The sequence below is a fragment of the Dendrobates tinctorius genome, unplaced genomic scaffold, assembly GCF_039654945.1.
Source record: "Dendrobates tinctorius isolate UK_male_01 unplaced genomic scaffold, ASM3965494v1 ptg000016l, whole genome shotgun sequence".
In the NCBI taxonomy this organism is placed as follows: Eukaryota; Metazoa; Chordata; class Amphibia; order Anura; family Dendrobatidae; genus Dendrobates; species Dendrobates tinctorius.
In genome coordinates, this window is record NW_027361684.1 from 56,486,309 (window position 1) to 56,558,397 (window position 72,089).

The window sequence follows — 72,089 nt, forward strand, 5'->3', positions numbered from 1 at the left end:
TGGTAAGTCTGTGAACATGTAGCAAGAAATGCAGCTCACCAAATGGCTCCTGGCCTCTTCCATCTTGAGATTTCTTAAAAATGATGAAAGATGATCGGCGCGCGGTTTTTCCGATTTCCTCTTTTCAGCTGCAACGGCCAAAACCCAGTGATCGTTGAGCTCGCGGAGACTCTTCACTTATCCCAGAAGGCACTGGGAATATGCAAATGATCTCCTCAAGACTCTTCCCCTGGTTTTCCGATTTCCTCTTTTCAGCTGCAACGGCCAAAACCCAGTGATCGTTGAGCTCGCGGAGACTCTTCACTTATCCCAGAAGGCACTGGGAATATGCAAATGATCTCCTCAAGACTCTTCCCCTGGTTTTCCGATTTCCTCTTTTCAGCTGCAACGGCCAAAACCCAGTGATCGTTGAGCTCGCGGAGACTCTTCACTTATCCCAGAAGGCACTGGGAATATGCAAATGATCTCCTCAAGACTCTTCCCCTGGTTTTCCGATTTCCTCTTTTCAGCTGCAACGGCCAAAACCCAGTGATCGTTGAGCTCGCGGAGACTCTTCACTTATCCCAGAAGGCACTGGGAATATGCAAATGATCTCCTCAAGACTCTTCCCCTGGTTTTCCGATTTCCTCTTTTCAGCTGCAACGGCCAAAACCCAGTGATCGTTGAGCTCGCGGAGACTCTTCACTTATCCCAGAAGGCACTGGGAATATGCAAATGATCTCCTCAAGACTCTTCCCCTGGTTTTGAAAATATAATCATAGTTTTGTTTAAAGTAAAAGTGAACTCAGTTTTATTCTCCCCTTTTGAACTATAATTCTCCTATATCGACTGATCAAAGGTTAATTGTTCAGTCGTCCAACAAATAATATGATCTTCAGCTTGAATATTCAAAGTGTCATTACTATCAGCTAAGTATATAGTAGACTTAGTCCCATTATAATACCATGGTCGGGGATATTTTGCAGTTATGGTGAGATTAACGTCAAAAATCACTTGAGTGGTGAGTTTTCCCCAACCTCCACATCCGGCATTTTCATTCAGGGTGGTTCGGTTGTATTCCTTCCAATCTCCTGGCCTCGGAACGTACTCCTTCCTGAATTTTGTAGTCAGACAGATTCCAGGAGTCCAGGCACCGATGCTGTCCAAACACGCGAGCCCAAGGATTCCACTTAACCATATTTGAAGATTTGGAATCTATAAAATCAATAATCAACATTATTCTCTCAAATAACATTTTTCTTGTGGGATATATTCCCATTTTTCCACTCCTGGCCTCATAATTAACAGGGTATGGTCTTTGCCTACTGCTAACACTTCAGCCTCTGAAGGCGGTCCTTGGGTATTTTGAACCCAGATTTTGGCTCCCACATTAGTGATGTTAGAAGAGCCAAAACCTTTTGAGCCTCGGATCGTTAATTCTGAAGGGGCTGTTCCCTCTTGCACATCTGACAAATTTATTGGAATCAAAAGCATTTGCGCAATACGCTGTCCTTTTTCCAAAATTAGAGGCTCATTCCCCAAATTTATCATTAATACTTTGATTTCTCCTTGATAATCTGCATCTATGACTCCTCCCACCACCATGGCCCCCTTTAATGCCAAACTAGACCTAGTGGCTATCTGTCCATAGTGGTCCTTTGGAATCTGACACCCCAATCCTGTAGCTATTGGTTTTACTTTCCCCTGTGGGATCACAACAGTTTCCAATGCACTCAAATCCAAACCTGCTGAATGTGGAGTTGCTCGTTCCGGTATTCGTGCTTCTTGATCAGTTTTCCACCATACGACGGACTTTACCAGGTTTGCCTCATGTATGGTGAGATTGAGTGTAAGCATCCTCATGAGAGGAGTCATAGAGTTTGTGATAGGCCTGTTGTTAATTATCTGTAAAGCCTCACTCAAATTGTCTCTCCATTGTCCATACTGTGTATCAGATTGATTAAGTTTTCTCAATGTGGATTTTAATAATCCATTCATTCTTTCCACCAAACCTGCTGCTTGTGGATAGTAAGGTATATGATATACCCATTGTATATTGTTGTCCTGAGCATATTTCTTAATGGCATCCCCAGTGAAATGAGATCCATTATCAGTTTGAATTTGTAAGGGGACCCCATAATACTGTGTTATTATCTCTAAGGTCCGCTCTGTGCTCCATTGGGTGGCTGCTTTACACGGAAAGCCCACCATCAGTCCTGAATATGTATCTACCGCAGTACAGACATACTTACACCCCCTACTCTCTGACAAAGGGCCGATGAAATCCATTTGCCATATCTGAGCAGGTAACTGGCCTCTGCCTATGTGTCCCATTACGGTGTGTGGTACCTCTCGTTTTTGTGAATGTTGACATATTGGGCAATGTTGTATAGTTTGTTTTATTATGTCAAGTGTCAGAGGCACACCTCTCTCCTGGGCCCACCTGTAAGTGGCTTTTTCTCCAAGATGTCCCCTTTTCTGATGAGCCCAAACGGCTGTACCTTGCAGCCATGCTTCTTTTTCTCCAGCATCAATCTCAGTAGTATTTTGTCGAATAGCAGCTGCTTTATCTGCTTCAGAGTTAAACAAATGTTCAAGTGAGTCAATTGGCATATGAGCATCAACATGAAAGACAGTGGTAGGTGTCTCTTGCACCATTTCCTCCAAATATTGCCACACTTCCCTACCCCAAATTTCTTTACCATGAATCATCCAATTATGCTTTTTCCATCCCATCATCCATGTTGCTAAACCATTTGCCACTGACCATGAGTCAGTGAAAACATGACATTGTCTCCCTTTTTCAAAAGCTATTGCTAGGAAAACAGCATATAGTTCAGCATATTGACTACTTTTTCCCTCTCCTTCCATTTGGAGATGCTTTTCCAACTTTGGATTATAAGCAACACTTTTCCATAGTCTCTTCCCTCCTACATACCTAGCTGAACCATCAGTAAACCAAGCATGCTCTTGCTGGTCTGCAGTTAGATCCTCATAGGTTTTTCCCCATTTTACAGGGGATTCCTCCATCATAGATGCTTTTTCAAGTGGGTTGACTATGTCATCCCCAATTTCTGCAACTTTCTCATGGAGGGTGGCGGTCCCGCCTTCCCCTTTTTTCGCTCTTTCAGAGACATACCACTTCCATTTGATAATACTTTGTTCCTGGGCATGGCCCACTCTGTTGGTTTTCGGATTAGACAAGACCCATTGCATGATTGGTATCAACGGTCTGAGTAGGACTTCATGTCCTAATGTCAACTGTTCTGTTTCAACCAAAGCCCAATAACAGGCTAACAATTGTTGTTCAAATGGGGTATATTTTTCTCCCGCATCTGGCAATTTCCTATTCCAAAATCCAAGGGGAACTCTTTTCCCCCCTTGTTTTTGCCAAAGGGACCAGTTAGCATACATATGCTGAACAGTGACATGTAATTCCACTGGCCCATTAGTCATTGGCCATAAATCTACAGCCTGTTGTATTGCTTCTTTTACCATTTCAAAGGCGGTTTGTTGTTCTTCACCCCAATGAAATTCATATTTTTTACGAGTAACTTTGTACAAAGGGGCCAACATAAGTCCCAAGTGGGGAATATGTTGCCTCCAAAATCCAAACAAACCAATGTAGGATTGTGTTTCTTGCTTCGTTTTTCGGACTGGGAAATTAAGTATCTTCTGTCGAGCCTTCGGGAGAATTTCCCGATGCCCTTTGTTCCATTGTATGCCTAAAAATTTAACCGTCTGTGACGGTCCTTGAATTTTTGCCTCATTGATTTCCCAGCCTTTTTGTTTCATATGGGCCAATAGAATGGCAAGCTGTTCTCTTACAGCCTCTTCTGATGTTCCTTGAATCATTATATCATCAATATAATGAGAAAATTGCATATCTGATGGTAGTTTTAACTCATCCAAATGTTCTGCCACCGTCCGGTGACAGATGGTGGGACTGTGTAACCATCCTTGTGGTAACCGGGTAAAGGTATATTGTCTACCCAGCCAGGTAAAGGCAAATTGATCTTGTGCCTTTTCTTCTATTGGTATGGTGAAGAAGGCATTAGCCAAGTCTATCACTGCATACCACGTCCCTTCATGGGTTTGAATATTTTCTACAATGGTGATAGTGTCCGGCACAGCCGCAGTCAAGGGGGGAGTATGTTTGTTTAGCTCCCTATAATCCACAGTCATGCGCCAGGAGCCATCGCTCTTTTTTACTGGCCATACAGGATTATTCCATGCAGTAGTGGTAGGGCGCATTACCCCTGCCTCTACTAGTTCTTTCACTGTTTCCCCTATCTCCTTATGTCCTCCTGGAATTCGATATTGTTTCATTGCCACAATTTTAGTAGCAGGAGGGATATGTACAGGGGGCATTTTTACTTTTCCTACCGTTACAGGTCTCATTTGTATTTCTGCCCTTTTTACTCCAAAGGAGAATTTTCCAGCCGATAAATTTAAAGTCATTCCTTTTTAAAACATCATTTCCCAATATATATTCTGGAATGGGTACTACTAAAACACGGTAATTTCTTATCGGTAAGTTTCCTATTTTCAAAGTAACTTGTGTTTGTACTCCGGTGATTACCTGTCCTCCTAGTCCAGCAATTTTAATTTTTGGACCTCTGAATTTTGTGGGAATACCTTTTTTCTTTATTAATTTTTCCTCTTCTCTTGCGATATTTATTTTGAGCAACTATGATAGCAGCTTTCTCTGCTACACTCTGGTAATGTTCCAACTTATCTTTGAGCAGACGGGTATTGCAATCCAGCACCACTTTCTGCCCTCCTAGCTCTGCAACTTCTTGTTCCAATTGAGAGCACTTCCTCTGCATTTGTTGATTCCGCTCATGCATCGCGCGATATGCACTGAGCAGAATCCAAGTTCATCGCCCAAGCGACACCACATCACCCGCCTTGGCGGGGACACCCCTGACTGCATCACCTGCCTTTGCAGGGAAAACCTCGAGTAACTAAACAACATCGAGGGGTTATCTGCATCACCTGCCTTTGCAGGGAAAACAAATCCACATATGCCGTCCTAAAGCCACAACATCACCTGACTTCGCAGGGACACTACCGAGTACAGAAACAACATCGGTAGGTTCACAACCCTTGAGCTTATCCTTCCATGGTTCTGCCAAGCCACAATGAGCCAACTCATGTGCTATTATATTATATGGAGCCTCGGTCCAGCCGGGGATCTCCATATGAGTCACTTTAGACTTTCCTTTTTTTCTAAACATCTTCAACAATGATAGTAATAACAATTATGGGTTTTTTGTTTTTTTTTCCAAATCCGTATATCTATATGCAATATACATATACATATATATATGTATATATAAATTCAAAGATCCTGCCGACTACGCCAATTTATGTCTTGCTAAATTTTCTCCCAAATTAGGTTATTTACCTTAACTTACGTAGCGCTCACTGGCATCCCAACCAGGCAAAGATTATTGACAATCTTTTATTTTAGCAAGCAATCATTTTGTCTTACATAGCACATGAATAGTCTCAAGATTTAAGAATGACAGTTATGACATGAAAGATTTCAGCATCAATAATAATTACCGAGTTATTGTAGCATCACCCTTCGCATCGGGGGACCTCGATCAGCGGGAAGGGGTTCTCCTCGGTAAGCATCACAGACTAAGTGCGTCCACTTTAATTGTCTGGAAAGTCCCTACCCGCTGAGGAGGTCAGTACTTTTTATAATATTAATTGGAATGATCACGCACTGACATGCGCAGTGAATCAGGTTTCACCTTGATCACGCGCTGTCATGCACAGTAACTTGTTTTTTTTCACATTCCTCCTTTATCTCAGTTGGTTTGGTTCTCACATTCCTCCCTTTCGACTCCCACAACAATGCCTGGGCAGGTGGTTGTTTTTTCACATTCCTGAGTGTGTGCTCTCCTCATGGCAGAAAAAGTTCAGATTCCGATCACAATCCATAGTATCCAAATGGATGTTTCAATGTACTGCAATCACTATCTTATTGACTGGATGCCTATCTATACCAGTCTCTCACTCATGCATATCCCATTTGTATCACAGCAAGTCAATAAGTTTTCCCAGTTTTTTTGGCAAAATTAGGGGCCTCAGCTTATTGGTCACCCTCCCAGGGCTGTGGGGTACTCGGTACCGGGCCCAATGAGCTTCAATGGGAGTTGTCACGGCAGCTGGGAACTGGCCCGTGGCACTGAGCGCCCATTGTAAAAGGGGGAAAGTTCAGTGTGCTTTCGATGATTAGAGTGAATGAGTTGTGACACCTCCTGTGGTGTTCGGCAATGAAGATGTTAAGCCGACGCTGCAGGCTGATCCTCTGGGACAGATGGTGTGGTGCAGCAATGATGTTATAGCCCTCCACAGGCAGGGCTGTAGTCCCAGGGCAGAGTAGGTGAAGTGACACGTAGATGGTGTAGTGTCGGGTGCAGGGGAGGTAGCAGTGCCGGGCAGGTTGACGCAGGAATAAGTGGAGGACACCAGGGCATGTAGTTCCAAAGCTTTACTCACAGTCTGCTGTGGTACAAGAGCCCATGTCCGTGCCGTGTCCTCCGGGTCAGGAGCTCAGACAACTTCCAGGCAAGATGAAGTACTCCTTTCCAACACTCCACCAACATATGTGCCTTTTCTGAACGTCTCCCTCTTAGCGCCTTTAGTGAAGTACTCACAGTACTGAGTTACACTGGAGTTCCTCCTGTCAGATGTTCCTATGAACTCTACTTGTATGGCAGACAGCTGTAGCCTGCTTCGGGGACTCCTTGCTACCAAGTCCCGGCTCACTATTGTTGCTGTTGTGCCCCCAAGTCTTGTGTGGGAATAAAGTGGTGACAACTTCTATTCCTCCGGTGTCTGCTGCAGGACCATTAGTAACCATACAACCTCGGGTACTGGACCCCGGCCTTGCGCTTAGAACTTGGGAAGGTTCTCCTCTAACCCTAATCCTTAGTTCTCTTCTCCTCCTCATGTTCCGTACTAATCCTTTCCTTCTTATGGAGAGTCAGGCTTTCTATCAATGTTCCTTTCCTGTGCCAACGGACCCAGGTCACTGAGGTCGGCTGCAGCACTTCCTTCCCACTCAGGGGATCTTCTTTCACAGACTGACCTCGTCAGACTTCTGTGACAAACTGACTAAATCCTACACTCTTCCCGCTCTTTTAGTGCAGACTAAACTCCACCCGCCTCCCAGCACGCTTCATGTTCCAAGCAGGGAGCCACCAAAGGGTGTTTTGCTACACTACTATGTTGTGTGGGATGCAGGTGTTGGAGCGTGGTCAGGTGCCTCCACCTTACCTGAATGGTGGGGTACCACACCTCAGGAGGAGGTGCAGTACCTCTGTGGCGACTGAACCCTCAGGGGCGCCACACTTATACTCGGGTCAGCTTATACTCGAGTACATATGGTAAATATGTTTGGCTTCTGCATAATTGTACTGACCTGGAGAATCATAAGTGAACATGGTAAATACCACCTCCCCCCCCCCAAAAAAAAAAAAAAAACGAAAAAAAATTAAGAAATTGCACTTTTTCCTCATTTTCAGTGCATTTGGAATTTTTTTTCTGTTTTCCAGTACAACTCATCCCGCAATAAACAAGCCATCATACAACTATGTGGCTAGGAAGTGGAAAAAAGTTATGGCTCTTGGAAGAAGGGAGAGGAAAAAGTGAAAATGAAAATAATGGAAAAGCGCCTTGGGGTGAAGGGGATAAAGTTTTATCTGGTGTGGCTCCTGGGCAGGCTCCACCGATGGTCTCCAGTGAAACAGGACAAGGTGACATCTCACTAATCAGTCACCTGATAGTCTTATATAGGAAGCTGTCCTTGGCTTTTTGACTTTATGGCAGTGGTCACGCTTGCGAGAGCAATGCGAGAAACTCGCGCATCAATACCCAGCATTGCCGCTGGCACTCGGACCGGTGTGTGCGGCTGCATGTATTTCTATGCAGCCGCACACTCTGGTCCTGATGAGACAGACTCACACGAGTCTCTCGCATTGCTTTTGAAAATCTGACCCAGGCCTATCCGTCTCACCAGCCCTTCTCCACACTTATCCTCCCATATAAACATCTACGTAACCCTCAAGATATATTTTGTATAGATCTTTGCATGTTTTCAGGGTTTTTATTTTTTTTTTTTGCCTCGTCACAAGATTTGTTGTCCATTCTTTATGTCCAGATTGTTAATCATTTGTGATTTTAATTACAATGAATCCTTCATGAGAAAATTAATTCAGTCTAATCTACATGTTTAGCTTGCACAGATCTGTCTTGGAAAATCTTTAAGAAATTCATATGAAAACTAGAAGCCCGTTAATAAAAACACGACCTCATGCTGTGCATTGTTCAAAAAGTAATAATCTTCAGTCTTATAACAAGCATACATTAAATACTAAAATCTTTTCTAGGAATTTTGTCAACATAAAGAAATAGTGAAATATGCAGTAATCATGATGAGCGTGTGGGTGGTGTTTAATCTCAAGGTTATTTCTCGTAAATTGATCATTCTACTATTTTTACAATGTAAAGCCACGTGTGTGGAATTCAGAGGGTCACAATGCATGAAGTCATTTACAACAATCATTACCGCTTTATGTAAAAGTGACACGTTACAGTATCTCATCATTATTGAAAAATACACTAGGATAAAAATGACTCCAGTCCATACATTAAGTCTTTAATTATGAAACAGCGCTCTGATGAGATCTAGAGTAGTTTGTTCCTAGTGGAGAACACTGACCAATTAAGACTCCAAAGAAATAATCAAGTTCTTACATGTGAACATTATTGACCTATTAGTTCCCAATATCCAAAGCCATCACTCACATTTTATTAGATTGCCCACATACTTATTGATATTAGTAATGCTTCCTTAAAGGGTTAATAATATAACAATTTTTATTTCTGTAGCGCAGAACTGAGACAGCCGTGGGGCTGGAAACCAGAGGTCCTCGGGCCGCACGGTGCCCGCCCGCCCGCTCGCTGTCTCCATCTGCGCTGATTTCTTTGGTGGATGAGGGGCCTCTGGTCACTTCCTCCACCAATCAGCACGTGAAACAGCTGACGCGATGATGTCATTTCATCGCGTCAGCTGTGTACTGCGGAGAGTCAGCGCGCTGGAGGCAGGGAGAGAATGAGAGCGCCAGGAACGGGACCGAGGTGAGTATGTGGTGTTCATTTTTTTTCATGTGTATGGGATGTTTGGGTGGGCATGGGGAGGCTTTGGGGGTGACATATGCACAAGGGGGTGACATGGTGCTGCACATGAGGGTGACATGCTGCTGCACATGGGGTGCACATGGGGGTGACATGCTGATGCACATGGGGTGACATGGTGCTGCACATGTGGGGGTGACATGGTGCTGCACATGCTGCTGTACATGGTGGTGAAATGGTGCTGCACATGCTGCTGCACATGGGGGTGACATGGTGCTCTTCACTGGGGGATCATGGTGCTGCACATGGGGATGACATGGTGCGTATGGTGTTGCATATGGGCGCGACATGCTGCACATGGTGATGTATATGGGGGCAACAAGCTGCACATGGTGCTGCATATGGGGGCGACATGCTGCACATGGGGAGGCTGTGTGGGGTTCATGCATTGTATATAAGGAGGCTGTGTGGTGCTCATGCAGTGTATATAGAGAGGCTGTGAGGGGCTCATGCAGTGTATATGGGGAGGCTGTGTGGGGCTCATGCAGTGTGTATAGGGAGGCTGTGTGGGGCTCATGAAGTGTATATAAGGAGGCTGTGTGGGGCTCATGCAGTGTATATAGAGAGGCTGTGAGGGGCTCATGCAGTGTATATAGAGAGGCTGTGAGGGGCTCATGCAGTATATATAGGGAGGCTGTGTGGGGCTCATGCAGTGTGTATAGGGAGGCTGTGTGGGGCTCATGCAGTGTATATAGAGAGGTTGTGTGGGGTTCATGCAGTGAATACAGGGAGGCTGTGTGGGCTCATGCCGTATATGGGGGAAGCATCGCATCCATAGACTGTGTAATTTATCTTGCGTAGACGGAGCGTCTACGCAAGATAACTAGACGTGCTGCGGTCTCAAAAGATGCGCCGCATGTCCCTAATTTCAGGTGTGTTGCCCACGTTCTTGCATTCATAGTGGAGATGGAATTTCATAAAATCTCCTCCACTATGTTGTAACATCTGGACGCAGCGTCCAATCCACAGCAAATCCTGATGTAATCCTGAATGTGGAAACATACCCTTAAGAGTAAACACATAATTCAAGATACCAAGAGGAGTGAGGGCCCTACTTGAAGGCTTACAATCTATGAGGAAATAGGGGGGACACAAAAACTAAATGGTAAAAAGTGCTGGTATTGTATGGTCCAGCCATTAGTTTAATAAATAGGGTATTCAAATAACGCTGCATGAACTGGGCACCTGCCAGTATATGTATAAGTACAGGTACAAAGGGCTATAAAGTGCATGGAGAGTGTATAAACATATGCTATAAGGGACCAGATTTGGAGGAAAAACTTTGGAAGGGCAAAACAGGAATAGCTATATAAGTGAGGTGAGGCGATATTCCAGTCTAAATAAAAACATTTTTAGGGCACTCTTTAAACCGTGGGTATTGGGAATCAATTGAATTGTACGGCATATGCATTCCAGAGAATTAGCGCAGCATTTGAGAAGTCTTTGAGTTGGGAGATGAAGGTTTGGATTATCGAGGATGTTAATTTTAGGTCTGTAGCAGAATGAAGGGCATGGGTAGGGTGATAGACATAGAAGAGGGAAGAGATGTAGGGTGGTACTGAACTTTGGAGAACTATTTGGTGAGAGAGATAGCTTTACATTGGACACTTGGGCAACCAATGCAATGACTGGCACAGGATAGAGGCATCGGTGCGTAAGGAAGTGGATGAGAGAAGATGAGTAGAGCTGATGCCTAGTTGAGTATTGCAAGTGAACACCACCATCTGCTGGTCAAAGGAGAAAGTGAAAGTAAAGAAAGAATTACAGTAGTAGGAACCTATTAGTGGGAACCTAGAGGAAGAGTTTAAAAGATTACACCAGGTCAGGTGACATCTGTGTCACAGTTACTAATTATAAAGGGATTGGCCGGGCAGAGAAGAGGCAGTGGTGCCAGAACGTGTACCAGGACAGATTGTGTGGCTGTCAGGTGGGATTACAACTAACAATGTCACAGAATGGTCAGAGAGTGGTCAGATGTCGGGGGAAGGTCTGAGCTGTGTGACCAGCGTCAGTAGAAGTCTGTGACCCACGCCAGTAGAAGTCTGTGACCAGCACCATTAGAAGTCTGTGACCCACGCCGATAGAAGTCTGTGACCTGCGCCAGTAGAAGTCTGTGTCCAGCGCCATTAGAAGTCTGTGACCAGTGCCAGTAGAGGTCTGTGACCAGTGCCATTAGTTGTCCAAAGGCAGTACCAGTAGAAGTCCATAAGCAATGCCAGTAGAAGACCGAGAGCAGTGCCACTAGAAGCCCGTGATCAGATCCGAACCAAGCTCAGAAGGTGATCCGGCTGTAACAGAGGACCATTCCTGTGAGCCATTACTTCCAATGCAGACATACATGGCCCCAGCCCACACCCTGTTCCTGTATCAGGGAAAGGTGACAATCAGTGCGACAAGAACGCTGTATACCCAGTAACTCGCATATATAAGACTTGCGGCCTATCAGGAAATACCAGTGACCCCCAGTAGGGCCAGTGTAACAAACAGAGGGGTATATAGAGACTAAGATGAGGAAGGGCCTAATACTCAGAGTGACGCCCGTAATGCTAAGACATAAAGGCATTAACAGTCGTTTATTTGCTAGATAAGAACAGTGTAGAACGTTACATAGATATTATATTTAGTCGTATTGCTGTTTCATAATATACTGTATTAACCCTGTTACTGGAAACAGCCATATGGTGCTAAATTATTTATATTCTTAGAAATAGATTTTCCTTTTTGTGTTAGTTAAATAAATAGTGTTGATTAAGACCCTGGTGTCTCCAGCATCCGGAGTAATCCTCGGGACAGGGATAGCATAGGGTTCCCCTAGTTCGAGGGATTGGGTAGCTGGCCACATTCCCTTGTAACTACGTTACAGGGTTATTCCAAGAGTTAAAGGGTATCCTTTATCTCATGTATTGGGGTAAGTTCTTTCTGATTACTGGGGACCAAACCCCTGGGACTGCCTTTCCATACAGAGAACTCGTCTTTACTGGAGCACACTTGCTCATGATCGATCTCCACTATATTCATTGTCTATAGGACTGCCAGAGAAAGCTAAGTACAGAACTCAGCTATTTACCATATAATGGAAATATTCTATCCTAGAGCCATGCATCTAAAGGAGAATCCTTACATTTTATGCATGTAAGGTAAATGCAGGAACGCGGGATGCAGTGACTAGCAGGAGGCAGAACAAGAGTTAATGGGTATTTTATGCAGAGATTAATCGGCAGTCAGTACTCCGCACAAGGAGAACGGAAACAGCACAATAATACAAATGTTGGAAAAATGAACAACGTAGATCTAACGCTAACAATGATCGGTAAAGGAATGGATCACTACTTATCAGTCTGTAGCTCCCAGCCGGTCAGGGTTACGCGACTCCACGGTGTCGTCATAGGTGATAGGAGAAGTCTCGGAAGCAATCCCGGATGATGTGGAAACAATGTCTCTGGAATTAAACGGCGGTTCCTGACTTTTCCTGATGCGGGGTTCCCGTCCCGGTACACGGGATTGCTTGGGGTGTAGAAGGTGGAAAAACACGTAGGCCACAAAGTTTCAGAGAGGAGGCTGAAAAGGGGACCTCGTAGTCAGTGCGTTGTGCATGGTCCGTTTGATAACGACTGTCAGGCACTGTGATGGGGGCTGTCAGATCAGAGCTCACTGGTGTGAAAGTCGGTCGGGAGCTCGGCTCTGTCTGGACGCAGGCTGTGCGTATAGAAGTGGGTAAGCTGCGGCGTCGGCCTGTTGACAGGCGTGTTTCAGGGGAGACGGAGTCAACCTTCTTCTTGCGTGATCTCTGTATTCCCGCTAGAAGTCCCTCTTTCCCTCAGCCCCTTTTATCCCCAACCCGCACCCTGCAGTCAGGTGCAAATGTCTGCTCCGGTCAGAAAATTCTTCCCCCCGCAACAATGGTGACAGTCCCAATGGTTCCAGCTCAGACACACAAGAAGCTGCCCCAGCCCTGTCCATCTCTCTACATGCACTGGCTGACATTGATAGAAAAGGGCTCCTGTGCAAGAACAGTATATGGGCCCTTTTCAGCTAAACAGCTCATCATGATGCATACCTTCACTGTTTTGGAGAAAGAAACGTGTCCCCATACTTCTTGGGCTCCTGTATGGACACATAAGTTGCACCAATGATATGGCCACCCGATTTTATGTCAGCTGATGAATGATGTCTTTTTTTTTCAAATTGAATTTTCTAACATACACCGTAACTTTCAGTGCACTTCTATGGATGATTGATTGCAGATCCACAGAAAACAGAGCTGTAAGACATCTGTGTTCATTAGCCAAGCGTATGACTGTAGTTTGTAAGGGGGTTGCAGTGACTTAGGGGCTCTTTTACCCATATGAGACTTTTTACCAAGTCATTAATAGTAAGATACTGTACAGTAGATCAGGGCCCAGTTGTAGGTAAGGTGGGGGGCAACCGACCGGGGGGGGGTGGTCCGTTACTGGCCACAGACAGACTTGAGACAGAGACAGGATCGTGTCCAACAGGTCTTCTTTATTAATCAGTCAACAGCTGCATGACAAACTTCGCAGCCTCCCTCAGCGGCTGCTCGACAACTTCCGCAGCCTCACACAGCAGCTGCTCGACAATCCCTACAGCCGCACACAGCAGCTGCTTGTCAATCTCCACAGCCGCACACAGCAGCTGCTCGACGATTCTCTCAGCTACACACAGTAGCTGCTTGACTTCGTACACAGGCCCGGGTACCTTCACTTTCTTTCGTTGACAAATGGCGTCCCTCGCGGCTCTGTCACTGTGGCAGCCCTAGGCCTACCACCACAGCATTTCACCAGTCTGTGTCCGTTCGGTTTAGTGGTACCCCAGGCTGTCTCTGTCTGCGGCCTCTCTTTGCTCTCCATCTGTGGCCTCTTCTGTCTCTGTCTGCGGCTAATCCTGTCAGGGCCACCCCCCGTAACTGGCACAACTGTCAGTCCTCTCAGGAACTTCCTTTTTCCTCAGTCGTGCTTCTTGTTTCCTGTGCTCCCTTCGCTGACTTTTCCAGAACCTTCCATCTGCCTTTTATCACCTTCTGCTCTGGTAACTCCGCCCCCATGACTCAACAGTTTTTCTTAGCCAATGGCTGGTGTTCAGTCCTAACCTACAACCCTACAACTCTCCACTGCCCTCTAATGGTCAAACCCCAACACTACGCTTCGTTCTCTTTATCTACAGCCGTTTTCCATCTCTTGCTCCTACACTGCCTTACACCCTTTGCCTTCCTATTACAGACAGGTTCGTCCGTCAGTCCACCTTCCCTACACAGTAATAAAGAGTTATCTCAAACATGAAGTCATCATTACTGATTGCTGGGGGTCCGACCTCTATGACTCCCAATTGTCCTAAGATCAGTGCTTTGGAACCCGTGAATCTAGGCTTCCAGAGCCTTGTCTACCAGATTTCTGCAAATAGCCAAGTTCTGTGTTCAGATTTCTGTATGTTTGTATTATCGTATCTGCTTTTAAATAATTTATTTTATTTATAGCATGTTAATGCTTCTTCATTTCCTTATTGTTATAATATTCTAAATTTTTTCATTATATTAGATTTTTATTATTAAATATAATAATATATTATTTTTATTCATCCACATTTCTTACTTGTTGATAAACCTTTAATTTATAGAAAGTATGTACCTCTGATAATGAAGATTTCAGAATCTTTTAAAAATATCCCTTCATTATATACTGTATAGTCAGCAGACCACATTCTAAAATATATAGATATAAAACCCCAGCTAGATCATTATATTAATCCAGATCACAGACAGAAGGCCATGTTTAATCTAGAGCATACAACAGACTCCAGAATAATTTTACAAATTTCCTTAAAATTGTTTAAGACATAGACAACACCCAAAAAATGTTATTTTTCTCTCCTTTTTTGACATCTAGCCCTGATTTAACATATTTTTTTCTTTAAGAATGTATTTATAAGTTGTTTCTGCTGTGGTTTTTGTCATCTTTATTGCTGGGATTTTCATATCCACAGCAGAGCTGCAGCAACTTTTATGGAGCAGTTTTGTAACAATATTGAATATCACAGACAAAACCTCTGCGACAGTCACAAAAAACTGCTCATGTGAATACAGCCCAAAGCTTTTTAGTGGTTCAATCATGAAATGACAAATGTATCCAATGTTTTGATGACCCTCAATAACATGTTAAGAAGGACGGGATTAGTGCTTAATGAGGGACAGATTAGGTTAGTCTCTCTTCCATGCAGGGCTTTTCGCCACAAAGATCCCAGAGGGAGAGAGAAATGTATTTCCACAGAGGAACATCGCTATTCTTCTTTCTGTTTTGGCTGGAAGGTAAGGAAAATTCCTGCTAAATGTGCACAGCAGCTCATTAATCTTTATAGCGAATACTATGAACACCCAAAAAACAGTGCTAATTAGCCATGTAAGAAAAACCCTGGTAACTTTCCTTTTAGATTCTGCATAGTATGCTGTGAGATGTAGTGGCCGATTCATTAAAACTGGCATTGACCTCACTGCTCTTAATGAAGGGCTGTGGTGGTGTATGATGAACCACACTCATTAAATGGGGCCACTTAGTGAATTCATTGCATCTTCATAGCAGCGTGCGCCTCCGTGCACCATGCCGGAAATCCTACTGCACTCAGGGGACAGGAGTAACATTCGTGGCATAAATTATGCCACCAAAGTGGCAAAACTTCTGATGAACTAGGAAGGTGGGCATCAGCATGCCCTGTTACATCCATGCTTTGCTGGCCAAAGTCACAAAATGTTTGTGTAACTTTGTGTTGCACAATCATTTTTCAACTCTTTTACGGCATAAAACTGGAGCAAACACTGATGAATCGACCCTATAGTCTGTTTCCTTCTATTTTCTGCATAACCACCCACCAGTATTTTTTTCAGTTAACTAAAAAAAAACACATATATTAATATGTATCTCAAGGACTATAATAACTAACAATAAACAAGAATACCATGCAGTGTTTGTGTATTTGACTGCATTGTGTTAGTATTTAATAGCTCCTGGACTCCATTCTACAAGATGACATACAGTATACATAGTCAGTGACTACTTTGAGAAACTCCTTTTTTTGAACAATCTGTATTTGCATTTGAATTAAAGCAACAAATTAAAAGTTGAATTTCCATGTAATTATAATAGTAACGCTGGGGTCACACTTGCGAGAAGCTCGCACGAGTCTCGTGCCTCAATATGCGGCACTGACACCGGACACTCAGGACTGGTGTGTGCAGCTGCATAGAAATACATTGCAGCCGCACACTCCGGTCCCAAGTGCCGGCGGCAGTGTTGGGTATTGAGACACGAGACTCTTGCGAGTTTCTCACAAGTGTGACCCTGGCCTAATATTGTTATACTTGGGCATTAGGGTTCATTATTCCAATAGAGTCCAGTCCTTTTTTTCTCTCGTTTCTACAAAAGTCTGAAGCCAGAGGACCTTTATTCACTGCTACTTCTTCAACCAGTTTACATCCATACTCAATGGGGATGGGCAGCCAGGAAAGCTTAAACAGTAACTACCCTTCTACTTTTCCCCCCTACATAAATCAATAGTACAAGTAGAGACAAGAAACTTTGCAATTATGTTATTGAAGAAATTGCTTCTTTCCCCACTTATAAATTACTTTTTTTGCCCCTGGAGTCAAAACTCACTCTCAAAATCTGCTCAAATTTGTCTACAGATCTGACTTTAGTACCGGTAAGTATAAAAATACAGCTGCTATTCATAAAAGTCTATGGAGAGTGGAGGGAGGTGTGGTGAAACAGGAGCAGAGAGGTAAAAAAAAATGCCAGGTACAAGTCAAGTAAATGCCACAATGTACACATGGGAATACTAAAAAAGAAAATCAGGGATACAAGTGCGCTATAGCTATTGTAGGTGGTATGTAAATTTAAGTGTTTACTTGGTGCACTATACAACCCAGCATAGTAATGTACAAATTGGCTCAGATGTGCATCACCTCCTGGGTCGGTAGACAAGGATAGTAGAGAGGAAAATGGAAGTCCACTTACTCTGTCTGATTCAAACCATTTTTATTACTGATGTGTAGAAACCAGGATAAAATTGGGGTAAATTACAAAAACAATAAAAAATAAAACATTTTATCATAAGTTAAATGAATGCGTTTTCGGTCCCGTACTAGAATCATCCACAACTTTAATAGTTCGATGATAAACTATTAAACCTGAGGAAGGTCCTGGTGAGAGACTGAAAATTTGTTAACTTATGTTAACATTTTTTATTTTTTTATTGCTTTAGTAATTTACCACAATTTTATCCTGGTTTTAACACACTAGCAATAATAATGGTTTTACTCACAGATCTCCATTGGACGTACTATTTTCCTAACTAATAATGTACACATAGGACAGCTTGTCCTGAACAGTCAACTGAAAGTAGCAAGAGAAGGGAGTAATTGGCTAACCTGTCTGGTGCTCGGCAAAAAAGCCCCGTTTAATAATATAGGTAGATCCATGTCTGAGCCAACACTCATAGTATCCCATAGTATCCCAGTGCAGTCCTTAGTCTGAGCTCACACTAAGGACTGCACTAGTCGCCCGAATGCCGGATTAGACGTGCGTCCATTCGCTATGATGGTTATATATATTTTTAATTATTTTTGATGCTGCTCTTTGCCACTCATGCTTTTAACCTGAACAATAAAGGTAATTTTTATGGAATACTGTGAGTGCTGGCTTCTACGTGGATCTGCCTAAGTCGCCTGCAAGTGCAATTACAATTTATCCATTTCGTGAATGTGATAGGACAGAAGTGAATAAAAAATAAAATGAAAAAATTCTCAGCAAAAAAGCAGCATCAGTACTTTGAAGTATAGCAGCTCCTTTATTCTGGTGATCAGTGTCCTAGCAGGACAGGACCGCATGCCTTTAATCAATGGTAGTATTGAAGTGATTTATGTGTGTCTGTAAATGTATGCTTGTTATTGGAAGTGCTTCCTTCACAAGCTGATACAATCTGACAAAAAGGTAAGAAAGCTTCAAGGTCAGCCTAACAGACAATATACAATATACTATCTGCTGCTTCCTGTACAATTCAGTGTGCCGATCTGGCATCAGTCGAACATGACACCTAAATTACATGGGAATGGTGACAGTTTTCTTGCGTACGGTGTCTTGCATTGAAATCTGCTGCAATGACCCGGGTACTGCGTTCACCAGACATCAGCACAATTTCTATCCGCTCCTCACGTGTTAACCTCTGCGACTTGTCAATGGCTGTAAACAAAGAGAAACTTGTGAATAACTCAGGAAAGAATAAAGTTACGTTAAAACCAAGCACACTATTGTTTTTCTTGTGAAATTCTCAATAAGTTTGATGTGTCACATGACCCTCTTCCCATTGGAAAAATAAAGTTGGATCCAAAATGGCCGCAATGGTCACCACCTTTCTTGAAAAGTTTCCCCTCTCCCATATACTAATGTGCCACAAACAAGAAGATGATATCACCAACCATTCCCATTTTATTTAGATGCATTCATATACATGGCCTACCCTGTATTTAGCATCACATAACACTTTCTGCCATTATTCGCTTCAGTCCGGGCCTTCATTGGGGGCTATCAATCAAATTTACAATATTTCAGTCATACAATCTAGGGCAAGAGTCAATAACGTAGAGGAGGTGGTCGCTATGCTACTGTAACTGTATCGGCGTGGACATCACCCATACATTTACACTGTGTGGCAGAGCAGGGAGATACGATCTCCCTGCACTGCTGCCCGGCCGCTATGGGGCCCCTGAACAGGCGAGGGGGCCGATGCCAGCAGTGCACCCCCATCCGTCATCGCAAGTTCAGCTGTATCGACTAGATGCCGATACAGCTGACCGAATTGATGAGAGAAGGAGCGTTACACACCCTCTCCCATCATCCCCTTCTCAGTGTCTGACATCACTGACACATACACTGACAGGGGTCGCGATGACGTCACAACTCGGCACACGCTGACCAAAAATTTGCGGCACTCAGAGCAGCAGAGGAACCAGGAGGAGAGGTGGGTAATTATTGTTTTATGGAGTGCATTATACTATAGAATCTGACTGTCTGCCTATGGGAGAGGGGTGCATTATCCTATAGAGACTGCCTGTGTGTGTGTGGGGGGGATGCATTATACTATAGAGCAGTATTCCCCACCTCCAGTCCTCAAGAGCCACAACAGGTCGTGTTTTCAGGATTTCCCTTAAAATTGCACCGGTGAGATCTGCTTACCTGCACATGTAGTAATTCCACCACCTGGGGGATACTAAGCAAATCCTTAAAACCTGACCTGTTGGTGGATCTTGAGGACTGGAGTTGGGAAACACTGCTATAGAGTCTATCTATGGGGGATGCATTATCATTATACTATAGAGTCTGCCTATGGGGGGCTGCATTAAATTAGAGTCTGCCTATGGGGGGGCTACATTATGCTATAGAGTCTGCCTATGGGGGGTTCATTATACTATACAGTCTGCCTATGGGGTGGTTGCATTATACTATAGAGTCTACCTATGGGGTGTGCAGTATTCTATAGAGTCTGCCTATGAGGGGTGCATTATACTATGTAGTCTGCCTATGGGGTGCACTATGCTATAGAGTTTGCCTATGGGAGACTGCAATATACTATAGAGTCTGCCTGGGGGGTGCATTATACCATAGAGTCTGCCTATGGGAGTGCATTATACTATAGAGGATGCCTATGGGGCATGCATTATACTATAGAGTCTGTCTATGGGGAGGTGCATTATACTATACAGTCTGCCTATGGGGGTGCATTATACTATAGAGTTTGCCTATGGGGGCTACATTATGTTGGTATATGCAACAGTTGTGGACTTCTTTGTTTATGTGAAGGAGGACTTTATGCTGATCTGACAATAGATGGCCATGTTGTGTAAAGTTTCCTTAATGTATTGTAAAAGAAAAGGTCTCTCTTGTACTTTCAGTTTTGCTTTACTACTTCCTGGTGCAACACTGAATGACTGTGCATTTTTCCTTTACCCCATGTTCTGTGAAATAAAAGCTTGTTATCCCATGTAATCTGCTCTGTGAAGTTTCTACTGCAACTGTGGGTATCCAGAAGCTGTGCAACACATTATACAATAGAGTCTACCTATGGGGAGTGCATTATACAACATAGAGTCTGCCAAGGGGGGGTGCATTATACAATAGTCTGCCTATGGGGGATGTGCATTATACTATAGAGTCTGCCTATGGGGGGTGCATTATACAATATAGAGTCTGCCTATGGGGTTGCATTATACTATACAGTTAGCCTGTGGGGAATGCATTATACTATATAGAGTCTGCCTATGGGGGGTGCATTATACTACATAGAGTCTTCCTATGGGGGTGTGTTATACAATATAGTCTCCCTATGGGGGGTGCATTATACAATATAGAATCTGCCTATGGGAGGTATATTATACTATATAGAGTCTACCTATGGGGGTGCATTATACTATATAGAGTCTGCCTATGGGGTGCATTATACTATATAGAGTCTGTCTATGGGAGGTGTATTATGAAATATAGAGTCTCCCTATGGGGGGTGCATTATACAATATAGAGTCTGCCTATGGGGGGGTGCATTATACAATATAGAGTCTGCCTATGGAGGGTGCATTATACTATATAGAGTCTGCCTAATGATGGGTGCATTATACTACATAGAATCTACCTATGGGTGTGCATTATAATATACAGAGTCTGCCTATGGGGAGTGTATTATACAATATAGTCTCCCTATGGCGGTGCATTATACTATATAGAGTATGCCTATGGGGAGTGCGTTATACTATATAGAGTCTGCTTATGGGCGTACTTTATACAATAGTCTGCCTATGGGGAGTGCATTATACTATATAGAGTCTACTGATGGGGAGTGCATTATATTATATAGAGTCAGCCTATGGGAGTGCATTTTACTAATGAGTCCTATGAGGAGTTCATTATACCATATTGAGAACTATCTGGTGCATTATACTATATAGAGGCTATCTAGGGGGCCATCATACAGAGTGGAGATTACAGTGAAGGGGCTATTATACAGTGTGGAGATTACAGTGAGGGGGCCATCACATAGTTTTGGAGCCATTAAACAGTTTGGGGGCTACTAAGCGGTCAGTATACTGTATGGGTGGTACTATACAGCGATGGGTCATTATCCTGTACAGTGGAAGACTTGGGACATTATTAAATGTACAGTGGGCACTTATTGTTATAGGGGAACTCAGGTTATTGTAATTGTCAAAGTGGCACACACAGGGCATTATTACTTTCTAGGTTTCTAAGGGGCAAAATGTGGGCACTGTTTTCTAGGGCACTTGCACAGTGCATTACTATAGTCTAGAGGTTTGTTTTATCATCTAGAAGCACACTTTCCACACAGTAGGTGCAGTAATAGGGACACAAACGGCAGAAGCGGCTCAGTATTGGGGTATCAGTAGGATGAGGAGTTTGTGCAAATTGGGAAAAGATGGTGATGGGGCTGGAAATATGAGAAGTGAAATGTGTCTTTGTTGTAATCTCTGCAGCCGTGTCTTGGCTGGACAAGTTGTCATGTCGGTCTGGGCCAGATGGAAAAGACAGGAAAAGTGAACGATTCCATCAGAAAGAACGTCAGTCGTAAGTGACCATCTGTAACTGTTCTTTGATCTGTTATATGTTCTGTAGGACTGGCATCTACCACTGACCCTAGGGCGGTAATCCCAATGTTGGTCTTTGTATAGAGATTATTTTCAGCAAAAGCACCATCATCTCTTGAGATTCTCGTACATCCACTATTAGGGTGTGCCACTGAGTTGTAATCAAGGTTACCTGGTTAGGGGCCCACTCAGATGTTTGCCCCCCTGAACCAAAACCCTACCTATGCCTCTGCTAGAGTGCAGTGGGCATGAAGAGAAGATGACAGTGCCGGGAGACTGATGCTCCTGCAGGGAGCAGTCAAAGCTAAGTTTTTTAGGAGCACCCAAAGGTCTTTTTAGATCCAGCCATATACAGTCATGGCCGAAAGTGTTGGCACCCTTGAAATTGTTCCAGAAAATGAAGTATTTATCCAAGAAAATGATTGCAATTACACGTTTTGTTATACACATTTATTTCCTTTGTGTGGATTAGAAAAACACAATAAAACTGAAAAAGGCAAATTGGACATAATTTAACACAAAACCCCTAATGGGCTGGATAAAATTGTTGGCACCTTTCCAAAATTGTGAGTAAACAACTTTGTTTCAATAATATGCTGCTTGTTCAAACTCACCTGTGGCATGTAAAAGGTGTAGGCAATATGAAAATCACACCTGAAACCAGATAAAAAGGGGAGAAGTTGAGTTAATCTTCGCATTGTGTGTCTGTGTGCCACACTAAGCATGGCGAACAGGAAGTGGAGAAGAACAATTTCGTCTGACCCATTTTTGAGGTTTTATGTGAAGCTATGTCCAATTTGCTTTTTTCCCTTTTTTGTGTTGTTCCAATACACACAAAGGAAAAAAAAAACAAGTATATAACAAAAGATGTGTGATTGCAAAAATCGTCTAAATGAGAAAAAATTCTTTTTCTGGGAACATTTCAAGGGACCCAACATTTTTGGCCATGACTGTTTAAATAATCTTCAGACTGGGCAAGAGTTAATAGAGACAATCTTCTTAAAGTATTAGCAAGCACAGTACTAAACTAATGAACAGTGGACTGAAACAACCCTATTAACAGGTGGGATCGAGCTGAGCATTTGAGAAACTGACAGACCATAAAATCAGTCATAATAATTTGGCCCGTCCTCCTTTAAATCTGAAGAAGTAATTTAATATCAGATCTCCAACTTCTTGTCCTGTTTAGAAATAACTGAGATTTATCTGTTGTATCCTTGGGACTCATTGGAGCAATGTCATGAAAACCAACAAAAGAAAGGTTAGGTGATGCTACTTTTCATTATAAGCCCTGAGAATATTACGTTCTAGCAGGGTTGGACTGGGGTGCCAGGGACCCACCAATAAACAACTCCAGTGCCCCACTATTCAGCTACATGCAAATGTGACAATATCCTCAATCACAAGTTTATATAACAATGACCTGGGTAGATTGTTACAGTATATGAATAATATGTTGCCTGTGTCTGTACATAGTGATTCAAGTATATTGTGCCAAGTATTGCTCATATAAGACGTTGGTGGCCTATACCTGCACAGAGGCCCACCAGAGGAGTCTCCTGTATTCCTGTGGGCCAGCCCAAGCCTACTGTGGATTAAAAAGGTAGAAAAATCACCACAATGGTAAGCTTAGAGCTTGCTTGTTTTTGTGGCTATCATCCAAACAATCCTATTGATTAACCTTAGTCAGTGTGCTGTCCATGTTAGGTCAATTTTAATTCATGGACAGAACTTGGACTGAAATTACAGTTGCGTGAACAAAGCCTTATGCGACGCTAAATTTTTATGCTATAAAATCATATAATATTGAGGCCATCATGACATTGCAAATAAGTACTGACCTGAACTGCAATTATGGGCAAATACGGCCTTTTCAAAGGTCTTATTTTCCAGTTCTAATAATGATACACAGCTTAGGTCCTTATTGCTTCTCATTTATCTTTCTGAATATTTTTTTAATGGCAATTTGAAAAGCAAAGATATGCAAAATTATTATCACCAAACCAACTTGTCTAAGGCGACTACCTCTCATAATCATAATTCTGCTTCACGTCACTTGTCTCATCTATTGCATTTTTTCTGTGCCGTATTGTGCATAAATATGTGACTCTTCAGATTTTGTATTAGTCTATGCCTGATGAAGATGAAGAGACCTGAGTAGTCTCGAAAGCTTGCAATGTGTTACCATCTTTTCAGTTAGCCATTAAAAGGTATCAACCACTGAGGACTCTCAATCCTGAATATTTTTCTATACCTCTGTGGAGAGATGATTAGCGTAGTCTATAGAAAATGCCGACTGTCCACTGCATGATGAATAAGCTTCATTATATGGCTACTGGAGAGGACATTACCCTGCTTGTAATGAACAATAATGCTAGGGTATGTCAGAAGCTTCATCAAAGATTCATATTATGCTGAGCTCCATGAGGCAGCAGATCTTCGCATGATGTCCTGTCGCCATGTCTGCAGCTCCAGTATGAACCCCTGGACATTTTATTGCTGACGCTATAATGTTAGAGAGTGTGACAAGTTCTATTAGATGAGTTAGTCTAATTTCACCCAGGTCGTAAACATCATGTAGAGCACATGTATAAGTGGAAATTGTAGAAATTTCTGTTTTTATTACTTCACGTCGTATGTGTAATATATGAGTTAACGATTTCCTTCATCCTGCAGTGGCTCAAGGAACTAAATCTTGGCACGATGATATACAAGCTGATGGTGAGAATGACACATCAACAAAAGGTCTGGTCTGGTGTTATCAAGGGTGCATTACTATATCAATTTTTATGCCGGAACTGTGAAATATTTCCTTTCTTAATTGAAGGGAACCTATCACATTGTAAATGCAATCTTTTTGAAACATTTTGCCTTTTGATCAAGTGGGTTATTTTATTCATTGAAATCTCTGGTGTTTGAATGTATATGAGTCCAACGTTTTGAAGCGTTGTTCACCTGTTGCTGATCCACGGTTTGTCAAACCAATGAAATAAAGGTATAGAGAATTTGTGAAGTCTTCCCGCTGCCGATTATTGAAGACCAACGTTATCCTACATATATATAGCCGCCCGTGAAGCAAACAAAACACCAATAAAACTCAAAAAAGCATTTCCAAGCGAAACGCGCGTCAGGTGTGGTGGGTCCCCGCTTATTGTCCTAAGGTAACTATACCGCTCATCACTGGTACTTGATAATGGGCATTTGAATGTATTGCATTATTCTATATCTTTGATATACCATGTTTATATGTATATCCATGCTGTTACTTTATAGAGCTTAATGCCATATTATTATATTACAATCAGGAATTTGAAATATTATTAATCATAAGTATCACTATGTGGATTACACTGAACTTTAATTACTAACACTGGTACTTATTGGTTTTGCCCTTGTGTATACTTCTATAGCAATATTTTCTTGTATGGTTTCTACCAGGACTAGGTACTTCTTTATTTTTTGGGGTTACCCACCCATTTTTCTGTACCTGTGGTGTTGTTTCTGTATTTTATCTATTGATTTTATATCAATTTATAATAAACTGATTTTTTTTAATGGTTTACCCTAGCCAGTATTGAAGCTATTATTTTTTGAGATTTATTGATTATTGAAAACTAGTAATGAGCAAGTGTGCTCGTTACTCGAGTTTTCCGAGCATGCTCGGGTGTTCTCCGAGTATCTTGGGCGTGCTAGTAGATTATGTTTGTGTCTCCGCAGCTGCCTGATTTGTGGCTGCTAGACAGCCTGAACACATGCAGGGATTGCCTGTTTGTTAAGGAATCCCCACGTGTATTCAGGCTGTCTAGCGCAGGCACAAATCATGCAGCTGCAGAAACACAAACATAATCTACGAACACGCCCAAGATACTCGGAGAACACCCGAGCATGCTCAGAAAACTCGAGTAACGAGCATACTCACTCATCACTATTGAAGATGTCAATTACCAAGAATTATTAAACATGAGGTTTTATTCAACGTTCTTCAAAGTGCCACATACGTCTTCAGGAAGCAACCACATGCCATATATACTCGAGAATATATGGTAGGTCGTATGTGGTTGCTTCCTGAAGAGTCGTGTGGCACTTTCAAGCACGTCGAATAAAACCGCATCTTTAATAATTCTTGGTAATTGACGTCTTCAATAATCGGCAGCGCGGGAAGACTCCACAAATTCTCCATACCTTTATTCCATAACAACTAACACTTGTTTAGTGCTGTGACCTCTTAGTTTTCCTTATGGTGGTTCACTGACCTATCGGACTGCAGATATCTCCATTTACTTGGATGGAGTTGTGCTTGCATTTTCTCCTGTAGCCAGTGGCTGGAAACAATACTGTGCAGAGAAACCAGAGCTGAAGCCTCTTTATTTGTAAGATAAGTTGGGGTCTCAGGTGTCAGGATCGCATCAATCACAAAGTGATAGCATATCCTAGCGAAACACTAATGTGCTACTAAGAACATTTTAAAGAAAATCCATAGAAAACACTGTTGTCCAACAATGATTTTTATTAACAAAAATCACATTGGTTGTTCAATACAGGGGAATTTACATGAAAATTGATCTCGTTACAGTAAATTGGTACTTTTTAGACCTTTTTTAGCTCAGAAATTGACATAATCTTTGCAGTGGTCAAAGTCCGCCTTGTTTTTTGTTTTTATTGAGAACTCCTAAATCTGACTCTGCGTGGTCACTAAAATATATCACATAACGAGGGAATATGATAAGGGTGTTGGCATATGCAACAGAAATCGACTTATTGTTTATGTAAAGAAGGACTTTACACTAGCCTGACAGCAGATCACTCTGCTACAGGTTATGGGCCCAGAACACAGAATCCTAGACACACAGAAGATAAGCCCAGGAGATAGCCCCAGAACACAGAATCCCAGAAGATAATTACAAGCAATAACCTCAGACACAGAGAAGCAGATAAGCTCTGTTAACAGAAGGAGATAAAACCCAGTGAACGGAGGCTGAAAAAAATCCAGATACAGAGGGACAAAGGAATTTATGATTCCAGGAACTGGATGACTGCACACTGGAGATCATTACAGAGAATCACCACACACAGGATATACAGGAACTCTAAAGAAGAAAGAAAAATATCTTCATAAAACAAGTAAGATTATATAAAAATGATGTGCAACACTGAGGTGAAACTCACAGTAGCTAAGCTGAACAGTGAAAATTATCAGTTATGGAAATTCAAAGTAGAGATGTTGTTATCTAAAGATGTCTTATGGGAAGTAATCATTACGGATAGACCTGATGAAGATAATTAGACATGGGATAGAAAGAATAGAAATGCGAGAGCCACCATTAGCTTGTTAGTGGATGATGCTCAATTAATACACATAAGAATTGAGGATACAGCGAAAGGAATGTGGGACGCATTAAGAAAATTACATGAAAGATCCAGGTTAAATTACAAGTTATTTCTATTAAGAAAGCTTTATAGTATGAGATTGAGTGCAAATGACGACATGCAGAAGCACATATTCTCAATGATGGAAGTAATATCATAGCTAAGGTCTATTGGTGAAGACATTAAAGAAAGTCATGTAGCAGCAATATTATTGTGCAGTTTACCAGATCGGTATACAGCCTTAAATGCACTAGAGACAAGACCTGAAAAAGACATCACATTAGATTTTGTGAAAACAAGATTAATAGATGAATATCAGAGAAGAAAAGAACAAACAAATGATTCTTCTCCTGAAAAGGACAGTGGAAACGCTCTTAAAGCTACAGAATTTAAAAAAACCCATAATAAAGAGACAAGAGAATGTTTCAAATGTAAGAAAAAAGGTAATTTAAAGAAAAACTGTACCATATGGAAAGCAGAACAACAAAAATTACAACATAAAGAGCATACAAAGAAAGAGAAAAACACAATTTCCGATTCATGTGAGAATAATTAGAATGGCACATTTAAAGTAACAGACAAGAAATTATCACTTGGTTGGTTTATTGATTCAGGAGCAACGAGTCATATGACAAGTGACAAGAATTTCTTCACTGATCTTGATTTAGATAAGAAAGAAGCCATTTATCATGCAGATGGAAGCCAAATAACTGCAGGAGGTATAGGACAAAGTATGCAAAACTGTTCAAACAAGTTCGGACAAGATTCAAAGATACTTGTACAGGATGTGTTGTATGTTCCAAAATTGGAAGGTGGATTGTTATCTGTGAAGCTTTTAACAGCCAATGGACTCACTGTAAAATTCAAAGACAATGAGTGTGCAATTCTAGCAGGAAACAAGGTGATAACCAATGTCAAGGCAGATGAACAATTATATAATCTTGACACACCAAAGGAACAGATGAAGGTATGTACACATGATCACAAGAACTGCATTCACGCGTGGCATAGACGTCTAGGACACAGACACCCTGACAGTATAAAGGAACTACAAAGAAAAGAATTGACAAATGATCTAAAGATATCAGATTGCTCAATTACCGTAAGATGTGAATGTTGTATAAAATCTAAAGCCACAAGAATTTCTATTCCAAAGGAAAGTGAGATAAAAGCAAAAGACCACTTGATTTGGTGCATACTGACGTATGTGGAACCATGAAAGTGACTACATCAGGAGGAAATAGATACATGGTGACTTTCATAGACAACTACTCAAGATACACAGTCACATACTTAATTAATAACAAAAGTGAAGTTTTTGATAAACTTGTAGACTACGTAACAAGGTCGAGTAACAAATTTCAAAGGAAGCCAATTGTCATCAGAAGTAATAATGGAGGTGAATTTACAGGTCATGAAATAGAAAACTACTTAAGACAGAATGGAATAGAACACCAGAAAACTGTTCTGCACACACCTGAACAAAATGGAGTAGCAGAAAGGAAAAACAGAACTCTGACAGAAATGATGAGATGTATGCTGACAGATTCCAAACTACCAGAGAAATATTGGGGTGAGGCAGCAATGACAGCTACATATCTACAGAACAGACTTTTTTTTTTCCAGAAAACTGAAGAAAACTCCATATGAACTGTGGTAATGTATGAAACCAAGTGTCAATCATTTAAAAGTTTTTGGACGTAAAGTTTTTATATTCATTCCAACAGAAAACGTTCCAAACTTCAAAACAGATCCATGGAGGGAATATTTGTTGGATATAGTGAAAATTGCAAGGGATACAGAATCCTAGATCCCAAAACAGACAGAGTCACGGTGAGCAACAGTGTAACATTCATTGAGGATCTAAAAGAAGACACTATGATTTCACTTGACACAAAAAATGAGAAAAACAGCAGTGACATTGCTGAAGAGGTATCTGATGAGAAAGTAGTTGAAATTGATGAAGAACAGAATACTGAAAATGAAGAAATACAACTACAAACAGACACAGGACCAAGACGTTCAATGAGAGAAAACAAAGGTAAACCACCAAAATGTCTCTCATACAAGACAAACTCAAGTAAAATTTATGAACCTACTTCTTGGGAAGACATATCTAAACTCCCTAAAGAAGAAGCTAATAAATGGATAGAAGCAACAGAAACAGAAATGAAATCCATGCCTGACTTAAATACATGGACACTGACAGATTTACCAGAAGGAAGAAAATGTAAATGGATTTTTAAAGTAAAATACCAAACAGATGGCACACCTGAAAGATACCGAGCAAGACTCGTAGCTAAAGGATATTCTCAAAAATATGGAGAAGACTATGATGAGACATTTTCTCCATTTGTCAAACATACTACAATAAGAACTTTACTTAGGCTGTGGGCACACGTAGCGTTTTAAAACGCTCACTAAAAACCGCACTCCTTCCCAGAAATCGCGCGTTTTTTTCCACGCGATTTCATTGCGATTTTACCGCGATTTTGCCTCGATTTTCGCGTGCGATATTCAAGCACTTTCCAAGCGATTTGAAGCATCGCTTGGAAAGTGATTGACAGGTTGGTCACACTCGTCAAACATAGTGTTTGACAAGTGTGACCAGGTTTTTACTATTGAGGCCGCCTATGCGGCATCAATAGTAAAAGATACGATGTTAAAATGCTAAAAAAAATAAAAAAATCGGTGTATATTTACCTTCCGGCGTCCCGCGCTGCCATCCCGGGCCTCAGCGTTCCCAGTAATGCCTTGCGAGACCTGTGATGACGTAGTCTCGCGTTGCTATAGTGATCTCGCGAGACCGCTAGAGTCACACGAGACTACGTCATTACAGGGCCTTGCCGCAAGGCATTACTGGGAACGCTAGGCCGGGAATGCAGCGCGGGACATCGGAAGGTAAATATACCCCGATTTTTTTATTTTTTATTCTTTTTTTTACAGGGGGATGGTACCCAGGGCCTGGAGGACAGTCTCCTCTCCTCCACACCGTGGGTACCAACCGCACATGAGACGCTTAACTTCCCGCATGGTGGGCATAGCCACATGCGGGAAGTAAGCGATTCTCATGCATTCCTATGGGTGCGGAATCGCGGCAATTCTTTGCGATTCCGCACTAAAGAATGAGCATGCTGCGATTTTTTCCGCGATGCGATTCCGCCGCGGAAAAAAGCGCAGCATTAGCACAGCATGTGCGGAATGCCATAGGAATGCATGGGGTGCGTTCTGTACACGATTTTTAAGCGTTTTCGCGCCGAAAATCGCAGCAAAAACGCTTAAAAATCGCTACGTGTGCACATAGCCTTACAGTTGCAGCAATGAAATAGATGGAACTGATACATCTGGATGTAAAGACAGCATTTTTGAATGGAGATTTAACAGAATACATTTACATGGAACAACCTCCAGGATTCAAAGATGAAAGAAACCCAAACAAAGTTTGCAAACTACAGAAAAGCATATATGGTTTAAAGCAAGCAGCTAAAGTGTGGAATGACAAAATCACGGAAGTGCTTACAAATGAAAATTTTCAAAGAAGCAAAGCTGATCCATGCTTGTACACAAAAAGGCTGATGAATAGATGGATTTATGTACTCATACTGTTTATGTAGATGACATTTTGATTTGTTCTGAACAAGAAAGGGATAAAGAAAACATTCTAAAAGTCCTGAAGCGACATTTTGAAATCAAAGACTTGGGAAATGTGAAACAGTACATAGGAATACAGATAGAAAGAGAAGACGACGGGAGTTTCCTACTGAATCAAAATCACATGATTCAAGACATAGCAGAAAAATTTGGATTGAAGGATGCAAAAACAGTAAAGTCTCCAATGGAAACTAATTATCTTAAAGAGATGAATAGTGAGAAAAATATGTCACCAAATAATGAAGGGTACAGAACAGCAATAGGAAAACTACTGCATCTAGCGACTGTTACAAGTCCAGACATCGCAGCAACAGTAGGAATCCTGAGTAGAAAGGTGTAAAAACCAAATAAAGCTGACTGGAATGCTGTAAAGAGAGGAATGCATTATTTGAAAGAAACCAGCAACGTTTAGCTCAAACTACCCACAAGTGATAATTGCATTTTATCAGGATACGCTGATGCAGATTGGGCTGGAGATCCAACTGACAGAAGATCTACCAATAAGTTGGACAAGTAAGAAACAGTCAATTGTGACACTGTCTTCAACAGAAGCAGAGTATGTTGCCGCAGCACATGCAAGTCAAGAAGTTCTATGGTTAAGACAATTGTTGACAGACTTAGGACAACCACAGTTGGAACCGACAAAATTGAAAGAGGACAATTAAGGATGTCTTGTTCTTGCTCAGATGGAAAGAGTCAATCCAAGAACCAAGCATATTGATGTGAAGTATCATTTCTTGAGAGATCATCAGGAACAAGGAGTCTTGAAGTTAGAATATTGTCGTACTGAAGAAATGACAGCAGACATCTTCATGAAGGCGTTGAATGCGGATAAACACCAGAGACTAGTAAAAAAGTTGGGTTTGATTGAATAAGTCCTTACTGTTGAGAAAGGGTGTTGGCATATGCAACAGAAATGGACTTATTGTTTATGTAAAGGAGGACTTTACACTAGCCTGACAGCAGATGGCGATAGTGTGAAGTTATATGTTTGCTGTATCATGGGGAGGGAAGCTCTCTTGTTGTTACTTTTACTTTCGCTTTTGAGTGTATTATGGAAGCAGCACGGGCTTTGTGCTTCTGAATTCTCTTATCTCATGTTTACTCATAAGAAGTAAATGCTGTTTACTCAAGATAACTTGCTCAGTGAAGTTCTCCTGTGTACCTGTGATCATTATCAAAAGATACATTCTGCTACAAAGGGAAAGTCAGTTCATCATGTTCAGATGCATCTTGTCTGGATATAGTTCATCTTAAGGAGCCGTCCTAGTCCGGGACGTATATCACAATGCAGAAAGGAGGAAAACGTTTTTTCTCCAGCGATGACCAGTAGAAAATAAAAATGAAAAAAAAAATCACATTTATTTGTCCAATATTAAAAATATACACACTGGCAGCCACAAATGTCCAAAGAAAATCCGACGTGTTTCATCTAAAAGCCTTCATGGTACCAGCTTTTAGAGAAAACGTGTCAGTTTCTCCATGGACATTTGTGGCTGCCAGTGTGTATAGTTTTAATATTAGCCAAATAAACGTGATTTTTTTAAATGTTACTTCCTACTGGTCATCGCTGGAGGATATTTTTTTACCTCCTTTCTTCATTGATGTATGGCTCATCTTTCAGCTGCCATATGCTACCTCAAGAAGGTACAACATTTCTGCTGTAATTAACAACAGTTTTGGGACACATGGTGATGTATGCCAAAAAAGTCAGAAAATATTTGTGCCATTATGAGTTGCTTAAAATTTTGCAACATTGCTATGGAGGAGCTTTCCGCTTACATAGTAAAGATGTTTAATTCTTTTATGGAGGGTTCATCCATCCCGGATTCGCTCTTGCACCTTTATCTGGTCATTGTCCCCAAGTCTGGAAGAGATCCCTTGGATTGTTCAAACTATTTTACAGATAGTACTATTAAATTCTGACCTTAAAATGTTTACATACTATCCAACAGGCTTAATGCTTGGCTCCCCCGGCTTGTTGACAAGGATCAAGTAGGTTTTGTTCCCTTCCGTCAGGGGGGCGACAATACCAGATGCGCGATTCACTTAAGAGAGGTCTCTAATAGAAATAACGTGCAAACTCTTGTCTTGAGCCTGGATGCAGAAAAGGCATTTGATTGATTAAATTGGTCTTTGTTTGGGACTCTGAGAGCATTTGGTGTCTCGGGGTCCTTTATGAAGGCTCAAAAAAACCCCTAAATTGTAGCTTTTAATTCAATCACTAAAAAACATTAGTAGAATTGACTAAAAAAGGGGGGGTAGAGGATAAAAATGAAGAGTGGCAGAAACACTGTTATATATCTATGTAGTCATAACAAAATATGGGCCAAAGGCTAAATTGCCCTAGTCCGCCCTGTTTCAGCCCTTCCTAGCCGCGGAGGTTGGCACCCTAGTTGTTGACGATATGGCGCCCCCGCCCAACGTCGGTATCCCTAATAGCCCCTAAGCCTCCCTACGTATACAAAAAAGGACACAAAAAAATGTACACACACACACACACTTATGATACCGAAAACAAAAGTAAAGAGACATAAATAGTCTCATAGACAATTCTAAAGTGCTATGAACTTATCTCGTAGTAATTCTGATAATGTAGATACCCCACAATATAAGCTTATCTCGTAGTAAAAAGACAGAAAAAAAGCGGGTGGTATCAAAATGCAGCTTTAGGTAAGACATCTTGTAGTCACCAAAAATGATAATAAGCTGCAATAGGCAGACCCAATTACCAAATAGCAAAATAAGTAAAAAAAGGCTACAAGGAAATTCAATAAATAACACATAAGACAATTCATTTGTCCGGATCCCCGGACAAGCACTTAGAAAATAGTCAAAAAACTGCACATTAAAAGGTAGAAAAATAAATCCTGCGATGCACATGTGGCGGCCATTATTTGGAAGCAGGGGTTAATTGTCACCCTGTTTTCACTATGAGACACAATCTAACTCAGAAACAATATCTGCACATAAGAAAAAATGCACACTAATTGTGCTATCTCACACAGGTCATAGATGAAAAGGATGAGGCTAACAAATTCACCTCAGTTATAATTTCTCATGTGGTACAAAAATATTCCAATAGTAATGCATACAATGTATAGACCAGCAGAGCATAGTTGCTCAAAAAGATCGATCTCAATACTCCGTACCACAAAAGGGTCTGCTGGATATAATGTGCAGAAATATACTTATCAGCCAATTGATGCAGATGAAAGCCCGACGCGTTTCCCCCTCTTAATCCGATGAGGGAACATCAGGGGTCAGGAAGTGGGGTCTCATTACCCCTGGCCGAAAGAGAAATGCAGTGTGCGGCTCTATATAAGGAGAATCAGTATAAGATTTTGCTGTTCTGGTATCACACCCCCGGACCTCCTTCATAGATTGAACTCCCAGCTCTCGAATCTCTGTTGGCGCTGTGACTCAGAGGTTGGTACTCAATACCACATTTTTTGGTCTTGTTCGGAGAGTATTAGTTTTTGGGAAGAAGTTAGAGCCTTGATTTGCAGGGGTCTGTGGAGGTTGAATTGGATCCTGCCATTTGTCTTCTTAATGTCTCTCCTAGAGGGATGGGGAAGAGCTCGGGTAAGTTGCTATTACATATTCTCACTGCAGCGAGGTGTTTTATAGCCCTTAATCTTTAATTGGAAACAGACCTCTCCTCCTTCTAACCATCACTTACTAAATAGATGGAATACATGACGGCTATGCTGAGAGCTGGAGTGGACAATTTTGATACCATTTGGGCCCCATGGGATTATTACTGGGCTCAGGTTGGTGGTTAGGACTTCTCTCTCTTAATATTTCTACACAGTTTGTGCCTTTTGTCCCCTTTTCCTTATCACTTCCTGTAATGTTTGGTTTTGCTTATAGTTGTTTAGGTATTAGCCAGCTGATTAAAAGATGGAGCTAGCATATAGTGGAATCAAACATCTTTTTAAGTACTAATTCCTGAACTGTTTTTTGAATCCACCAACACCCACTTCAGTTTAGGTTCCACTAGGGGGGTGTTCCCTCATATTATATTTTATGCAACTGTACTTTGTATTTGAAGCTTTTTTAAATGACTATATCCTATTATGGAATTTTCATTGTATTCTGATTGATGCCTAGATTGTAACATTTGGCTTACCTGGATCTTTTGTTTGTAATTGGTTCCATGTAAAATGTAATAAAATTTACAGTTTAAAAAAAATGCAACACTGCAAGCAGTTTTATAAAAAATGAAAGTGAAAAGATGCATGATGAGTCTGGACCTCTGCATTTCAAAGGAACAGGAAACCTGAGCATCAGATAAAAAAAAGATTTGGGTGTAACTATCCCTAAAGGGGGTGGTTTGATATACAAATTAATCTTCATCCTAAATACCTATCTATTTAATACCATAATCTAATCTTTTTCTAATATACTTTCATTAAAAATGCTCTATCCTTCCCTAACTACACTATCTAACTGCTTTACTTTTTTTTTTTTTTTACAACTTCCTTTTTGATGATGCTGGGATAGTCAAATGAAGCGCCATCAGGGGACAGAGGTTCCAGTCACTGCCACAGCCCGTGCCCCCAACCTGAAACGGAACATCATGAAAGATCTTCATTTCAGGGGCTAGACTAGTCTCTGCTCTGTCACTGTGTGAGATGCCCAATGACGGTGCATTTTTTTTGCTGGCTCAGATTAGTATTATCTAGCCAGAAACAGAGTGCACTGTCAGTGTGTGTACAGGAGAGGTATTTATTTCAATCAATGAGAACATTGTGGGGCCCAATAATTTCTATGTACACCCCTGACCTGGTATACAAAGACCAGCACCGCCCCCGCAAGTGATACTTGTGTCGTCTGCCCACTGATGATGCTTCATTTGAGCATTTCAGCATGAATTGGTATTCTCAAACGAAGTGTTATCAAAAAGAAAGCTACAAAAAAGGAAAGCAGTTAGATAGTGTAGTTAGGGAAGGATAGGGAATTTTTAAATAAAGTATATTATTATTATTATATTATTTAAATTATTGTTGAAGATTTTGAACAGGAATACTGTAAAATGGTCTTACTAATTCTGCCATAAAACCGTTTCCTTTCCATGAATACAGCAGCAGTTCAATACCACACAATCAAAGCTATGTTGACTATTTGTTATTATTTTAAGTTTTATGCTTTCTAAATATTATTACCAATGACTTTGCTCTAGATCAGGTTCTCATACAATATTTAAAATATAATATATTGTATATTATAATATATCATATAATGGATATGTTTTAATATAATAAATGTTTTTATAATAACCTTTTTTATTTTTTTATGTCTTCAGCCTCAGTTAATATAGTTAATAATGAGGTAAGAGACGCTTTCTCATTTTTAATGTTCTGTTTTTTTCTATTAAAACTCTAGACATGCATGCTCATGTAATGTGTAATATATTATGTTAATAAGGCTGATCGTATATGCCATTAGCAACAAGACTATTAATGTGCATCTGTCACGGAGATTTTGCTACCTCATCTGAGAGCAGTATGTTGTAGGGGAAGAGACCCTGATTCTAGCAATGTGTCACTTACTGGACTTCTTGCTGTAGTGTTGATAAAATCACTGTTTTATCTGCTGCAGATCTAGCAGTTCTCTGAATGCTGAGCTCTGTGTAACCCCGCCCATACCACTGATTGGCAGCTTTCTGAGTACACTATAAATAGGCAAAAAGCTGCCTATCAGTGGTGGAGTTATACAAAGCTCATGAATATAGAGGACTCCCTGGCAGCAGGTCTACAAGTTCTCTAGTGATAATCTCCTGCTGATAAACTAGGCTTCTGCACCTACATTATTTTGCTCTCAGTTTAGGCAAGAAAACCTGGTTACAGATTCACTTTAATTCTTTGCTTTTCTGGGAGGAAATTGAATGAGAAATTTTAAATAGCGTATATACTCGAGTATAAGCCGAGATTTTCAGCCCATTTTTTTGGGCTGAAAGTCCCCTCTCTCGGCTTATACTCGAGTCATATACACCAGGGGGTTGGCAGGGGAGGGGGAGCGGTGGTGTCAGGTCATACTTACCCCCTCCTGACATGTCTCTGCAGCCCCCCCACTTCTCCACGGTCTCCCTTCCTGCCTTCAGCGGTCACATGGTACCGCTCATTAAACTCATGAATATGTGCATATTCATGAGTTTAATGAGTGGCACCACGTGCCCGGTGAAGACAGCAAGGGAGACCGTGGGAGAACGTGGCTGCAGAGACCGCGACAGGATGGGGTAAGTATAAGCTATATTCACCTGTCCCCGCTCCATCGCTGCTTGCTGCTCTCTGCTGCGTCCTCTATCTGTGACATTCAGACAGCAGAGGGCACGGTGACGTGGTTAGTGCATGTCCTGCCCTCTGCTGCCTGAACGTCACTGACAGATGACGTGGCAGACAGCGGCGAGCAGCGATGGAGCGGGGACAGGTGAATATCGCAAGTGCCAGGTCCTGAGCCAGCAGTGACACCGGCACCTGGCCCCCAGTGACGGAGAGGTGAGCATGTCATTTTTTTATTTTTATTTGCAGCAGCAGCATATGGGGGCATAATATATGGAGCAGCATATGGGGGCAGCATATGGGGGTATTAGGCGTCAGGTTTCTGCATCTGCTCTGCAAGAATCCAGAGCCTCACATTCTGCGGTCTCCTGCTGTCTATCTACCGCAGAGGAGATTACTTTGCAGCAGATCGCTCCAGAGACTAAGTCCCTCTGTTCTCCTACTGGGCATGCTCACAAGACGATCTCCCATTGGAGATCGGGAGTCATGTGCCCAGGTCCTGTTCCAGATCTGTTTGGTTCATCTCGGAGATCTGGAAGCTTCCGGAAGGTCCCGGCTATAAAAAGCGCGCATGACCGTTTGGCCATGTGCTAGTATAGTCTCTAGTTGCTACTGTGTGAAAGATGATGGATGTATGAACCTGCGAATGACTCATTAAGATCCTCTCCCTCTGATATTACGAATGTGTACAAGGACTTAGCTTAGAGTCAGCGCCAGCGCGTGGCAAACCTCAAGCCACTACAGCATCATCCACAGTGCTAGCGTCCGACATTGCGCCTGCTTCCTTGCTCTGTTGACTAGCGGCAGTGTCCTACGCCGCGCTGCAGTTGCAGCCCTCTTTGGCGTCCGCAGTAATGACGCCGCACGGACGGTAGGTCTAGACGGTCGCAGCTCCTCTGCCTTGGGTCCTGCTCCTGTGACCAGATACCGTGTGTGCATTTACCTGAGACCTGTGACACTAACAGGCTCAGCCTTTTGTGTTTACCTCTGCTGACATCTCTGTGAGCAAACAGAGATTGCTTAGCACACTCGGGTGACGTTCAACCCGCGTGCGCATTTCTGCCATATTGCTCGTCTGTCACTACTTAGCAGCAGTTTTCACATCTACTGCACGGTGGACCCCGAGCAGCGAACGCACTTTATTTATTTTATTTAGTGCGTTCCACCGTTCCTAAAAGGGAGCATGATATATGGAGCATCTAATGGGGGCAACATATGGGGGCATAATCCATGGAGCAGCATATGGGGACATAATCTATGGTGCAGCATATGGGGACATAATCTATGGAGCAGCATATGGGGACATAATCTATGGAGCATCTTATGGGGGCATAATCTATGGAGCATCTTATGGGGCCATAACCTTTATGGAGCAGCATATGGGGCATGTTATTCTATGGAGCATCTTATGGGGCCATTATTAACCTTTGCGCAGCATTGTATGGGGTGTATTTTGTATGGAGCATCTTATGGGGCCCATCATGAACTGTATGGAGCATTATATGGGGCTCCTGATTCAATATGGATATTCAAAAACATTTAACCTACTAATGTCTCAATTAATTTTACTTTTATTAGTATCTATTTTTATTTTTGAAATTTACCAGTAGCTGCTGCATTTTCCACCCTAGGCTTATACTCAAGTCAATAAGTTTTCCCAGTTTTTTGTGACAAAATTATGGGGGTCGGCTTATACTCGAGTATATACGATAGACTGAAAATCTCCCGAGCAGTGATGACTCTTTCGGATCATATAGGGCACGCATTAATTACCCCCACCATGCTGCTGGATTTTACATATTTAAGTATTAAGAGGATAAAATGTGACTTATGGTCACATGATAGCACAGCGCTAAGAAGAATGTTGAGCAAATAATTAATATTAGTGTCTGACTAGCGCATCAGAATCATTGAAAATGGAATCACATTTACAACTTGGCCTTTAAAAGGTCATGTTTAGGCTAAATGCACAATACTTTTACCCAAAGTATGGTCTGGAGCTTTTCCTGACATTTACAAATTATAACGTTCCGTTAGGCCGTCATTTACCAGACTGAAGTGCTGAAGTGTGCACTTGCAGCCACTGCACAGCAGCTCGGTGGTTAGCACTGTTATTTGCAACTCTGGGGTCCTAGGTTCAAATTTCCACTGAAGACATCTGCAAGGAATTTGTATATTCTCCATGTGTTTGTGTGGGTGTTTCCTGGTGCTATAGTTTCCTTCCACAAGCCAAAAAAACATACTTCTTAACCCTAATAAGGATGGAATTGTTAAAGGGATCCTGTCATGTGAAAAAATTTGCAGGTTAATAGTGTTCTGAAGCTGCCTGAAGCCTGCACTGGGAGCCCCGCTGCCAGGAGGAAATGAACTTTAATCCATCCGGCAGCCTTGGACTTTCTGTCATAAGGGTGGGCTGATGCGGCTTCAAGTCAGTGCATAGTGAGCAGCGGCTGTATGACTGAAAGCTTGAGGCTGCCAGTAGGAATAAAGTTCATTTCCTCCCAGCAGCGGGGCTCTCAGTGCAGGCTTCAGGCAGCCTCAGAATGCTCTTAATCTGCAGATTATCCCCATAGCTAGAGGTTAATAGTGCTTTTTTACACGAGAAGTTACTTTTAACATTATTATTGTTCCCGTTAAGGCTTACAATTATGTTTTTTGTAGCATGGGTGGAAAACTGGAGTACCCGGAGGAAACCCACGCAAACACAGAGAGAACATACAAACTTCTTGCAGATGTTGTCCTTAGCAGAGATGTGAACCCAGGACACCAGCACTGTTACAAAGCAAGCTTTCAAGACTAATGATGCCTTCATAAGGCATGGTATTAGCAGATTATCTTTAGAAATACCTACAGTCATGGCCAAAAATGTTGGCACCCTTGAAATTGTTCCAGAAAATGAAGTATTTCTCCCAGAAATACTTCAATGTCACTTACAGAAGTTTTGTTATGCACGTTTATTTCCTTTGTGTGTAATGGAACAACACAAAAAAAAGAGAAAAAAAGGCAAATTGGACATAATTCCAGACAAAATACTAAAAATGGTCTGGAAAAAAATCATTGACACCTTTCCAAAATTGTGGGTGAACAACTTTGTTTCAAGCATGTGTTGAAGCTCCGAGTTGCCAAGGAACAGTCTCAAAATCTTAATGATTTAGAGATGGTCTGCAAAGAGGAGTGGACCAAAATTCCTCCTGACATGTGCGCAAACCTCATCATCAACTACAAAAAGCATCTGACTGCTGTGCTTACCAACAAGGGTTTTGCCACGAAGTATTGTCTTGTTTGCCAGAGAGATCAAATATTTATTTCTCACTGCAAAATGCAAATAAATTTATATCATTTAAACAATGTGATTTGATATTCTCAATTAATGTTAAAATTAATAAAAAACAAATCTGAACTGAGAAAAGTAAGTTAATGTGTATGCACAATGTAAGTGCATATTAACACATGACCATTAACCAGAGAAAACAAAAAGCAAAAAACACAAATGTCCTGAACTAAAAAGTAAAAAATATACTGCAAATAATGCATAAAGATAATAATAATAATAAGGGTATTTAGTAAACATAATTTTGATCAAAATAATGTACAAGCCATCCCGCCACGTCACAGCAACCCTTGTGGGACAGTCCCTACTCTAGTATTTAAAACCTTTTCACTTGCCAAGTGACGTGAATGTGAATAAGGATCGAGCGGCTGAACCACTAGTAACAGCTTAGGCCAGACAGGATGGCTTTCCCAGCTCAGATAGAGGGCGGTCACACCCATACATGCACTGAATGCACAATGAAATGAATAAAAAACAAATCTGATCTGAGAAAAGTAAGTTAATGTGTATGCACAATGTAAGTGCATATTAACACATGACCATTAACCAGAGAAAACAAAAAGCAAAAAACACAAATGTCCTGAACTAAAAAGTAAAAAATCCTGTCTGGCCTAAGCTGTTACTAGTGGTTCAGCCGCTCGATCCTTATTCACATTCACGTCACTTGGCAAGTGAAAAGGTTTTAAATACTAGAGTAGGGACTGTCCCACAAGGGTTGCCGTGACGTGGCGGGATGGCTTGTACATTATTTTGATCAAAATTATGTTTACTAAATACCCTTATTATTATTATCTTTATGCATTATTTGCAGTATATTTTTTACTTTTTAGTTCAGGACATTTGTGTTTTTTGCTTTTTGTTTTCTCTGGTTAATGGTCATGTGTTAATATGCACTTACATTGTGCATACACATTAACTTACTTTTCTCAGTTCAGATTTGTTTTTTATTCATTTCATTGTGCATTCAGTGCATGTATGGGTGTGACCGCCCTCTTTCTGAGCTGGGAAAGCCATCCTGTCTGGCCTAAGCTGTTACTAGTGGTTCAGCCGCTCGATCCTTATTCACATTCACGTCACTTGGCAAGTGAAAAGGTTTTAAATACTAGAGTAGGGACTGTCCCACAAGGGTTGCCGTGACGTGGCGGGATGGCTTGTACATTATTTTGATCAAAATTATGTTTACTAAATACCCTTATTATTATTATTATCTTTATGCATTATTTGCAGTATATTTTTTACTTTTTAGTTCAGGACATTTGTGTTTTTTGCTTTTTGTTTTCTCTGGTTAATGGTCATGTGTTAATATGCACTTACATTGTGCATACACATTAACTTACTTTTCTCAGTTCAGATATGTTTTTTATTCATTTCATTGTGCATTCAGTGCATGTATGGGTGTGACCGCCCTCTTTCTGAGCTGGGAAAGCCATCCTGTCTGGCCTAAGCTGTTACTAGTGGTTCAGCCGCTCGATCCTTATTCACATTCACGTCACTTGGCAATTGAAAAGGTTTTAAATACTAGAGTAGGGACTGTCCCACAAGGGTTGCCGTGACGTGGCGGGATGGCTTGTACATTATTTTGATCAAAATTATGTTTACTAAATACCCTTATTATTATTATTATCTTTATGCATTATTTGCAGTATATTTTTTACTTTTTAGTTCAGGACATTTGTGTTTTTTGCTTTTTGTTTTCTAATGTTAAAATTAACCTACCCCTAAAGTTATATATATATACAGCTCTGGCAAAAATTAAGAGACCTGTGCATAACACTGCAAAATTTTCAGTTTGTCAGATTTTTCTCTTTATACAGTTGTGGCCAAAAGTATTGACATCCCTGCAATTCTGTCAGATAATACGCAGTTTCTTCCTGAAAATGATTGCAAACAAATTCTTTGGTATTATTATCTTCATTTAATTTGTCTTAAATGAAAAAACACAAAAGAGAATGAAGCAAAACATTGATCATTTCACACAAAACTCCAAAAATGGGCCAGACAAAAGTATTGGCACCCTCAGCCTAATACTTGGTTGCACAACTTTTAGCCAAAATAACTGCGACCAACCGCTTCCGGTAACCATCAATGAGTTTCTTACAATGCTCTGCTGGAATTTTAGACCATTCTTCTTTGGCAAACTGCTCCAGGTCCCTGATATTAGAAGGGTGCCTTCTCCAAACTGCCATTTTTAGATCTCTCCACAGGTGTTCTATGGGATTCAGGTCTGGACTCATTTCTGGCCACCTTAGAAGTCTCCAGTGCTTTCTCTCAAACCATTTTCTAGTGCTTTTTGAAGTGTGTTTTGGGTCATTGTCCTGCTGGAAGACCCAAGACCTCTGAGGGAGACCCAGCTTTCTCACACTGGGCCCTACATTATGCTGCAAAATTTATTGCTTACATAACAAAATAGTCCAAAACTAATAGCCACCTCAATTCAGCATATTATATCTCAATTTCTGCCACAAATTTGTGCAGACATAACAAAGGCAAATAGGCAAAAATAGATGAATCAATAAAACCAATCATTTATTAATAAACTTCATAAAATTATTTTTACAAGGAAATTTCTAAAAAAAAGGGAGTACAAATGTAATGATAGATGCTCACAGAATTAAGCTTTATGCAACATAATCACAGAATGTTTTTTCCTTTTCTTTTTTAATTTTTTTACATACAAATTATCTCCAAATAGTGTTTATTACTTAAGCATAAATTCATAAGCTATATTTATATAAACTTCTGTCTAAATATTTTTAGGAAAAGGCCCGATAGTTCTAAAAGCAGAAGAAACACATCTTTGATTAAATAGTGTGAAATACACACTGCTGAAGGTAAATAACAATTGGGTTTAGCTCCCTATACTATGTGCATACCATACTATTGAGGAAGCCAGTATGGGGAAACGGCGCTGTCGGGGTAACCAGACACGTGTATGAGAGAGCCGCAGAAGTTTTACACATGTAAGTTGTTGTAAATTGCAAACAGGATTGCATTGTTACATCATGCAGGAATAGCTTATTTCAAATTGAATCAGTATAGCTGGCATATTAAGCAGGACACATGATTAACCTGTAGTTCTCTGCACTAGGCATTGGATATATTCACATTAAGGAGAAATTTTCTTTGCCGCACACACAGTTAGGTTGTTCCTTTGTTACAACAATTAGATACATATTTATACAATCAAGTAAGCTTATGCATTTTTGTTTATAAGTATTTGTAATAAATCATAGAAACATTGAGAACAAAAGTCGCTACTATCTGAGCATTTATGCATTGTGATTACTCCATTAACCCCTTACCTACAATTGACGTAATATTCCGTCCATGTGACCATGGACCTAATTACCATGGACGGAATATTACGTCATCGCGATCAGCGGCGCCCACGTGGTGAGCGCCGCTGATCGCGGCCGAGTGTCAGCTAATTATCATAGCTGACACCCGGCACAATGTGTCAGGGGCGGTCACGGACCGCCCCCGACACGTTAACCCCTTGCACACCGCGATCAAACGCACCGGGGGTTAAAGGGAAGCATCGGCAGGGAGGGGGCTCCCTCCGTGCTTCCCTGAGCCCCCCACGGCAGTGCAATGTGCAGCGCTGCTGCGGGGGGCTCCTTTCCTCCAGGCCCCCGAATCCAAGATGGCGACGGGGGCCTTCGGGGGCCTGAGGAAGCTGGCTTCCTCAGTGCCTGCAAAGCGCAGGCATGAGGAAGCCTTCTGCACTGCCTGTGTCAGATCGCTGATCTGTCACAGTGATCTGTGATGTGACAGATCAGCGATCTGTCACAGGACAGTGATGTCCCACCTGGGACAAGGTAATAAAGTAAAAAAAAAAAAAAAAGTGTTAAAAATAATTAAAAAAAAAATCGCAAAATAAATTAGTAAAAAAAAAAAAAAAATTCCCCAATAAATCAATTTTTTCAAAATAAAAGAAAACAAAAACTATAAAAGTACACATATTTGGTATCGCCGCGTCCGTAATGACCTGCCCTATAAAACTGTCCCATTAGTTAACCCCTTTAGCGAACCCCTTAAAAAATAAAAATAAAAAACGAAGCAAAAAATGATGATTTATTATCATACCACCGAACAAAAAGTGCAATAACGCGCGATCAAAAAGACGCATATAAATATCCATGGTACCGCTGAAAACGGCATCTTGTCCCGCAAAAAACGAGCCGCCATACAGCATCATCCGCAAAAAAATAAAAAAGTTATAGCTCACAGAATAAAGCGATACAAAAATAATTATTTTTTATATAAAATTGTTTTCATGGCAAAAAACCGACAAAACATAAAAAAACGACCTAAATGAGGTATCGCTGTAACTGTACTGACCCGAAGAATAAAAATGCGTTATCAATTTTACCGCACGCGGAACGGTGTAAACGCACCCCCCCAAAAGAAATTCATGAAACGCTGGTTTTTGTTCATTCTGCGCCCCAAAAATCGGAATAAAAAGCGATCAAAAAATGTCACGTGCCCGAAAATGGTACCAATAAAAACGTCAACTCGTCCCGCAAAAAATAAGACCTCACATGACTCGGTGGGTCAAAATACGGAAAAATTATAGCTCACAATATGTGGTGATGCAAAAACTATTTTTACAATAAAAAGCGTCTTTTAGCGTGCGACAGCCGCCAAACATAAAAACCGCCATAAATCGTAAATCAAACCCCCCGTTATCACCCCCTTAGTTAGGGAAAAATAATAAAACTAAAAGAAAATGTATTTATTTCCATTTTCCCGTTAGGGTTAGGGCTAGGGCTAGGGCTAGGGTTAGGGCTAGGGTTAGGGCTAGGGCTCAGATTAGGGTTAGGGGTGTGTCGAGGTTAGGGTTGGAGTTATAATTGGGGGTTTCCACTGTTTGGGCACATCAGGTGCTCTCCAAAGGCAACATGGCGTCTGATCTCAATTCCAGCCAATTCTGCGTTGAAAAAGTCAAATGGTGCTCCTTCCCTTCCAAGCTCTGCCATGTGCCCAAACAGTGTTTTACCCCCACATGTAGGGTATCAGCCTACTCGGGACAAATTACAAAACAACTTTTGGGGTCCAATTTCTCCTGTTACCCTTAGGAAAATAAAAAATTGGGGGCAAAAATATAATTTTGCGGAAAAAAATGTTTTTTTTATTTTCACGCCCAGGCGTTATAAACTTCTGTGAAGCACTTGGGGGTTCAAAGTGCTCTCCACACATCTAGATAAGCTCCGTGGGGGGTCTAGTTTCCAAAATGGGGTCACTTGTGGGGAGTTTCAATAGTTTAGGTACATCAGGGGCTCTCCAAACGCACATGACACCCGCATACCAATCCATCAAAGTCTGCATTCCAAAACGTCACTACTTCCCTTCCGAGCTCCGACGTGTGCCCATACAGTAGTTTTCTCCCACATATGAGGTATCAGCGTACTCAGGACAAATTGGACAACAACTTTTGGGGTCCAATTTCTCCTGTTACCCTTGGGAAAATAAAAAAAATGGGGACTAAAAGATGATGTTTGTTGAAAAATACGATATTTTTATTTTCACGCCCGGTCGTTATAAACTTCTGTGAAGCACTGGGGGGTTCAAAGTGCTCACCACACATCTAGATAAGTTCATTAGGGGGTCTAGTTTCCAAAATGGGGTCATTTGTGGGGGGTTTCCACTGTTTAGGTACATCAGGGGCTCTCCAAACGCAACATGACACCCGCAGACCATTCCATCAAAGTCTGCATTCCAAAACGTCACTACTTCCCTTCCGAGCCCCGACGTGTGCCCATACAGTAGTTTTCTCCCACATATGAGGTATCAGCGTACTCAGGACAAATTGGACAACAACTTTTGGGGTCCAATTTCTCCTGTTACCCTTGGGAAAATAAAAAAATGGGGACTAAAAGATCATGTTTGTGGAAAAAATAAGATTTTTTTATTTTCACTCCCGGACGTTATAAACTTCAGTGAAGCACTGGGGAGTTCAAAGTGCTCACCACACATCTAGATAAGTTCCTTGGGGGGTCTAGTTTCCAAAATGGTGTCATTTGTGGGGGGTTTCTACTGTTTTGGTACATCAGGGGCTTTCCTAACGCGACATGGTGTCCGATCTCAATTCCAGCCAAAAACGTCAAATGGCGCTGCTTCCCTTCCGAGCTCTGCCATACGCCCAAATAGTGGTTTACACCCACATGTGGGGTATCAGCGTACTCAGGATAAATTGCACAATATCTTTTAGGGTCCTGTTACTTTTGGAAAGATAAGAATTGAGGGTGAAAAGATCATTTTTTTGGAAAAAATATGATTTTTTAATTGTACTGCTGTACGTTATAAACTTCTGTGAAGCCCTTGGGGGTTCAAAGTTCTCACCACACATCTAGATAAGTTCCTTGGGGGGTCTAGTTTCCAAAATGGGGTCACTTGGGGGGGTTTCCACTGTTTAGGTACATCAGGGGCTCGCCAAACGTGACATGGCGTCCGATCTGAATTCCAGCCAATTTTTCATTGAAAAAGTCAAACGGCGCTCCTTCCATTCTGAGCTCTGCCATGCGCCGAAACAGTGGTTCCCCCCCACATATCAGGTATCAGCGTACTCAGGACAAATTGCACAATAACTTTTGCAGTCCAATTTCTCCTGTTACCCTTGGTAAAATAAAGAAAATTGAACCTGAACTATTTTTTTGGTGAAAAAAAGTTAAATGTTCATTTTTTTTAATATTCAAAAGATTCCTGTGACGCACCTAAAGGGTTAATAAACTTCTTGAATGTGGTTTTAAGCACCTTAAGGGGTGCAGTTTTTAGAATGGTGTCACTTTTGGGTATTTTCTATCATATAGACCCCTCAAAGTGGCTTCAAATGTGAAGTGGTCCCTAAAAATAAAATGGTGTTGCAAAAATGAGAAATCGCTGGTCAATTTTTAACCCTTATAACTTCCTAACAAAAAAAAATTTTGGTTCCAAAATTGTGCTGATGTAAAGTAAACATGTGGGAAATGTTATTTATTAAGTTTTTTGTGTGCCGTATCGCTGTGATGTAAGGGCATAAAAATTCAAATTTGGAAAATTGCGAAATTTTCAAAATTTTCGCCAAATTTCCGTTTTTTTCACAAATAAACGCAAGTTATTTGAATGCAATTTTACCACTAACATGAAGTACAATATGTCATGAGAAAACAATGTCAGAATCACCGGGATCCATGAAAGCGTTCCAGAGTTATGACCTCATAAAGGTACAGTGGTCAGAATTGTAAAAATTGGCCTGGGAGTTAACGTGCAAACCACCCTTGGTAGTGAAGGGGTTAAGGATTAGTTAGCCTTGTCTTTGATTATCATGGTATGCACATAGTATAGGGAGCTAAACCCAATTGTTATTTACCTTCAGCAGTGTGTATTTCACACTATTTAATCAAAGATGTGTTTCTTCTGCTTTTAGAACTATCGGGCCTTTTCCTAAAAATTTTTAGACAGAAGTTTATATAAATATAGCTTATGAATTTATGCTTAAGTAATAAACACTATTTGGAGATAATTTGTATGTAAAAAAATTAAAAAAGAAAAGGAAAAAACATTCTGTGATTATGTTGCATAAAGCTTAATTCTGTGAGCATCTATCATTACATTTGTACTCCCTTTTTTTTTAGAAATTTCCTTGTAAAAAGAATTTTATGAAATTTATTAATAAATGATTGGTTTTATTGATTCATCTATTTTTGCCTATTTGCCTTTGTTATGTCTGCACAAATTTGTGGCAGAAATTGAGATATAATATGCAAAATTTATTGGTAGTCTTCAGACTTCATAATGCCATGCACACGGTCAAGCACTCCAGTGCCAGAGGCAGCAAAGCAGCTCCAAAACATCAGGGAACCTCCGCCATGTTTGACTGTAGGGACCGTGCTTTTTTCTTTGAATGCCTATTTTTTTCTCCTGTAAACTCTATGTTGATGCCTTTGCCCAAAAAGCTCTACTTTTGTCTCATCTGACTAGAGAACATTCTTCCAAAATGTTTTAGGCTTCTTTGGGTAAGTTTTGGCAAACTCCAGCCTGGCATTTTTATGTCTCGGGGTAAGAAGTGGGGTCTTCCTGGGTCTCCTACCATACAGTCCCTTTTCATTCAGATGCCGACGGATAGTACGGGTTGACACTGTTGTACCCTCGGACTGCAGGGCAGCTTGAACTTGTTTGGATGTTAGTCGAGGTTCTTTATCCAACATCGGCACAATCTTGCGTTGAAATCTCTTGTCAATTTTTCTTTTCCATCCACATCTAGGGAGGTTAGCCACAGTGCCATGGGCTTTAAACTTCTTGATGACACTGCGCACAGTAGACACAGGAACATTCAGGTCTTTGGAGATGGACTTGTAGCCTTGAGATTGCTCATGCTTCCTCACAATTTGGTTTCTCAAGTCCTCAGACAGTTCTTTGATCTTCTTTCTTTTCTCCATGCTCAATGTGGTACACACAAGGACACAGGACAGAGGTTGAGTCAACTTTAATCCATGTCAATTAGCTGCAAATGTTATTAGTTATTGCCAACACCGGTTAGGTGCCACAGGTAAGTTACAGGTGCTGTTAATTACACAAATTAGAGAAGCATCACATGATTTTTCGAACAGTGCCAATACTTTTGTCCACCCTCTTTTTTATGTTTGGTGTGGAATTATATCCAATTTGGCTTTAGGACAATTCTTTTTGTGTTTTTTTCATTTAAGACAAATTAAATTAAGATAATAACAAAGAATTTGGGTTTGCAATCATTTTCAGGAAGAAACTGAGTATTATCTGACAGAATTGCAGGGGTGTCAATACTTTTGGCCACAACTGTAGGTGTATTTTTGAGTAAAATGTAAATTGCTCTTTTATTCTATAAACTACTGACATGTCTTCGAATTTCCAACCACTAAATTTTGTATTTATTTTCAGAAAATGAGAAATGTTCGAAATAACAAAAAAATGCAGTGCTTGCAGACCTCAAATAATGCTAAGAAAACAAGTTCATAATCATTTAGAAACAACAATACTAATGTTTTAACTTAGGAAGAGTTCATCAATCAATATTTTGTGGAATAACCATGATTTTTAATCACAGCTTTCATGTGTCTTGACTGCTTTCCACTAGTCTTTCACACTGCTTTTGGGTGACCTTATGCCACTCCTTGTACAAAAATGTAAGCAGTTCTTTGTTTGATGGCTTGTGACTATCCATCTTCCTCTTGATTACATTCCAGAGGTTTTCAATGGAGTTCAGGTCTGGAGATTGGGCTGTTCATGACAGGGATTTGATGTGGTGGTCCTTCATCCACATTGATTGACCTAGCTGTGTGGCATGGTGCATTGTACTGCTGGAAAAAACACTCCTCAGAGTTGGGGAACATTGCCTGAGAAGAAGGAATCAACTGTTTTTCCAGGATAACCTTGTATGCGGCTTGATTCATACGTTATTCGCAAAGATTAACCTGCCCAATTCCAGCCTTGCTGAAGCATCCCCAGATCATCACCGATCCTCCACCAAATTTCACAGTGAGTGCAAGACACTGTAGCTTGTACGCCTCTCCAGGTCTCTGTCTAATCATTATGCAACCAGCTGTTGGGGAAAGCTGAAAATTAGACTCATCAGAGATTACCTTACTCCAGTCCTCTATGGTCCAATCCTTATGGTCTTTGGCAAATTTCAGCCTGGCTCTCCTTTGCTTCTCATTGATGAAAAGCTTTTTTTGTAGCTTTACATGACTTGAGCCCTGCCTCTAGGAACCTGTTACGAACTGTTCTTGCTGTGCACTTCACCCCAGCTGCCATTTGCCATTCCTTTTGTAGGTCACTTGATGTCACCCTGCGGTTGCTGAGTGACATTCGAATAAGATGATGGTCATCCCCATCAGTGGAGAGTCATTTTCACCCTCTGCAGCTTTGTTGTCCCCAATGTCTGCTGCTTGACCTTGTTGTAATGGACTGCCATCTTAGAAATTTTAAGGATGGAGGCAACATGACGCTCACTGTATCCCTCTGCTAATAAAGCCAGAATTGAGCCCATCTTTTCCTCACTCAATACTTTTCTTTTCAACTCCTTTGGCATGGTTAAAAGTTATTTTTTCATTCCTATTACTTTTGGGATATTACTAGCACTTGTTTTGATATCCAGCTTGTCCTATTTCAAGAGGATTGTGAACACCACAGCAGGGTTTTTTTTACTTTCCTTCGTTAAATAAGATTTGGGTCAGGTGATCATCAGAAGCACATTAAGTAGAATAAGGTGTCCTCTGTCAACTGACACTGGAATGGCTGTCAGACATGTAGAGAAGCTTATTTTTATAAAACTGTGCAGTGGTCTCTTAATTATTGCCAGAGCTGTATATATATATATATATATATATATATATATATTCAGTTTTATAATGCCTGATGAAGAGGCCTAAGTAGCTTTAAACACTCGCTTTGTAGCATAATTTATTTTATTTTTGTTGACCACTAAAAGCTATCACATCTGCAAGATTATTACTTTGCTTCTCTTACTGAGGGAAAATCATCTATTTTCAACTGGCTAATACAGTACCAAAACTTTTTTTCTTTAACTTGACGCTACATAAATATCCATCTGCTTATTTTTGATTAACAATAAAGGAAAGTGCTTCTGACTGCAGTGGTTCAGTAAAAACATATATACCATGCGATATATGGTTTTATTAGAAAAAATGGCTACAACGTGAAGTGAGTAGACATGGGGTGTTAACTGATATTTTGGTCAAAATATGCAAGCTTGCAATTTGCATTCAGAAAATCTTTTGTTTGGCTTAAAGTATAATTATAATTAGAATGATAATATACAGTATACTTATATAATTATATAACAGTGAAACAGTTATATTATCATGTGTGGGAAGTGGAGAATTTCTTAAAAAATTGAATAATTTAAATAATAATTCAAATAAGTTGATTGAGAGTTACTTTTATACTTTATTGTAATCATAGTATTAAAGGAAACCTGTCACCAGGTTTTGCTAACTCATCTGAAAGCAGCATAATGTAAGCAAAAAGACCCCGAATCCAATGATGTACTGTATCTCAGTTTACTGGGTGCAACGGTTCGGACACAATCAGAATTCTTAGGATTAGCAATACAGCAAAGCTGAGAAAGCTAACCCCGCCCACACCTGTCTATAGACTATAAGCTGGCTATCAAAGGAGGGAGCGGAGATTGACTAGCATGCATGTGCTGCTGTAGTCTGGACTATGATAGTCAACAGGTGATAAAATCTTCAGAATACGTAAACAACAGCACATGGACTGACGTGACACATCCTTGAATTCAGTGTTTTAATATCTACCTCATGTTGTCCTCACATTACATAGCAAAAACCTGCTGACAGATTCCCTTTAAGAATTATAGAAATAAGTATTGTATATAAACCATGAAGAAACATTTGATCTATATTTATTTTCCACAGTCGGTTACTAGAGCCTGTAAGTGTGACTGCCAGGGAGGAAGTGGATCAACATTATCCTCAAGAATTGCTGCAATGGATTGTATGCCAGGTAATAGTTATGCACTGTCAACTGCTCGGAAATGAAATCCTGTCCTTAGCTGTTAGCTATGTGATGGGTTGTCAGTGGACAGTGCAACTGTTAAAGGGTTTTGTGGTTTATAAAGCAAAGTCTGCAGTCACTCTATATGACTGCGATGTGTACACTGTTTCGATTCCCTTGTATGACGCTGTAAAGTGGGTAGGCTAGCTGTGGATTCCGCATGCAAATTCATCTGTGTACCAAGGGTGCTGGTACCAATTGCCCTGACATTCTGATATAATGCAATTGGCTAATACAGTTATATCCAGTGTTGCCTTCTGCATACACAATGTGTTTTCTTCATGGGTCTGTTTTTCAGAATGTCCTTTTCATAAGCCTATGGGATTTGAATCAGGAGCAGTCACAATCGATCAAATCAGTTGCTCCAACCATGATCAATACACAGGATGGTATTCATCCTGGACGGCAAACAAGGCACGACTTAATGGCCAAGGATTTGGGTAAGCAAGTCATGTTCTGAAGTATGATATACATAGAACTATAAGAGACCCTCGGAAGATCATCTCTCGATGGAGGAATAGTGAAACAATGCATTTCAGTACTCTGTTTAGACCTTCTGAAGGGGTATGACTGCTATAAAACTGGTACTGTAGTAAGAAAAAGTTGGATTTAGTATATGTGAGGGCTCATCGAGTTGTCACTTATTTTTCTCGTATGCAAAAAAAGCGGTCAGCATTTCATCAGTTTTTTTTAGCCAATTTTCATCAGTTTGTAAGTTTTTGCCATCAGTGTTTCACTTGTTTTTCTGGAATTCAAAACAAAAACTGACAGAAGTTTCTTAAAGAAAAAAGTTTTTATCCTCCAAAGTTTTTATCCTCCAAAGTTTTTATCCTCCAAAGTTTTTATCCTCCAAAGTTTTTATCCACCAAAGTTTTTATCCTCTTAATATACTGCAGTCATCATATTATATAGCACTGGGCACTTACAATTGCTCATTTTGCCTTTCTACCCAGCTAATTCTTCTCTTTTCTCTATTCTATGAAGACACAGGAAGTCTCTCGTCCCGGCCTTTATCATTCCCATCTTCAGCTCCTGACCCAACTGCTGCCAACTCACCCATGCCAGGGTCTTTGGCAGTGACTCATGACTTAAAGAGTGCTTCTTGAAATGTTTGCTATCAGTCAGTCAACAATGGACAGCACATGAAGCAGAGTGCTGCCTGGTTTTTTCACAGACCCATAGACTTCCATTGACCAGTTTGATCCATGACTCAGATCAAAATTTGACATGTCGTTGTTTTTTTGTGCAGACCACTCTATACTATAATGGGCTATAATAGGTACAAATTCAAGGTACCACAGATAGAACTTGTATGTGCATGGACATCTGGATGAGCCCTTATTGCTCTTTTTGTGCTAAAAATAGTCCAAGTTAAAGTTTAAAAAAAAAACAACAAACATGCACCTCTAAAAGTATTTGGAACATAATACTCCAACTTACTTGACTGATGTCAGAAAAGTCAGTGCTAATAACTCTCCCTCTTTATGTTTTAGCTATTTTGTTGTCAGTAAATGGCTGACATCCGGTGGATAGACCGTGCACAGATCTAATACTTCTCATAGATGAGATTTAGAGTTGCCATGTGATGTGAAGTGCAGTCAATGATGCCCGAGAGTAACTCTCTATTGGAGAAAGCTTACTGTATATGCTGTGAATAGAGGGCGCTCCCCATTCTGTGCAGGCAAGCAGTGGTACTACGCTCTGTTCTCTTTTCTTACATAAAGGTGTGCATGGTTATCCAAATTCCAAGATAACGGACAGTGGCTTCAGATTGATCTGAAAGAATTAAAAGTTGTATCTGGGATTATGACACAAGGAAGATGTGATACAGATGAATGGATGACGAAATACAGTGTCCAGTACAAAACTGATGATAGCTTGAATTGGGTGTACTACAAAGATCAGACTGGAAACAACCGAGTGAGTTCTCACTACCGTTACTAGGTGTACTAATGCTGTTTAATCTTATATATAGCGGTGGTTGTGCCCTTCTGTCCGAAACTGGGATGGACGGCGCCTGCGCAGCGTGGTGCCGAATCAGCGAGTGCGCATAGCATCTGAGTCAGCGCTTGCACATATCGCACTGCGGCTCAATTTTATTGAAGACACTGGGTGTGCATATTCAAAGACAAAGTGTCTTCAACAAAATGGCGCCAGATATTGCGGAATGTGCATGCGTTGACTCCAGCACCATTTTATTGAAGACAAGTACTACAATGTCAGCATAGCAGTGTGCATGCACCGGCCGTTGCCATTATCCCTACGGCCAGTGCGTGTGCACTGCTATGTTGACTGTGCAGTGTGGCAGCCCTTTATATATTTAAGATGTCTTTTTTAAGGTGCATTTTTTTTTAATGCTCAACTTGAAACCGCATACAGAGAAGGTAGTGAAAAACAATGTAAACGTCATATGGGACAATGTAGTGAACGGTATATCACCAGAAACCATAATTAATATCCCAATATATTACAACATTATGGACTGTAATTGATCGGTTGCAAAATTCACATAGAAAAGGGGGGAGGGCGAATCCAGAAAAAGCAACCAAAGGTCATAATGAGAAAATTACTTTATTAAGTGGTGATGCAAAGAACAAATTGCAATAAAAACATGCAGCAGTGCTAGTTGGTCATTGACAGAACATAATCAGGACATGGAGAACCATATTGCCAGTAGTATGCAAGTATTGCCATATAAGACATAGAAAAAACGTCACTCATCAGGACCAAAACAGCATAGAAAAATATAGATAGGAATAAAAATACCCTTATAGACATGTCCTGCTTTTCAAATACCCATGGAAACGTCCCTAGGTGAGAACCAATGTATAGCATATAAAGTGAAAATCACATCGGTACGTTATGCATTACCTGAGGATTTGCAAGTGCAGGCAAGCCAAGGTCCCCGTGCCCGCCCCAACGCGCGTTTCGGAAGCACCTTCTTCAGGAGGCGCCTCTTTATGACCTTTGGTTGCTTTTTCTGGATTCGTCCTCCCCCCTTTTCAACTTGAAACAGAAAGTAATTTTGATATTTGCTCTTTTCTGTGTAAACACAACTACAGTATACAGAATCTAATTCTCTTTTTTACCAGGTTTTTTATGGAAACTCAGATCGAACATCTACAGTACAGAACTTCTTGAGGCCACCAATCATATCGCGTTATATCAGGATCATCCCGTTGGGTTGGCATGTCCGCATAGCTATACGAATGGAGCTGCTGGAGTGCATGAGCAAATGCGGCTAAACTGACGATGCCGTCCTACATAAGTCATATCACAAATCAGATTAAAGAAATGTAGATAATGTCAGAGCAACACATTGCGTCTTAGTTACAACTACAGCACTTAGAACAGTTCAGTATGAAGAAAGGTTAACGGAAATGTAAACATGGAAATGTGAAAAAAACAACGGTTTCTAGTATACAACAATGTATTTTCTAAAAATTTAGCTAATTTTATCTTGTCTTGCATTTTTAGTGGAATATTACAATAAAAGTGAACCCTTGTCAGTAAATCCCTGCCCTGCAAAATGGTATTTTTTCTCATTTTTCATGATCTTTCCAGCAGAGAAGGATTGGGAAGGAAACAACTAGACCTCAATGGGGAACATATCTATACTATCAAGTCCACCCATTCTGTATACTGTACATATCAACGTTTCACTCTCCGATAATAAACTTCTTTCCATGTCCACAGCAGAAGATATATCTTTGTGTGCACATTCCCTTACTATATATTTAATAATTTACAGTGGGGCAAAAAAGTATTTAGTCAGTCAGCAATAGTGCAAGTTCCACCACTTAAAAAGATGAGAGGCGTCTGTAATTTACATCATAGGTAGACCTCAACTATGGGAGACAAACTGAGAAAAAAAAATCCAGAAAATCACATTGTTTTTTTTTCATATTATTTGCATATTATGGTGGAAAATAAGTATTTGGTCAGAAACAAAATTTCATCTCAATACTTTGTGATATATCCTTTGTTGGCAATGACAGAGGTCAAACGTTTTCTGTAAGTCTTCACAAGGTTGCCACACACTGTTGTTGGTATGTTGGCCCATTCCTCCATGCAGATCTCCTCTAGAGCAGTGATGTTTTTGGCTTTTCGCTTGGCAACACAGACTTTCAACTCCCTCCAAAGGTTTTCTATAGGGTTGAGATCTGGAGACTGGCTAGGCCACTCCAGGACCTTGAAATGCTTCTTACGAAGCCACTCCTTCGTTGCCCTGGCGTTGTGCTTTGGATCATTGTCATGTTGAAAGACCCAGCCACGTTTCATCATCAATGCCCTTGCTGATGGAAGGAGGTTTGCACTCAAAATCTCACGATACATGGCCCCATTCATTCTTTCATGTACCCGGATCAGTCGACCTGGCCCCTTTGCAGAGAAACAGCCCCAAAGCATGATGTTACCACCACCATGCTTTACAGTAGGTATGGTGTTTGATGGATGCAACTCAGTATTCTTTTTCCTCCAAACACAACAAGTTGTGTTTCTACCAAACAGTTCCAGTTTGGTTTCATCAGACCATAGGACATTCTCCCAAAACTCCTCTGGATCATCCAAATGCTCTCTAGCAAACTTCAGACGGGCCCGGACATGTACAGGCTTAAGCAGTGGGACACGTCTGGCACTGCAGGATCTGAGTCCATGGTGGCGTAGTGTGTTACTTATGGTAGGCCTTGTTACATTGGTCCCAGCTCTCTGTAGTTCATTCACTAGGTCCCCCGCCTGGTTCTGGGATTTTTGCTCACCGTTCTTGTGATCATTCTGACCCCACGGGGTGGGATTTTGCGTGAAGCACCAGATCGAGGGAGATTATCAGTGGTCTTGTATGTTTTCCATTTTCTAATTATTGCTCCCACAGTTGATTTCTTCACTCCAAGCTGGTTGGCTATTGCAGATTCAGTCTTCCCAGCCTGGTGCAGGGCTACAATTTTGTTTCTGGTGTCCTATGACAGCTCTTTGGTCTTCACCATAGTGGAGTTTGGAGTCAGACTGTTTGAGGGTGTGCACAGGTGTCTTTTTATACTGATAACAAGTTTAAACAGGTGCCATTACTACAGGTAATGAGTGGAGGAAAGAGGAGACTCTTAAAGAAGAAGTTACAGGTCTGTGAGAGCCAGAAATCTTGATTGCTTGTTTCTGACCAAATACTTATTTTCCACCATAATATGCAAATAAAATGAAAAAAAAACAGACAATGTGATTTTCTGGATTTTTTTTTCTCAGTTTGTCTCCCATAGTTGAGGTCTACCTATGATGTAAATTACAGACGCCTCTCATCTTTTTAAGTGGTGGAACTTGCACTATTGCTGACTGACTAAATACTTTTTTGCCCCACTGTATATACCTAATTTACCACATTTTCCATATAAATGGCATTCTTGCACCCTTCACTTGCCGGGAAGTGTCACAATCGTGCCATACAGCACTCACAAATGTTTTATGTGCAAAAAAATAGTGTCATATAGTACTCTAATAAGTCAGCAAAAGTCCAGTTATTATGGTAAGACACATGCTGTTAGAAGGTAAGGTGTGCACCTATGTATTTGTGGGCATAGATGTGGATGATGATCTAGCTTTATGATGTCCCTTTGAGGTTGGTAGAAGCGTCAGCTCTCCTGACATGTCTGTTCTAGTAAATTCTAGAGTTGAGTAAAGAGATTCTTCCTGCCCTGGTCTGGCGTGCATTTCGGTTCTCTGTGGTAACCGTGCCAGGGCAATTTTCACATCTGTGCTTGCCACCCTTGTCCTGGTATCCTTAGTTCCTCTAGTGTCATGAAATCAAGTCAGGCCTAATCACAAGGCTTCAAATGTGGCTCCCAGGATGCCGGGCCGAGGATGCCAGTTGCAGAAGTGAAGACGTCATGACTGCAATGGAGGACCAGACTGGATACCAGCTCAAGGCAACACAAATCTTATTTCTCAATTGGGAGTCATTTTAGACTGCAAGATTACCATGAAACACAAGTTCTTCTGAACGCTTGTCCATGATAATCTTGCAGTGTAAATGCATCTTAATCTGCATGGAAATTATGAGTAGATTGACAACTAGATGTTACTATTTGCCTGGCAAAATTGGCAAATTACAACAAACTCTGGCACTGTGGATTACAGTATAGATGGCAGCACACTCCAATTTTCAAGGATTTTTTTTTTAGTGCACGTCACAGATGACTCCAATGTCTTTTATCAAACGGAAATTCAGATAAACAATTGGGTAGAGCAGCAAACACTAATATCAATGTGCCGATATTGGTATTTCAGTGTCAAACACTGGCAACCCTTCTGGTATAGATTATAGAAGCCCTCTATCAAGCCTGAGATGCTAGGAGCAGGGAGCAGGGGACCAGGGTCCTCAATGATTGGGCAGTGTTACGGTGTGTAGGAACAAGTCCTTGTAAAATTGGTCCACAGTGATTGGATGGTGGAGCCAGTGCCTGTATATACAGTATACACCATACCTAGACAGTAGGAGGGTACTGCAGTACACATCGGAGCTGGATTACAATAGGAAAGAGGTCTCTACCACCTTGTGTACCAATGTTAACATACAAGAATAAGTTAATAATGAAATAATATACAGTATTTCTATATAGGTATGGATAGTGGATGAAAGATGACACAGTAGAGACGATTATGAAAATTCAACATGTTTCAGGTTTCAATTCCCTAGTAACAAAGGGACTCTCCAAGAAATGTAATAAAATAAATGAATATTTAAATATTAAACATTTTTCTAAATACTTTTGTATAGCAAAAATGTGTGCTTTATCTTTTGCACTATGTCAGGATTTCAAGATGGCAGCTGCCATTAATCACTCACAACCCGTCCTAGATTTCACATGACGTGGAGTAGGACAGGCTACATAAAGAACATCTGCAGGAGACAGACAACAGGTCAGATCAGTGTCCTGTCAGGCATTGTGAACGCAAATTTCACTGTTCAGTCAACCTGACAGGACACCAAGTGCAGCCGGACTAAAGGAGAAGATAAACATGTTGCTTTAGCTGACTGAGACTAAACAATTGAACATCCATCACAATTTTAGTGCGTCTGTCTCTTGCTTTCCGCAGACTGTCCTACTGTGTGTCCTGCCAGTTGCCATGTTTAAAATCCCGAGTGCACATCTTTCTGCTAAATGAAGGTATTTAGAAAAAAAAAATAATATTTATTATTTATTTTGTTTATTTATTTATTTTTTTTTACAATTCTTGGGGAATCCCCTTTAAAGAGGGCTTGTCCCCAAAAATTCCTTAAGAACTACTTTTACTAAAACTGAAACAAATGCAATTTGTTGTACTCCATCACTTTGTCACAGTCCAAGTGATTTACGGGACAATTATACGACCAGTATTCAATTGCTAATTTTCAGATATATTATCATACTGGGCTAATAACAAGCTAGATTTACATTATAGAGACCCCCATCTACATTAGATCACAGTTGGCAGAACCCATCTAATTTGTATAAGGGCTTTCTAAGGAGAGTTATTTTACCTCAGTATCTGTAAATCAAAACCAGGAGTGGAACAATCAGAGGAAAAGTATAATAGAAACCCGTCACCACTTCTGGATTTATCCCCCTCTCCTGGTTTTGACTTACAGATACTGATGTAAAATTCTGACCAAATACTGAACGGGTTGCTACTAAACCACATTCACATGTTCAGTATTTGGTCAGTATTTTACCTCAGTATCTGTAAGCCAAAACCAGGAGTGGGTGAAAAATACAGAAGTGGTGACGTGTTTCTATTATATTTTTCCTCTGATTGTCCCACTCCTGGTTTTGGTTTACAAATACTGAGGTAAAAAACTCACCAAATAATCAACATTTGGCTTACTCTCCCCTTAAAAGATAGTGTTGGGGGAGAGAAAGTATAGGCAGCTTAAATTTGAATGCCCAACCATTGTTTTCTACACACTGTACATTGAAAACACACGATCGCTTGACCGAGAAGAGAGTGCATGTGTATGGGTAGTTAAGAGACATAGATGTCTTATGTGTTTGGGGCGCTCTTACAATAAGTAAAGACTGCTGAGATTACAACAATCGGAAGTGATGATGGATTAAAAACTATGTGGAACAATCTTCCACATACCGCCATTTGTCAAAAGCAAGCAGCTGCTTCTTTTGGATGGACTCTTCTCCGCATAAAGTTGTATATGGCCCCAAATAATCTGGTGGATTAGTGTTCCAAAAGCACTGTAAGATATTGTAAGCCTACAAAGTGGTAATAGGGTCCAAAAACAAAGATTGAAACGGGACTGTTCTGCAGCTGGTAAACCTCTTCACACGTATGGACACAGGGGGTGTGAGGAGCAGGCTCAAGAGCTGAGTTCAAGCCATCACTCCATATCATACAGCCGATATCCGCCAGTGACTGCAATGGCTGGAACAAACAATCACTTTACCCTACCCCCTTAGATGCTGCAATCAATGGTAACCATGACCTAAGCAGTTAGGCCTCCTCTGCTCTCCCTGGTCCTCCCAGCAGTCCAATGGCAGGAAGGTGATGGGTGGTCATGTCAGCCTAGTCCCTGTGTCTGCAATGTTTGTACAACTATGAAACCCTGCTGTACTTTTAATATTCCCTTTTTAAAATGCTAAACAGTATGAAAAAGATCAAGATGGGGAAAACCACTTATTAAATATTTGCACTGTCCCATCAATGTGGTAAAAACAACCATAGTCAAAGGTACTGTATAAACTATCCATCAAATAAAGAGGCATGAAAGTGCTGCATATGGGGTACATTATGCTTTAATTCCTATCTTACTCCACTCCTGGAACCAATTTTTGTAGGATTAAACAAGGGGAATACAGAATACAACAAATTTCTCATCAGATAAAATTACTGGGGATTTAAAGAAGGAAACACATAGAACAATGCAGCAAGAAAATTATATATTTTTTTTCAAATCCTAAATTTCAGAAATATAACTAATTCCAGGCGGAATATTTTTTTTAAAACAAGTACCGTAATTTGACATTGTATTTGAATGAATTTCATTCTATGAATTCATTGTTATGTGATTGTGATATTCTTCCTCCAAGAAGATTCCATCAAGGTTTATAAGCATATCTTATTGTAGACAAAAATAGATGTCTTACCTCACACTGAGATTAGACAAGAAACAAAGGAAGAAAAATGGCTGATTTGCAGGTCAGTAATTACGCTAACTACATATTGTATTTTTCCAATGCATGTCTTCAATGGACTACAGTAATCCTGAAAAAGGAATTTCAAGGTAGTGCATGCATATTAGGGTCCCGTTTCACTTAGCAACGCACCAGCGATCCCAACAACGATACTACCCGGTCAGGATCGCTGGTGCATCGCTAAATGGTCGCTAGTAAGCTGCCAAACAGGCAGATCTCTTCAGCGACGCAGCAACCATCCAGCAATCCTCGGCAGTCGTTGGTACCTTGTCACACAGCAGCTTTTCTGAATGATTCCAGCCTGCGCCCCTGAGTTCTGCGTCGCCAATGAGGTCGCTCGTCGGGTCAAACACAGCGATGCATGCTGGCCAGCCGGACACCGATGATGAAAAAGTGGCCCAGGACATTCGAGCACAATCAGCGATATCCAGCGGAAGGGGGCGGTCGCCGCTGCATATCACATTTTGCGAGGTCGCTGTTGCATCACAAAATCGGTGACGCTTCAGCGATCTCGCTAGCGATCTTGCTATGTGAGACAGGGGCTTTAGTCTAAAGTTACTCAAAAAGGTCCATTTGAACCAAAGTGATCACTCTTGGAGTGATTTTAGCATAGGATGGTTGATATTGCTGATAAACTGCCATTTTCCAGAAAGAATCTGGTTGTATTTAAAAAAAAAATTGTCCAATCCTTGATAAACCACAAATGAACTTTCACTGAAGAATTTAGCCAGAAAGCTGGCTTGTCCTTCACCGATCGTCAATGAAATGTATGGCCAATTTGAATGAATGAAATGGCCAAATTGTATTTTTGATTGCCCACCAGATGATTCTTCCTTCAATGGTTGTTCAACCAACAACCTGCTTCAATAAAATCTGTATGACAACCAAGGACAACGCCTTCAAAGATTTTGCATGTTCTCACCAGGTTTGTGTGGATTTACTTTTACATTCCAATGACATACTGATAGGGAATTCAGATTGTGAGCCTAAAAATAAATAAATCAAACACCCTCATGAAAAATGCTCTGAAGAATGCTTGACTTTTCTTTTAGTCTTTTGGTGTTTGTGGCTGTTTATTGTGCCACTGAGAGAAGTAAAAAATGTTTTTTTTATCTTTGTCTTAAGGCTTTTTGCTTTAAAAAAGTATAAAAATGGTTAATGTTCCAATGTTATTTGTGTATGTGTAACTTATAAAATTAATAAAAATTTACTTGATTGAAAAAAATGGTTAATGTTACAAAAAATGGCTCAAAATTTGCTCAAAACTGGACAAGAGTACATCTATTATATAAAGCTCAAGTGTGTGTATATATGTGTGTAACTGAGCATACAAATCTCCCAAGTGTGCGAAAACTTTTGAATCTGCCCATTTTCCTTTTTTGTAATTTTTAAAATGTAAAAGATGTGACTGTGCCAAATTTTGTGGCTGTAGCTGCGACGGTGCGGATGCCTATCCCGGACATACAAACATACACACACATACACACACATGCATACACACTTTGAGCTTTATATATTATATATAAAGCTCAATGTGTGTATGTATGTGTGTATGTCCGGGATTGGCATCCGCACCGGCGCAGCTACAGCCATAAAATTTGGCACAGTCACACGTCTGGACCCCGAGAGCGTCCTAGGCTATGTTGTGAGGTGAAATTTTAACCCCGCGCGTTCCAATTCACCAAACAATTTTGCCCCTATCTGCATAATGGGGAAAAAGTGTGTGTGTATCAAGCCCCGCCCCTCATTATGTCATAATGGTTGCCATGGCGACACTGATGTCATCATAGGTTGCAAGCCCCACCGCTCATTATGTCATAATGGTTGACTATGGGATAGAGGATGTGTGATGGTTATATGGGCATGGGACTATGGGATGGAGGATATGTATGACGGGTATATGGGCACGGGACTATGGGATGGAGGATGTGTGATGGGTATATGGGCACTGGACTATGGGATGGAGGATATGTATGATGGGCATATGGGCACGGGACTATGGGATGGCGGATATGTATGATGGGTATATGGGCACATGACTATGGGATGGAGGATATGTATGATGGGTATATGGGCATGGGACTATGAGATGAAGGATGTGTGATGGGTATATGGGCACTCGACTATGGGATGGCGAATATGTATGATGGGTATATGGGCATGGGACTATGGGATGGAGGATGTGTGATGGGTATATGGGCATGGGACTATGGGATGGAGGATGTGTGATGGTTATACGGGCACTCGAATATGGGATGGAGGATATGTATGATGGGTATTATGGGCACGGGCCTATGGGATCGTGGATATGTATAATGGGTATATGGGCACGGGACTATGGGATGGAGGATAATTATAATTTGCTATAACTAACCACAGTTAGTTACTATGCCCGGGCAGCGCCGGGCTCTTCAGCTAGTTTCCTCTAAAATTTAGCGATTTATAAAAAATTAACTTTTGAGGAATGAATTTCGAACATCTCAAAAAGTCACATTGACATTAAAATAATAAAAAAGTAAACAACTAAAGGCAACTTTAAAAAATGTGCAAATCCTTTAAAGAATTAGGCTGGGGTCACACTGCGTTATGGCAGTCCGTTAGATGGACTGCGTTACACCGTGGCATAACACGATGTAACGCAGTCCGTTAACGCTGCCATTCCCTCCCATTATCGGGCGAACCGCTAACGCATTCCATAATCGGCATGCGCTTGCGATGTGCCGTCATTCTGTGACGGAGCCTCGGATGCGGGCTGCAGCATCCGAGGCTCCGTCACCGCTAGCGCAGATGAAGCATCTGCGCTAGCGGCATAGCGTGATCGCGTTATGCTATAGTGTTAACGCAGTCCGTCAATAGTATGCATTGAACGGACTGCTTTAACGCAGTGTGACCCTAGCCTTAAAAAGTAATTCATTAAAGTTTATGTTCTCAACAACAGGTTTTATATTTGAGTCCTTCGTTTTTTCCACTTTTTTCTTAGTTATTTCCTTCTTAATATAGCATCTTGTCATTCAACATTAGAAGCTTGACTGCTTTCTACCAAAAACTGCATAAACAGTAGCATGATATTGCCACACATTCCCATTCTCTTCCATGGAATTACACAGCAATACCCAACACAACTCATCATCATGCGTGGTGGTAGATTTGGAAGAAGGTAGCCATGAGTTTTAATCTTATGCAACACCCTTGATGTTTGTAGATTACTTGACATCTGCCCTTGGTGCAGCATGATCAATACTCTACTGTCTTTTGTAAGTTAATGGTCAGCTATAACATGCTGAACAGAAATCTTGTGACCAGCAGCCATCTTGAACAATCAACCAACTTTGCTAAAGGAGCCGAGGCTCTCCCTAGAATCAAGGTACAAAATGACCTCAGTGCCATTAGTAAGTATGGATTGAGTCCAGCCAGAGTAATTGGAAAAGCCGTGGGGACTGGGTGATAGTTAATAAGTGGTATTGTATAGTAGTGAATAGTATATACTGTATGTATGTTAAATTAAGATAGAAACCAGAACCAAGGGCTGTCAATGTATGAAGAGTTACGTGAGTAGGCTAAAAGCAATGATGTAATGACATTATCTAAAAGTAACATGATTATGAGGTTTGTTGCCATGCTCATAAATGTTTGCATTTTTCTAAAATGTATATGCCTTTTTCTGCACTATGTAGCTTCCTTTATCATATGCCTTTTCCCAGAGTATGTAGTTTTCTTTGTCTAGTCATGTAAAAAAGCCCCTTATACTATAGTTCGGGGCCAGACCATCGTCAGACCATTGCCAGATTGCCCACTGTTGTGCTACTTGTCTGGACACCTTTAGCTCACTGTCTTCTGCAATTGCTTGATGGCGCTGCTCTAATAAACCTAAGTCTCTGCTTCAAAAAAAATGATTGCCTATAGTGTCTTTGCGGATTTTTCAGCTCTCAGCAAAGACTTTCTTACATCTGTGTCTTGTTCTAAATGCTCTGTGTTGGATGGTTGTGTCATATAAAACTCAAAGATCATCATTCATGAAAATGTTTTCGCCAGTTTTTTGGAATAATCCCTCAAATAATACAAAAGATTTACGCAACTCAATTTGGCAAAAAAAAAAAAACAACAAAATTGGCAAAAAGTTTTGTAACATTTGGTGGTTTTATGCCATTTCCAGCCAGCTCTGCCAAAATAGATGGAGCATGAGTAACATGCGCTGCGGCTTGGCTCACTCTTCTAGTTCATGAAAATTTTTGCTATTTTAGTTTTGTAAATTTTACCAGAAATTTAATCCAAAATTAGAAGCTTGACTGCTTTCACCAGAAATGCACTCAGTAACATTTTTTGTGGTAGTGAAAGCCAATTGTAACATGCACATAATTCAATAAGTGGCGTGTGCCTCTTAATAAATTAAGTTTATCTGTCTCTCTCTAGTGTCTCTCTACTGTCCCTATTGCACACACCAGCCTTAATGAATATGGACCAAAAATATCTATATACGGTATTTTATTATCCCAGCTCTTCAGTTCAGGGCTCCTCTTGCCTTTGCGTGGAATGTGTTAGAATAGGAGAGTGGTCTCTGCATACATAGGATCTACCGAGGAGTCAGGGGTGAATAGCCGAGTGATCTCTTTCTCAGTAGCCCCAACTGCATCAGATTCTTTACAGGTACTGAACAGTAGCTGAATGTGTCCAGTACATGCACCGATACAGACAATTCCATAATGTATGGCATAATAGAAAGTTTACTATTCAGTTGCCAACCTTTTGAAAGTCTACACTTCCATAACATGTGATACATGGATAAAATAACAATATATTGGGTAATATCCATATATTTATAGTGTAGCTGCAAATTCAAGACTGGAGGGATACTTTCTGGTCCTAGGAAAAGTATTTTATTCTTTATGATATATTGGTAATATCAGGATACTTACAAATAAAACAGAAAACGCCTGTCACTTTCATGTTCTACAAGTTGATGTGCAGCTTAACACGAAGGGTTTTCTGCTCAAACTAATGCAGAAAAAAAGTGAAAAAATTAGATAATCTGTTTTATTTCCTAACCCATGTTTGTCGAAAGATCGCAGCAATCTGACAGGTTAATGTGGCAATAATCTCTAGTTTTTGCTGTAAACTTTCCGCTTGTCAGAAATACTGTTTAGTATTTGAACAGCGCTGTGTTACGTCACGTAGTGAAGTATGGTAACAGTGTGGTGCAGTAAATGAACGACAGACACAAACATTTTAGAGAACATTTTTATTTGGGAATTTAGGTATAATTTTCTGTGTGGACCTATTTCCTCAATATATTTACTTATTATTATTATTTGGTGCAATTTTTCAGGGTTGTCTGTTATTCAGTAAAATGTTTTATTTCCACCTCCTTTACAAAATGCTTGTGAAGGGCACATCATCTTGAACATGACCTATACGTACTACACAGGTTTATACATGAATTTGAGGCAGAAGATAGCGGCATCTAGTTACAGAACTCTTGCACTTATTAGAACTGCTTCACCATCCTATTAAACAGTGCATGTTTTCCTTGCTCTGTCATTAGAAGAGTTAATCAGTTCAGTTGATCTCCTGGAGCTCTCCATCCTGAATTGTCTCAGCTGTTCTGTGTTGGCCACTCCCCTCTGGTATATATGCTCTCCACTGGCACTAAAGAGTTGCCAGTGATAGTTTTCCCACTTCCTGGTTTGGAGTTGAAGGAGAAGTTCAGTGCTTGGAGTAGGCACTTGGAGAGTTTTTCAGGAGATTTCTATAAGGAGTTGGTTTGTGTGCTTATCCTTATCCTCTCCTATTTGGTTTGTGCCTCCTATTCCTCTCCTGTTTCTGAATCTGTTGTTCTGTGAGTGCATTTGTATGACTGTAGTTTTCTTTTGTCCATGTCTGTTTACCCCTGTCTATCTGGTTAGTGTTTTCCAATACACTTTGGCCTCACACCTCCCTGGGTGGGGAAGGGAACAGATAAGGGTTAGGATAGAAGCATAGCACCGTACGAGAACCCAGTGTCTCCATCATCTGGGGTAATCCAAGGGACAGGGATAGTCTAGGGTGCCCCTATTTTGAGGGATGGGATAGGCATCCACAGACCCTAGTCACTAAGTGATACTACTTTTGCTTCGGAGTATTTCAGCAGCCATAATCATTCTTCATTTATCTGTATGCACAAACAAAATAGGATTTTTACTCTAGCACTATTTATATGTGTATATAAGTTACTTTACATTTTTTTGGTATTGTGAATACAGAAAGAAATGTTTTCTGCATTTTTTACATCATTCACTTGTGCTAGGGGAATTGTTGTAAAGTGGCATCTGCTCCCACACCAGGCCAAGCATTTCAATTTTAATGGAATCTGTATCCTCAATATACAGATACAGGAGAATACAACAGTGCATGAGGGAGCCATTGACTACCTGCTCCACTATTTAACCTATGCATCTGAATCTCAGCACAGCAGACGTGATGATGTCACTAGATCGAGCATGCTGTACAGAGACTCATTCCAGATGCTACATAGAGCGAAGTAGCACATCGAGGAAAGGCGTTTTAGTTTTTTTTTGTCAGGCCATACTTGTGGAATGCACTATGGAGACATCACAATGTTTCTTTATTAAATTTTCGATTACATTTTATACTCCCTTTGTTTTTACTTTTTGAAAACTTACATATACATATAATGTATTCGTGTTGATAGGACACAGGTTGCTTTTCTCAGAGTAATGGTTAGTGTACCCTAAAAGTCAGGCTAAGTAGAAAGGGCCTCAGGACTGTCTGTATAAGTCTCCATGGCTGAGATCATTCGGTCGACAATCACTTCACAGGGAAATTCCTTCCAAAGGGAACGTCAGCATCAGTCATGCCACAATCACTCTTACTTGTGGCAACCTAGAGGCTAAAAGAAGCAGGATTCAAGCAACATTTCTTCTTTCACTAGAAAGCCGAGCTCCTGCTACAGGGTGGCAGGAAATACCCGAACATGTCTGATAGAAAAAGGCCCCGGCCTAACATAAAAACAATAAAAACAAATATGGGAGAAGTTGTTAATACTGTTTAGTAAAATTCACATATAACTACAACTGTTGCTTTGGCTAATGGAAAAATTCACAGAAAAATAAATAGCCTTATCAACACCAGGTCAGATTACCAATGTACTAGCAGGAGGCAGCAGACCCCCACGATAAGGGTGGGAGAAGCACAGGTGCAAAATACTGATGAAATAGCCACTCACAAACCTACTCCATCCATAGATGGTAGACATGCAAGTGGTTGTTTCATCAGTATTATGAAAATGTGCTGCCTCCATCTTTATCATGGGGTCTGCTGCATCCTGCTAGTAGTGCATTGGCAATCTCACCGGGTGTTGGTAATGATGTTGCTTTTTCTGTGAGATTTTTATTGAATTTATGTACCGTACTTTATGTAATTGCTTCACCTTTATAATTATAGACTGAATAAAGGACAAATATTGGTATGTCCACATGTTAAAAAGTAAACTTTACTCACTTTTTACATGACAAACAAATGGAAGGAAGGAAAAAACAGACAAAGAAAGAAGGGAGGAAGGTATGAAGGAAGGAAGGAAAATGAAACATAGAAAGAGAAAGAGAAAAAGAAAGTAAGAAAGAAAAAAAGAGAAAAGAAGAAAAAGAGAAACAAAAGAGAAAAAAGAAAGTCAGAAAGAGAAAGAAGAAAAAAATAAAAGAAAGAAGTGAAAGGAAAGAAATAATAAAATAAAAAGACAAAACTATGAATTACAATTATAGAAAGTATTTTTTGTAAATGCTAAATTTTCTCTATAAATTTTCAAATTGTCTCAAATCTTTGGTGAAAATTCTACAACATGGAAAGAAAAATTTTCATTGAGCTTTTGTCACTGACAAAGCAAAATGCCTTTGAACCTGAAAGGAAGGAATATCTTGTGTCGAGCTGGGTCATTCTGATTTTCAGTAAGTTTCCCAGCAGTAACATAAAGCAAACATCAAAAGAGCACCGGTCGAGTTTCCAAAGTAACCTTCAGACCTGCCCCTATAGTCAGACAATATTCACACTGCTGCAGGCACATTGACATCTCTAGTTTGCTCCCTTTTATTAGAAGTACATTAATACTGCACAAATGTATAAAAATATGGCAGAGTTGTCATCATAACAATACTTTCTTCTCTATATGCTCGTAGCTATAAAAAAATGACAGTCATTTGACATATAAACAGACTACACACACAAATGCTTGAGTGTGCAGATTATATATATATTTATATTTTATATATAATACTCTTAATGCAATATATAAATGTTATACTGTAAGATTTCATATAAACTACTTTAGCTGTTGTACGGCTTCACAATGTATTTCAACAGCTCAAAATAACTTGACATTGTAACAATGATATGACTTCATGATAATAATCATAAATAAATATTACAAAAAATATCAAATATGGAAGTGTTAGTTCCTTAAAAATCTCTTGCTCTGGATAAACCCACTTTTACAGTATATTTAAAATATCGTTTTGTTTATTTCCCTGGATAAGGCCGTTCGTTTGTGACGTATAAATATAATGGCGCAGTTCTTTTCATTGTGAACAACTGCGGAGATCTTTTGGATTATGACAATATCTTTTTATAACACATTCTAATGTCACAAGGAAACTGGTAGCAGGTAACCAGACAATCAACAAAAGTATTAGTGGGTGGGTTTGCGGCACAGTGTAACCTCACACAAGCATATTGCACATAATCAATATAACTATAGGTACTTGCTTATATATCCTTTCACGCTCCTTCACCAAAGTAACATACACCCAGAACTCATTCTGTGAATACACTGCCTTCTGAACACGGGACAACTAAAGAGCTGTCTCTTTTAAGTCATTTAAATTTGGCAATCTGGTTCTTTTTGTCCGGTTAAAAGGCATCCCGTTCTGCCCGGGCTTGGCAGCCAGCTGGTCAGGGAAAGGAGGTCCCTCGCTAGTTCCCCTATTTACTGGGGAGACGTGCCACAGAGGTTCTGGTTGTCCTGGAACCTGCAGTCCAGATCGGCTTTTTGGCTGTGGCTCCTGACGATGGGCAGAGCTGGAAGGCTGACTCATCGGGTGTATTCTGGCTTCTGCAAAGGAAGGGGTTTTAGGTGGCTGGGCTGGCAAAGGTTGAAATCTTGGATCTTGTGGTACTGAGTGATTTGAAGATGAAGGGTGCAGAAGCTTCCACAGAGACTTCAATGGTTGACTCTGGAACCATAAATGGGTACAAAAACTAATTGGAATGTATTAATATTAACATTATTATTAATGAAATTGAATGGAGGAGGGGGAGAAATGCTAAAGGATCCATCAGTGTGTTAAAGCACCACGCCATCGGTTTTTTACATTTAGGGTGGTGCCACTGATCTAAGTTCCCTGACCCTACTCTTCTACTTACCAGGTCTGGGATGCCTGAATGAGGACACTTAAATGCCTTTCATGATCCATGCTAAAACTGGGATCTAAGGATAAAAGCCAAATCAGAATCTCAATTTATCTTAGCCTCTATCGCAGCCAAATCAGTTCTCATAGTTTGATGAGGGGCAATACCCTGAAACAATGTCTACAAAATGAGATTCTGGTTTGGCTTTTATCCCAAGTCATTTTGCAAGGCTCGTTAAAGGGTCAAAATTGATTTCTGGGTTTGCTACTTCCGATATGTGGCGCTAGAGTTCAAGTCCTCTTCCTCTCTGAAGAGACAATTTGCATAAATGTTTTATGTGTAACTCCATTACATCTATAGACTGCTAAAGATTTCTATTCCTGGCCAAAAAGACACCGACTAATTGCTAGAAAAAAATTACCCAATTGCTTGGCTGTGTGATGTGCCAATTTTGACTCCTGTAAGAATTTTCTACTTCTCTCTGAAGAAGTGAGGAAGGATGAAGAAAGCTGGTAGACTATGAGCAAATTTTTAACTGCTCTCTGATAGAGTCCGCAGAGGTTTTTCCTCTCATAGAAATCCCAATCTGTCAATCGTGGTGACATTACACTGTGGCTGTCAGGAAAGTAGCATCAAACACTGTAGTAACCTGGTGTAACAATGCCAAAAGCAAAGAACTTACATGAGAGTGAATCTCTGCCATCTTGTCTGGACGCCACTCTTTGTGTCGGCTGCTTTTGTGGCTGGACGAGTGTGCGCTTTTTTGTATGTTGAGATGATCTTGACCATCTGTATTAGGCATCTAGGTCACAATAAAATAGAGGGTTCAGTTATGAACAGTGACAAAAGTACAAGCAGCAGCATTGTTTGTGGTCCTTTGGATCAGTTCTACATCGATATGTTACTTAGCATAATAAATATCAGATGACAATCATCACATCCATTACTATGTCTATTTTCTTTGAAGCCTATAGAAAGCCAAAGTGAATGAGAACTGGGCGTTCAGCCATTCACGGCAAGTAGACACATCACTTTTGGAATCAATACTTTTTAGCATTTCACTTGGTAGTCGCCCTTCTCAGGATGTCAACATCATGACAGAATCAATAATGACACCTAGATCCAAAATGAGCCAGCAAATAACACTACTGCAATGGTACAATGAAGACACAAAAAGATTCCCCTTCAGGTAGATTTCAGCCCACATATTACTCATTCCTCTGGATACCTTTCTCTATTCCGCATGCAGATTTCACCCTTTCCCATAGCATTTACATGCTGTTAGTTCTAAGCAGAGGAGAAAATGATTGAGTAGAAAATTTTATCATTTCATGTGTAAAATTAAAGAGTTTATGATGAAAACAAGTGTATAAATCTGAACTTGGATACGAATGGCTTTGGGAACATAAGGTATTTGTGTTATATTCTGGCCAAGCAAAAAGTTGCCAAGCAATTTATCAAAGAGCACATTCTGCCTGGTTCTTTTCTCC

General features: G+C 40.7%; 3 protein-coding genes and 1 long non-coding RNA gene across 11 annotated transcripts in view; 1 reads left to right on the forward strand and 3 right to left on the reverse strand.

The window, feature by feature from the left end:
* Positions 1–862: 862 nt before the first annotated feature.
* Positions 863–4,493, reverse strand: LOC141080579 (uncharacterized). Its single transcript, XM_073565888.1, has one exon. The coding sequence runs from the start codon at positions 4,438–4,440 to the stop codon at positions 1,216–1,218; it is 3,225 nt and encodes a 1,074-aa protein (XP_073421989.1). The 5' UTR covers positions 4,441–4,493; the 3' UTR covers positions 863–1,215.
* Positions 4,494–15,462: 10,969 nt separating this feature from the next.
* RS1 (retinoschisin 1) lies at positions 15,463–55,429 on the forward strand. Its single transcript, XM_073565890.1, has 7 exons — positions 15,463–15,514; positions 24,527–24,595; positions 36,177–36,202; positions 51,898–51,985; positions 52,335–52,476; positions 53,761–53,956; positions 55,129–55,429. Exons 1-7 carry the CDS (start codon positions 15,463–15,465, stop codon positions 55,279–55,281), a joined length of 726 nt encoding a protein of 241 aa, XP_073421991.1. The 3' UTR covers positions 55,282–55,429.
* Positions 18,029–22,625, reverse strand: LOC141080580 (uncharacterized). Its single transcript, XR_012228971.1, has 2 exons — positions 22,465–22,625; positions 18,029–18,440 (listed from the first exon to the last, which is right to left on the reverse strand). It is a non-coding gene; the product is annotated as an uncharacterized lncRNA (long non-coding RNA).
* A 13,829-nt stretch (positions 55,430–69,258) lies between the features above and the next one.
* CDKL5 (cyclin dependent kinase like 5) overlaps positions 69,259–72,089 on the reverse strand; it is a 482,089-nt gene continuing 479,258 nt past the window's right edge. For all 8 annotated transcript variants that reach the window (XM_073565893.1, XM_073565896.1, XM_073565898.1 and 5 more), the window contains 2 exons: positions 71,282–71,401; positions 69,259–70,424 (listed from right to left, as the gene is read on the reverse strand). In XM_073565893.1, the coding sequence (XP_073421994.1) occupies positions 70,044–70,424; positions 71,282–71,401 (501 nt within the window). In that variant the 3' untranslated portion in view covers positions 69,259–70,043. The remainder of the gene's footprint in view (positions 70,425–71,281; positions 71,402–72,089) is intronic.

Excerpts from the sequence above, each read along its gene's own strand:
- LOC141080579 (XM_073565888.1), bottom strand. The coding sequence starts at position 4,440 with ATGACTTTAAATTTATCGGCTGGAAAATTCTCCTTTGGAGTAAAAAGG.
- RS1 (XM_073565890.1), top strand. The coding sequence starts at position 15,463 with ATGTATTTCCACAGAGGAACATCGCTATTCTTCTTTCTGTTTTGGCTG. Across the intron at positions 52,477-53,760 it reads CTTAATGGCCAAGGATTTGG|GTGTGCATGGTTATCCAAAT; the intron begins GTAAGCAAGTCA and ends TCTTACATAAAG. Across the intron at positions 53,957-55,128 it reads ATCAGACTGGAAACAACCGA|GTTTTTTATGGAAACTCAGA; the intron begins GTGAGTTCTCAC and ends CTTTTTTACCAG.